We start from the raw sequence: 72,089 nt of genomic DNA on the forward strand, positions 1-72,089 counted from the left end.
TGGTCAAGTTTCTCAGGCAATTATCTCAGCCCCATGAGCATCAGGAAGAGCAGAAACTAGACCCTGGAGAACTTCAGCTTGAGAGCTTCCTCTGCAAGTGAAAAACGTCTCAGAGCAATCTAAGCCTTTCAGACTGTTTAGCCTGGCGACTGATGATGGCGTTATGTTCTGTGTGTAAAGTACAGCCATCCACACTATCTGGGAATGCTGCCACAATCGACTGACCCAAAAATAATTTTCAACTTTCCACCATAGCCCTTTATCTCTGCGCACCACCCATGCAGGTACAATGAGAAGCCCTTTGGCACCTTATAGACTAGCAGATTATTTGGATAATAAGCTTTCGTGGGCAAATACCCAAGTGACATGCATCTTACAAGGTGGGTTTTTTTTCCATGAAAGCTTATGCTCCAAAAATCTGTTAGTTTATCAGGTGCCAGAAGACTTCTCATTGTTTTTGTGGATACAGACTAACACGGCTAACCTCTCATACTTCTCACCCTTGCAGTTGGACCAACTGGCTCAACAGAAGTACAATGGAAAGGGACGTAGGGGTTATAGTGGATGAAAGGCTGGCTATGAGTAAACAGTGTGCCCTTGTAGCCAAGAAGGCTAACAGCATACTAGGGTGCATCAGGAGGAGCATTTCCAGCAGATCTAGAGAAGTAGTTATTCCCCTCTATTCGGCACTGGTGAGGCCACATCTGGATTACTGTGTCCAGTTTTGGGCCCCCCATATAAAAAGGATGCAAATTTGCTAGAGCAGGTTCAGCACAGGGCAGCAAAAATGATTAAGGGTCTGGAGCACAAGACCTATGAGGATATGCTGAGGGATCTGGGATTGTTTAGCTTACAGAAGAGAAGACTTAGAGGTGATTTAATAGCAGCCTTCTACTTCCTGAAGGGGAGCTCTAAAGAGGATGGTGAGAAACTGTTCTCAGTGGTGTCAGATGGCAGAACAAGAAGTAATTGTCTGAAGTTGAAAAGGGACAGGTATAGGTTAGATATTAGGAAAAACTACTTCACCAGGAGGGTGGTGAAGCATTGGAATGTGTTGTCTATAGAGGTGGTGGATTCTCCATCTCTTGAGGTTTTTAAGTCCCAGCTTGACAAGGTCCTGGCTGGAATGACTTAGTTGGGGTTGATACTGCTTTAAGCAAGGGGCTGGACTAGATGACCTTTCCAGCCCTATGATTCTGTGATTCTCTGTGATTCTGTAATACTCACTGCATTAGCCTTCGAAATCCACAGTCACTTTTCGAATGATAATTGACATGATCCTGTATTGATCCATCACATAGGGTGTGGGAAAGACCTCCAGCACCCAGAATGTTGGCCCCAAATACATTTGCCAGAATATCTTTGGCAGAGCTAAACTGGATATTTATTTACCAGCTCCCAACTGTTGTAATAGTTCATCTACTTCACAAGGGAACAGCCACAAAGTTTTCCTAATTTTCTTGCCCTGGGTTTGGTCCTGCTTTTAGAAGTTGGAGTGGACTTCATGTCCTCCTAAGAACTCTTCTAACCCTATGATGCTATGATTTCAGGACATTCTGTAAATCTTACTTGTTGCTCTTGGATTTTCAGGGGTACCATAGAAGATTAGGATTGGAAGAGACTTCAGGACACAGAGGTAAAGGAGTCAAATAGCTGCTTATCTGGATATTTTCTTTGTAATAGGGACCCTGTCCCATGCTTTCAGCACAGGTGCCTGGGTTACTCTTTCATCTCCAATGTGCTGTCTAGGAGGGGCACACATTGCCACACCTCCTTAACTATCACCTGTCTGGGCAATTTCCATGCTCTCTTGTGAGTGATTCTGCCTCTCCACAACCTGCTATCCCCTAACAGCACAGTAGATGGCGAAACACACCAAAATTCAAGTTTTCTGAGGATTTCCCAAGACATCAAGTACAAACAGTAGACAGCAGACAGTTTCCAGCTCCTCAAGTTCATGTCCCCCCCCGCACACTGGAGTATAAACTCCATGTTATACTTTCCTTCATTGCACAGGGAGCTGTGAAAAGGCAAGATCATTAAATGGTTTCTCCTTTCCTTAGTGTGGAAAAGATATGCTATAAGGCCATGTTAATCCAGCTGAGATCTTCCCCAGATAGTTCGCTCATTAGGTAAAGCATAATAAAATAAAATAAAATTAAATAAAATAAAAACAGATAAAGATGAATTTTAAGTGTAAGTAGACTACTGAGAGCTACTGCATGGAAATCCCAAGGACCAGCTGTTGAGGACTGCTCCTTGTCCTTCTCCCTTGGTTCTCGTCAGAAAATCAGAAATCCAAAATTCAGGCTCTGCAAAGTTTATTGGTGCTAGTTTCCATGAAGTCGGTGCAGCATAACTCTGATGCAGCAGAGCTTTGTTTCCCAGTATCCCTTCCAAGCTCTGATGCCACATGACCTTTACTGATATTTCCCTTCCCAACTAGGACTCCAGAGAGTCCTTACCTATATGTCACTTCTCAGCTCTGATGCCCCATGGCCATTACTCCATCCTCCTGCCCTGCTCTCTTGCTGGAGAGTCTTCTTTTCCATTGTGCCATCCTCTGTCCCTCCTTAGCAAGCACAGTTAGCTTATTTGTTCCATTCTACAAACAAAAGCATCAGGCCAGGCAGGCACAACACACCCTACAATATCTTTGCCTTTCTGCACACATTTGCATAAGGTATAAGGATATATAGATATATGTAAAATCAAATGGGTAAGCAAGATCAGAAGTTCTGAAGAGTCCTGACCCTTACATTGATAATAGCATCCCCATCATTCTGTTTTGGTTTTTGTTTGTTTTTTGTTTTGTATTGCTTTGTTTTGTTTTTTAATATTTTTTATTGTGAGAACCTCCTGCCCGGGTGTCATGAGGAAAGCATGGTGCATATTGTAGCACATGTCCTGAAAGGTCCAGCTATAAGATTGGATGTGTTGATGCTCCATTTACCCTACTGTCCCCTGTGTAGTATGATGACCTGCACCTTCCCTTGTATGGGCATACTTCAGGTATTCCAATTAGTGTTCCAGACTTCCCATAGCAAGAGACCCAAGAAGGTTATTATGGGGTTATATGTTATGCTTTGGTGTAGGACCTACATCTTTTCTGAGTTATAATTAGAAGTTATCCTTTGTGCATCTGCACCTTCCATAACCACAGTGGTACAGATTGCAGAGTTAGAATAATTAACAGTAGACCAACAACCTTAATGGTCTATTGTAAAAATGTGAGCCCTCACCATTGTAACATAGCCTAGCATTTCTCCCTTGAATGGCCCCAGAGAAATGGGGTATTTTCTAAACCAGTTCAAGCACTTGGTATGGGATGGGGTAGCATGCATGTGTTTGATTGTTCTCCTGAGAATTTCTTGCTGAACTTTCCCTTCTTTCAACTCATTTTGAAACATAGCTACAAGATCAGTGGCTTGAGGAAGAGGTGCTGTAGCTTTGTAAAAGTTTGTGTGCTTGGGTTGTAGCACTTTTGAAATAGTATCTGCCGTTTCCAGAATATTTCCCTTGGTTGTCTGGAAAGCATGGAAAGATTGGGTGACTGTTGTGTGAGGGCAGAAGCTGATTCATGACTGATGGAATTCAGGAATCGTAGGAAAGAGGGAACTCGGCAAGAAAGAGCAGTGCTTGGTGATGAAGTTATAAAATATTTTGTTTAAGGGACTTCACACACTGTGAACTTTCACAGCTTTGAGCTCGGACAAACTGGGAAAGAACATCCTTAGCCAATGAGGAGATAGCCTTTTCTCTTCTGTCACAAATTTAAGGCAAGTGGGCTGAGGTACTCATATTCTACATATATGTTTTCCTACATTGTCTCGAAGCTCTTTGATTTTCACTCCATAAATGATAGGGTTGAGCATGGGCGGCGTAGTACAGTAGAGGTTGGCCACAATTACGTAAATATGTGGAGCGATGTGCTCACCAAACCTGTGTGTCACACTAGAAAAGAGGCAGAAACTATAAGAAATCAGCATGACACAGATGTGGGCTGTGCAGGTGTTGAGGGCTTTCTGGTGGGCTTCCTTACAGGAGATTCTGAAGACGGCCCTGATTATCAGACTGTAGGACAGGACAATAAGTGTCAGATCTGAGCCAGTAACCACAAGTGCTATCAACAGGCCATATATCTTGTTGACTGAGATGTTGCCACAGGATATTTTTGCCACAGCTATGTGGTCACAATATATGTGTGGAATAATTTGATTGGCACAGAACGGCAGTGAGCTCAGGAGCAGAGGCTCAGGCAGAATGAAGAGAACAGCTCTTAACAAACCCACTAGCCCTAGCTTAGCTATTCGTGCATTGGTGAGGACGGTGGCGTATCTCAGAGGGTTACATATCGCAACGTAGCGATCGAAGGCCATTATGACAAGAACAGCTGACTGCATGACAGAAACCATGTGAAGGAAGAATGTCTGGGTGAAGCAGCCACCCACAGTAATGCTTTTGAAATTGAACCAAAATATACTCAAAGCTTTCGGCACGACAGAAGTAGACATGACAATGTCTGTGAGCGCCAGCATGCAGATCAGCAGGTACATCGGCTTGTGCAGGGTCTGCTCTTTGCCTACAACAAACAGAATTGTGAAATTTCCCAAGAGGTCCATAATATAGAACACAGAGAAAGGGATGGAAATCCAGATGTGGGCAGCTTCTCGGTCAGGAATTCCTGATAAGATGAATGCTGAAGGGCCAGGTGGGGTGAGATTTATAGCTGCCATGAGATGTTCAGGCTCAGAAACACTGAAGGTGCCTGTGTAGGAAGAAAACAACATGGTGGGGGGAGTGGGGTGGATTGCAGAACTTACACCAAAGAGTACAATAAATATGTTATAGTTACTAACAAATTAGAAAGGAGGCAGAGCACTGAGATAGCATCATTCAGAAGTGACACCAGATTATTTAGTACATCGTGAAATTCACAGAAGTTCTCAGAGGCAGCTAACCAGGCCAGGTGAATGGGCGGTATGATGGCAGATAAACTTCAATGTCAATAAGAGAAATGTGTATGCCCAGGTGGAGGAAAAACTCTATGAAGTTGGCGCGGGAAACTGGGCATCATGGTACAGAGGTCTGTGAAATCCTGTGAAAACCAAGGATGGACAGAAAATGAAAAGAAAATATGGTGTCAATGAGGAGTGGAATGGGGAAATATACATAAAATGCACTTTCATTATATGTCAGTAAATTTTTCACCCTCCTCTGAACTCTTCTGTGAAGTACTGGACATGTTTCTTACACAAGCACTGCAGAACTAGGGAAGTCCAGGACAGGGCAATGAAAAGGGTATGGGGAAATTCTGTTATGGACAGAGGTGTACAAGACTAGGATTATTGACTTCCAAATGGAAAGTGTAATAGGGGATGTGAGAAAAATCCATAATATACTTAATGGTAGAAGGCATATAACAAATGTCTTCTTCTGGTCTCATAATATCACAAGAGTATGTTCAATTAAACTAAATTATGACATTTTCAATACAGATGGGAACAATGGTTTGTTCACTTGATGCTTAAGTAGATTTAGGAATTTATCATCAAAAGATGTATTTGAGGACATGAGCTAAGCCACATCAGCAAACGTTTGGACATCTACAGGGATAATATGACTATCAATTTCCAATACTTTTACCTAAAGAAATATTTTACAAAGCCTATGTGCTAAACTATGGCAGGGTGAACACCAGTGTTTAGTTGTCAGGTATTAGTGTGACAACATCATGATGGTTAGATTACCCCCTACTTATCAACTGATGGCTTTCTTACATATTCTACTGCAGCCTATGGGACTGTCATGGTAAAAGAGAGGACGCTGGTCTAGATGGATCATAGCATCATCAATGAGGCCATTCCTCCACTGGGAAAGAGACAAGTTTTCCTCAGGGAAACACCTAATATATTACTGGGCTTTGACATTGTGCTCAAAGCAATGGGAATGAAGGACGGGAGGATCTTCACATTTAAGGCTATAGGTCTGCCCCTGTTAATTATACCCCCCCCCTTTTTTTTTTTTTTTGGTGACTGATTTTTTACAGGTACCCAACTTTGTCTGAGACATTTATGCAGAAACACGTGTCATCAAATTGGCAATTCTCATTCCTGTGGTTTCCAGATGACACAAAAAGGGGGACTGGAAATAATACAAGAAATAAAGGAAATGAGTCACTGATTGAAAGTAGTCCTGATTGGCTGATAAAATGTGTTGACTTACACAATATGTTATAATATAGTTATGTAGCTGTAGACACTTGGGAACAAAACCGGGGACTAAAGTGGGAAGCTCACTATTTCTGAACACAATTTGGGACATGAATAGGATAGTTAACTAAAAGCAAGCTCCAGGTGTGACCCTGTCGTCAAAAAAGCCAATGTGTACCTCAAATGATAACAAGGATAATCTCAAGGAGATACAGGTTTTACCTTAACATTTGTCACTTGTGTGACTGATGCTGGGATCCTGTGTCCAGGTTTGGTGTCCACAGTTAAGGATGGATGTTGATATACTGAAAAGGATTCAGACAAAAGTCACAAGACCACAATAGAAATCCTGCCTCCTGTTGATAGAATCAAAGAGCTCAATGTATTCATTTTAACTAAAAGGTTAAGAACTAACTTAATACCTGTCTGTTAGGCCATGTCTGCACTTATGAAAAACTTTGAAATGGCCATGCTAATGTGGAGCTGAAATGAACACTGAAATTTGTGGGGTCCTTTCAAAAACCCCCATGTAGCCAAGCATGTTAATGAAGCTCTGAATATTCATTTCAGCATCTCATTAGTATTCTTCAATTTGGCCATTTGTATGGCCATTTTGAAGCTCTTCATAGGTATAGATGTAGCCTAAGTAACTGTGGGAGAAATCCTATTGAATATTAAGCTTTTCAGACCAGCATACTGATGTGTGGCAGGATCAAAAGACTGAAAGTCAAAGTTAAAGATACTCTGACTTACAGTGTGAATTTGAAATAGAATAAATAAACATTGGAACAATTTAGCAAAGGCTCTAATCAGATTCATCATCACTGATAATTTTTGAATGATTGTGGATAGTTCTGGAAAAGAGCTGATTAACAGATGATTTGGGAGAAATTGTCAGGCCCCTTGTTCCATCCAATGAAGCAGGTCTTTGCCCACGAAAGCTTATGCTCCAAAATATCTGTTAGTCTCTAATGTGCCAGAGAATTTCTTGTTTTTGTCATGCCTCTCTTTTGTAAGCCTGCATCATACAGACTAGACATTTATTATGGTCCTTCTAGCCATGGAATCTACATATATCACAGAATCACAGGGCTGGAAGGGACCTCAGGAGGTCATCTAGTCCAGCCCCCTGCTTCAAGCAGGATAAACCCCCACTGAGTCATCCCAGCCAGGACCTTGCCCAGCCAGGACTTAAAATTCTCAAGGGATGGAGAATCCACCACGTCTCTAGGCAATGCATTCCAATGCTTCACCACCCGCCTGGTGAAGAAGTTTTTCCTAATATCTAACCTACACCTTTCCCTCTTCAACTTCAGACCATTACTCCTTGTTCTGCCATCTGACACCACTGAGAACAGTTTCTCACCCTCCTTTTTAGAGCTCCCCTTCAGGAAGTTGAAGGCTGCTATTAAATCACCTCTAAGTCTTTTCTTCTGTAAACTAAACAAGCCCAAATCCCTCAGCCTATCCTCATAGGTCTTGTGCTCCAGACCCTTAATCATTTTTGTTGCCCTTTGCTGAACCTGCTCCAGCAAATCCACATCCTTTTTATACTGGGGGGCCCAAAACTGGACACAGTAATCCAGATGTGGCCTCACCAGTGCCAAATAAAGAGGAATAACTACTTCTCTAGATCTGCTCAAAATGCTCTTCCTAATGCACCCCAGTATGCCGTTAGCCTTCCTGGCTACAAGGGCACACTGTTTACTCATATCCAGACTTTCATCCACCATAACCCCTAGGTCCCTTTCCATCGTACTGCTGCTAAGCCAGTCAGTCCCCAGCCTGTAACAATGGTTGGGATTCTTCCACCCAAGGTGCAGGACTCTACACTTCTCCTTATTGAACCGCATCAGATTTCTTTTGGCCCAGTCCTCCAATTTATCCAGGTCCCTCTGGATTCTCTCTCTACCCTCCAATGAGTCTACCTCTCCTCCTAGTTTTGTGTCATCCACAAACTTGCTGAGGGTGCAATCCAGTCCCGCATCCAGGTCATCAATAAAGATGTTGAATAACACAGGCCCGAGAACCGAGGCTTGCAGCACTCTGCTTGAAACAGACCGCCATCCAGATATTGAGCTATTGACCACCACCCTTTGGGCCCAACCATCAAGCCAGCTTTCTATCCATGTCCCCAGGTGACAGCTGGAAGCATTTAGCCTTAAAACTCATGTTTCAGCTTCCTGAAATCACATTCTTCTGTTCATGATCATGTTAAATTTAACCTTACTGGGAAGAAACTCCTATGTGGCTGTGGTGCTTTTCAACGTTTACCCTTGCTGTGCATTTTGTGACACTGGTGTATCCCATAAGTCACTGCTTGGGTGAACTCTTTTAGGTAAGAAAAATAATAACTTGAGCCCATAAAATCTCCACAGTGAAGAATGAATGAACAACCCTCACCAGTCTGTGTTCTAGTGCTCCACAATTACAGACACCCAGCAGCTGTTCGTCGACATAACAGCTGGATTTATCTATAACTTTACATGTCAGTGAATTGCCCTCTCTCACTATATAATGTGCATTAGTCTCAGCTTGCAGGTGTTCCTGTGTAGCAGGTTTTTTTAATCATTATGGAGTATGTATGGGTGTAACAAGAGAACTCACACATGTAACTGTCTTGGGATTTGCCACGCTGTGTATGATACAAACACCGGTAACCAGCAGGCAAAGGAGATGTAAAGGAGTCACCTCACCTCAGCAAAGGAAGAGATGTGGAGATTGTGGGACAGCTAGGCTACGTCTACATGTGCACGCTACATCGAAATAGCTAATTTCGAAGTAGCGACATCGAAATAGCCTATTTCGATGAATAACGTCTACATGTCCTCCAGGGCCGGCAACGTCGATGTTCAACTTCGACGTTGCTCAGCCCAACATCGAAATAGGCGCAGCGAGGGAACGTCTACACGCCAAAGTAGCACACATCAAAATAAGGGAGCCAGGCACAGCTGCAGACAGGGTCACGGGGCGGACTCAACAGCAAGTCGCTCCCTTAAAGGGCCCCTCCCAGACACACTTTCATTAAACAGTGCAAGATACACAGAGCCAACAACTAGTTGCAGACCCTGTATATGCAGCACGGACCCCCAGCTGCAGCAGCAGCAGCCAGAAGCCCTGGGCTAAGGGCTGCTGCCCACGGTGACCACAGAGCCCCGCAAGGGCTGGAGAGAGAGTATCTCTCAACCCCCCAGCTGATGGCCGCCATGGAGGACCCCGCTATTTCGATGTTGCGGGACGCGGATCGTCTACACGTCCCTACTTTGATGTTGAACGTCGAAGTAGGGCGCTATTCCCATCCCCTCATGGGGTTAGCGACTTCGACGTCTCGCCGCCTAACGTCGTTTTCAACTTCGAAATAGCGCCCAACACGTGTAGCCGCGACGGGCGCTATTTCGAAGTTACTGCCGCTACTTCGAAGTAGCGTGCACGTGTAGACGCAGCACTAGGATGTTGTAGAAGGCAGGAGTCACTGGGAAGCATAGAGACGACACTGGCTATCACCATGTGGTTCAAATCACGGCAGCCTGTGATGGAGAAAGGGAATATAGACTAGGTCAGAGACAGCTTGGACGCTAAAGCAGTTGAGGATCATAGTGTGATACCCCTGTAGAGTCACCTGGAACTGATGTAACATTTGAGCCTTCAGACTCACCAGCCAGGGCTCACACTCTCTCTGAGTTCTGCTGTGAGAAACTGTAGACCTCTTCTGGGTTCTACACGTCCACAAGCATTCACACAGGGAGGGACACTCCCAGCCACAGTTAAACGCCGATTCTCCGACCAGCCATGCATAACCCAACAATAGTGAGATTACCAACAAAACAACCATCAACTTCCTACGCTGGGACCCCGGAGTTGTGCCATATTGCCCTGTTCCAAACTTTGACCAGCATGAATATTGTTTTAGCTTCCCCCATCTCTCAGAGTGTGGAGGAGAATGCACACTTGTGGTAATCAAGCTGAGATGTTGTTTTCCAAAACACTTCATTGAAAGACATACTGGCCTTGGATTAAAACATAAAATAGATGTGTTAACTAAAAAAGCTAGATTTTAAGTGATGCAAGGGCACAGATGGAGGAACAGACAAGGATATTAATACCAGGACAGGGAAAGCAACAGCTGCATTCTAGACCTGTCATTCCATATGGAGCTCACAAATAATATCTGTGAAGATGAAACTGTGGATCTTGAACACAAATGTGAAGAGTGTGCTCTTGTATGGATGTGAGACCTGGTGTATAAAGAAGTCTTCAAATCGTAAGCTACAAATTTACATAAACAGATGTTTGAGGCACACCCTTCACATCAAATGGCAAGACTTTGTCACAAATAAGGAGACTTGGAACACAGTAGGACAGTAACAACTTGACATTCTAATCAAGAGAAGAAAGTGCAGATAGCTAGGCCACGCCCTCTGAAAACCATCATCCAGTATAGTCCAACAAGATCCCAAATGGAATAGATTTTTCCAGGTTATGTTACAGTCTGTGACACACCCACACCCACATCCTGAATCAGGAGGTCTTGTTATTCCTTTGTGTTCTGTGTATGAGGCAAAATGTCCATTCCCTATTTAACCTTCTTTCAGGACTGTATGTCATATTGGTCTAGAAACTGCACATGCCATCATCCTACCCTCCCACATCACACCCACACTACAGACTTCACCAGTGAGATATTCATCACTACCTCGTTTTCTCTAAGATAGAATCACGCTTATGTTTTATTGTCCACTTTCATGTTATGTCCTGACATTGGGACACTAAAGACAGGAATTTCAAAACAGGTGAGCGTTGGTTTTGCTCTTGGGGAGCACAGAGTCAATCTAGAGCCACTCACTGAAGGCAGCATGTGAGAGCAGATTCAGGCCAACATGGAGCCCATCCCTGTGATAAACCCCCTGGGAACTGCAGTTACTCACTGCAGAGTCTATATCTGCACATCCTCACACATCACTGAACTTAGGCAATTGGAATATTTGGGAGGACCAGAGATAAAACCACACAGCCACAAATGAAGGACATTATTGAGACAGGCAGAAGGAGATTATGAAACAAAGAAGTGATCTTAAAAATAAATATTTGTCCAGAGTCGTCTTCTTACATTTGTGATTTCCATCTTACCAGGTAAATCCTGTAGAGTTTCTGACAATACTAAATAGTGGAAGCTGCCACATGGGGGAGTTCCTTCCCAGAAAGGTCTTGAGTTGAGCCTTGGAACACTTATTCATCCCTAGCAGGTAACTCACGGTGCTATGGCTCAGCAGAGAGACAAAATCTCCTTACAGTGACAGGAAGGCAGAGTGCTGAGAATCAGGGTATGTATCTCGCATGTCTGACACTCGGTTTCCTGGACAGCGACTTTTATCATTCCCCTATAGAGTCCCTGTGGACTGGCAGGCTGGCCAGCATTTAAGATCAATTCCCTCTGCTCTGTGAGCAGTGCAAAGAGCAGAAAAGAGATCCTGGGGAATTAAAGCTTGAAAGCCTCCACCGAGAGTGAAGAAACGATTTGTCGTAACAAAGGCTCAGACTGCGAGGACAAAGAGTCTTGTACACTGCATAGGCTAGCAACTGATGATTATTTGTTTAACCTCAGCAAAGTATTCCCTTCTGCAATGTGCATGGGAATGGAAGCCCAGGAGCTGGGAGCAAAATCATGTTTAACTGATCATTGCAGTGCACCATCGTATACTGCCTGGCCATTGTAATAACCATTCAATTGAAATATTAACCATGTCTGCAAAAAGTCACTTCCACCTTGTGGAGGCCAAATTATGTGGTCCTGACATGATGCCAGCTGAAGAGCAAGCAGAAGGGTTACTTTTCCCAGCATTCTGGAATCCAGCATGTTTGCCATCACTCGTGTGTTTAAAAATTGATACCTATCTGTCAGGTCCCAGCTGTTCTAAGATTCCATCTACTCTCTGCATTGGTGAAGCATCATATTTCAGTACCGTGTTTACCTCTCCGTAATCAATGCAAAAACTACCATCTTGCTATCCCATGTCAAGACTAGAACAATGGGCTTTTTCCAGTCACTGTGTAATCACTTTTCCATTCCCAGATCCAAACTATCCTGGAGTTCATTTCACGTGGCATCCCATATTTTAAGAGGGAACATCCATGGAGTTTGCCCGATCAGTTTCCTTGGGGTCATTTCAGTATGCTTGTATTTTAGGTAGCTGTGTTATGGCAGGCTGAGAATATGGGGCAAATGTCATCAAGAAAGTCCCACATCTGGATCTTTTTGAATCTGCTGCAGTCCCTTCCTCACGCTTTATTCACAGGTGTCTGGGACATAATTTGTGCTCTAGGGGTCTGAGTGTGGTGAGTGGTCACCCCAGGGTGCAGTCTGGGAGTCTGATTCACCCTTTTTAGGCCCTGTAATCATGAACACAAAAGCACATGATGCCAGCAAGTACAAACAGAACATCATAAAATCCTAGAGCTGGAAGTCAGACCTCAGGAAGTCATCTAGTCTAGCCCCCTGCCGAAAGCAGGACTGACCCTAACTCACACAGCCAGGATTTTGTCAAACCAGGACTTAAAAACCTCTAGAGATGAAAATTCTACCACCTACCTGAGTAATGCATTCCAGAGCTGCACCATTCCCATATTGAAATTGTTTTTTTTTTCGTAATATCCAACCTAGATCTCCCCACTGCAAATTGAGACCACTCCTCCTCATTCTGCCATCTGACACTACAGAGAACAGCCTCTCTTTATCCTCTTTGGAATCCCCCTTAAGGAAGGTGAAGGCTGCTTTCAAAAGCCCCTTTGCTCTTCTCTTCTGTAGACTAAACAAATCCAAACACCTCAGCATCTCTTCACAGGTCATATGCTCCAGTTCCCTAATCATTTTCATTTCCCTCCCATGGACATTCTCCAACTCATCCACATCCTTTCTGTGGTGGGAATCCCAGAAATGGACACAAAAGTCTACATATGGCCTAATCATTGCTGAGTAAAGGAAAATAATCACTTTTCTAGAGCTGCTGGAAATGCTCCTCCAATGCTTCCAAATAATGCCATAACCATCTTGGCTATATGAGCACCTCGTTGACCCATATCCACATTCTCATCCACTGTACTCCCCAAGGTCCTTTTTTGCTGAACTTCTGCTTAGCCAATCAGCCCCAAGCCTTAAACTGTGTTTAGGATTATTCCGCCCCAAGTGCAGGACTGTGCATTTGTCCTTGTTGAAGCTTATTGGATTTCTTTTGGCCCAATCCTCCAATTTATCTAGGTGACACTGGACCCTATACTGATCCTTAAATATATCTACCTCTCCTGTTACCTTTGTGTCATCCACAAATTTGATGGGAAAGCAATCCATCCCCTCATCAAGGTCATTAATTAAGATGTTGAAAAAAAATAGATATCTGCCCATTTCCCGGATCCTGAAGTTCACAATCCCCAGTGGACTATAAACACAAAATGATATTGTCAGCCACTGTGCAGAGATCTGTGCAATGTTGGATTCTGAGATGAATATAAATACCATTGTTGCAACCACTGTTCTATGTTTTCCCCTAATCATGTGCAAACTGAGACCATGAGGGCTCCTCCTTCTTCGTCTACAATCCAGCTCATCACTTCAGAAGCATCTTTGCTATGAACTTGGGTCCTGAAGAATTGATAACTCATCTTAATAAAGGATGTATTCCTGAGAATTTTAAGATAGTAGTCTGCTCCTCCTCTGCTGCAAGCCTGCATCAAAAAGTTTGCATTGGTGTATGTAAATTAATTGTTTTGACAAGTTTACTCTTAACCTAGTCTTTCTTTCTTCTTTTATTAATAAACCTTTAGACTTTGGATTCTAAAGAATTAACATAGCATGCTCTTCTGAGTAAAATCTGAGGGCTACATTGACCTCATTGATGACAGCGGTCTTGCGGGTGTCACTGATGGCCTGAAGATCTTCAGTCAAGCCGGTCAGCATGGTCCGCACATTCCAGCAAGCAAGCTTGAATTGTTGATGTTTCTCATTTCTTGTTGTTTTTCTTATTGGTTTGCCTGGTGCCCAAATTTCAGTCACTTGTCAGGTTCAGGAACCTTAAGCCTCACGCACCCAGCGAGGCAGGTGAACTGTGGCGGGACAGTACCCTATTGGCTGGGTGCTGCCCAGCTTGAGGCGGGCGAGGGTGAGGTTCCACAGGATATGCGTGACGCTAACATTGTAACGTTGTATAAGAACAAAGGAGACAGAAGCGACTGCAACAACTACCGTGGAATCTCCCTCCTAAGCGTCACTGGTAAACTGTTTGCTCGCATCATCCTTGGCAGACTTCAGAAGATTGCTGAGAGGGCATATCCCAAATCGCAGTGCGGATTCCATGCAGAGAGGTCTACCGTTGACATGGTCTTCTCTCTAAGGCAACTGCAGGAGAAGTGCAGGGAGCAGAGAAAGCCACTCTATATAGCCTTCATCGACTTGACCTAGGCTTTTGACTTGGTCAGCAGGGATGGTCTGTTCAAACTGCTCCACAAGATAGGCTGTCCTCCACGGTTACTCAAGATGATCCAGTCGTTCCACGAAAACATGACAGGAACCATCCAATACGATGGCGCATTATCGGATGCTTTCAGACTCAGGAGCGGCGTCAAACAAGGATGCGTGCTTGCTCCGACATTGTTTGGGATCTTCTTCGCACTCTTCCTGAAGCATGCCTTTGGATCTTCAACAGAGGGCATCTTGCTGCACACAAGATCTGATGGGAAACTGTTTAACCTTGCAAGGCTGAGAGCTAAGACTAAGGTGCGAGAAGTCCTCATCAGAGATATGCTGTTCGCAGACGATTCTGGTCACACAGAAGACCAGCTTCAAAAACTGCTGGATCGGTTCTCCAAAGCGTGCAAGGACTTTGGGCTTACCATCAGCCTAAAGAAGACAAACGTACTTGGTCAAGATGTTGCTGAATCCCCATCAATCAGCATTGACAGCTATACGTTAGAGGTTGTCCACGAGTACGTTTACCTCGGGTCCACCATCACTGACACCCTGTCGTTGGACACTGAGCTAAATAGGAGGATCGGAAAAGCGGCCACAACTTTGTCCAGACTCAGCAAGAGAGTGTGGAATAACAAAAAGCTGTACACTCACACCAAAATGCAAGTCTACAGAGCCTGCATCCTCAGCACCCTCCTTTATGGCAGCGAGACTTGGACCCTATATGCCCACCAGGAAAAGAGGCTGAACGTCTTCCACTTGCGCTGCCTCAGGCGCATCCTTGGAATATCATGGAAGGACAGAGTTACCAACACAGCCATCCTTGAGCAAGCTGGAATCCCAACCATGCACACCCTCCTCAGGCAGCGTCGACTCCGCTGGCTTGGCCACATCCACAGGATGAATGATGGAAGGATTCCAAAAGACATCCTGTATGGTGAGCTAGGCTCTGGCAAAAGACCCCCCGGACGCCCCCAGCTGCGTTACAAAGATGTCTGCAAGAGAGACCTCAGAGAGGTAGACATCGAGCTGGACAACTGCGAAGAACTAGCAGACGACCGTGGCAGATGGAGGCAGGGGTTACACAAGGGCCTTCAGAAGGGCGAGCTGAAGATCAGACAGCTAGCAAAGGAGAAGCGAGCGCACAGAAAGCACAATAAGGACTTGCCAGACACCCACTACATCTGCAAGAGATGCAGCAAGGACTGTCACTCTCGTGTGGGTCTTTATAGTCACAATAGATGCTGTAAATGAAGTCTTAAATTGAAACTTTAAAGGGCGTGATCCATAGTCTGTGCAGACTGAAGGATGCCTACTACTGCTACTACTACTACTACTACTATTGACCTGAGAATGTGGCTGGTCTTTTAGAGGTGGAAAAACCTGTGTGGTTTTGATAAGATATTTTTTTTTCATAACCTCTCATCTGTGTAAGGAGGGTACTGGTTGTGGTACAGGAGAAGCTGGTGTGTACAAGGGAATTGCCTGTATTATCTTCTGCTAGTCAGTGTGGCAACAGAAATGTTCTTTGTGACTGGTTTGGTCCCAAATAGTGGAGAACCACCACCTCCTGAGATGTAAGTAGCCCCATTTTAAGCATTTTGCCTCCAATATTACAAATGGCATATTGGGGTGCATTAGGAGACGCATTTCCAGAAGATCTAGAGAACTTATTATACCCCTCGATTTGGCAATGGTGAGGTCACAGCTGGAGTACGGTGTCCAGTTCTAGGCCCCCCAGCACAGAAAGGATGGGGATGCACTGGAGTGGGTTCAGTAGAGGGCAATGAAAGGCTGTGTCTACACTTGCCCCCAACTTTGAAGGTGGTGCCTGCAAAATTGTGAGGAGTAAAGGGTCTTCAAACTATCATATGCACTTCGAAGTGCCCACGGCTACATGCATGCTGGCACTTCGAAGTTTGAAGCTTTGAAATTGCTGTGGGAGAGAATTACCCTAATGCAGTGCTGCGTATTCACCACAGAACATAATTAGTAATCTCGCATTGCCCTGATTCACATGCCCCCCTCGAAGTTGGGAGCAAGTGTAGACAAGCCCGAAACGATTAGGGTGCTGGACTACATGACCTATGAGGAGAGGCTGAGGGATCCAGGCTTTCTTAGCTTGCAGAAGAGAAGACTGGGGGTGGGGGAGGGGATTTGACAGAAGCCTTCAACTTCCAGAAGGGGGCTCTAAAGAGGATGGAGAGAGGCTGTTCTCAGTAGTGACGGATGACAGAACAAGAAGCAATGGTCTAAAGGTGAAGGGGGAGGTTTGATATTAGGAAATAATGTTTATCCAGGAGGGTGGTGAAGCACTGGAATGTGTTACTTAGATGGTGGAATCTCCATCCCTAGAGGTTTTAAATCCCAGCTTGACACAGTCCTTGGTGAGAAGATTTAGTTAAGGTGGATCCTCTTTTAGGCAGGGGGCTGGACTCAAAGACCTCCTGAGGTCCCTTCCAGCCCTAGAATTCTATAATTCTAAATAACCCTGTCATGATAGGCAGAGCCAAAAATGATTTTCAGTTTACTACCATAGCACTGTACCACTCACTGCATGCCACCCACGTAGTTGTAATATTCACTGTATTAACCTCTGAAAGTCACTGCTGCTTTTTGGGTGGCAATTGACTTGATTCAACCCAAGGGGTGTGGGAAAGGTCTCCATTTCACGGGATTTTGATTTCAAATATATTTGCCAGAGTACTTTTGGGAGAGTGAAACTGAATATTTATCTGGCAGCTCCCAACTCTTCTAATAGTTCGACTACTCTATGAGGGAATAACCATGAAGGCTCGACTTGATGACCTCCTGAGGGCTCCTTACCCCCATGAAGCCATGATTTCAGGACATTCTGTAAATCTTGCTTTTTACCCTGGACTTTTAGGAGAATCATTAAAGATCAGGGTCGGAAGAGGTCTCGGGACACAGTGGGAAAGGAATCTAACAATGGCTATATCTGGATCTTCAGTTTTTAATAGAGACCTTGCCCCATTTTTTGGCAGATGTTCCCGGGTAACTAATTTGGATTCCATGGGATATGAGTATGGCGTTCTTTCATCTCTAGTGTGCAATCTCGAAGGTGTAGAAACTGCTTCACCTCTCTAACTATCCAACTACTCTGCCCATTTTTTCATACTGCTTTGCTGGTGATTCAGCCTCTCCAGGACTTGTTATCCTCAAGCACTATACTAGATGGTGCAACACACAAAAATTTGAACTACCTGGAGGTTCTACCTAAAACATCAAGTACTGTACAAATGGTAGACCACAGCCAATTGCCAATTTCCCAAGGTCATGCCCCCTCATGCAAGTATAAACTCCGTGTTACACTTTCCTTCACTACAAAAAAAGTTCAATTTTAAGTGATATCAAACAAGTGTAAGCAGATTACTGAGAGCCACCCTCAGAAATGGTAGAGACCAGCTCTTGTGGACTCCTCCTTTATCCTTGGTTCTTGTCAGCATAAGCTACGTCTACACATGTATGCTACTTTGAAATAGCGTATTTCGATGTAGCAAAATAGAAATAAGCTATTTCGATAAATTGCATCTACACGACCTCCAGGGCTGTTGCCGTCGACGTTCAACTTTGATGCTGGGCAGCACCACATCGAAGTGGGTGCTGCAGGGGAGCGTCTACACACCAAAGCGGCCCACATCGAAATAAGGGTGCCAGGAACAGCTGCAGACAGGGTAACAGGGCGGACTAGCACTTCCCGGACAACAGCTAGCTGTTCCCTTAAAGGACCCCTCCCAGACACACTTGCACTAAACAGCACAAGATCCACAGAGCCGACAACTGGTTGCAGACCCTGTGCATGCAGCATGGATCCCCAGCTGCAGCAACAGCAGCCAGAAGCCCTGGGCTAAGGGCTGCTGCACACAGTGACCATAGAGCCCCGCAGGGGCTGGAGAAAGCGTCTCTCAACCCCTCAGCTGATGGCCGCCATGGCAGACCCCGCCCTTTCGATGTTGCGGGACGCGGATCGGCTACACGTGCCCTACTTCGATGTTCAACATCGAAGTAGGGCGCTATTCCCACCTCCTGATGGGGATAGCAACTTTGACGTCTTGCCGCCTTATGTCGATTTCAACTTCAAAATAGCGCTCGCCACGTGTAGACATGACGGGCGCTATTTTGAAGTTGGCGTGGCTACTTCGAAGTAGCCGGCACGTGTAGACACAGCTGTACAGAAAGCAGAAAACCAGAAATCCAAGCTTCAGGTTATGCAAAGTTTATTGGGGCTAGTGTCCATCAAGCAGGTGCAGCACAACCCTGCAGCAGAGCCTTGTTTCCAAGGGTCCTTTCCAAGCTCCGAGGCCACAAGGCCTTTATCCATAGTCCCTTCCCGAGCGTGCCACCCGCAGAACCCTTACCTTCATGTCACATCCCAGCTGTGATGTCACACAGCCTTTACCCCATCCTTCTGCCCCATTCTCATGCTGCAGATTGTTGTTTCCTGATGTTTCATCCTCTGTCCCTCCTTAGCAGGCATAATTAGCTTATTTGTTCCATTCTACTAACAGAAGCATCAGGCCAGTCAGACACAACACACCCTATGTCACGGCTCCTTTCCCACTCTAGCAAGATAAATGCAGAAGTGGGGGTCAACAAAAGTACCTCCAAAACCTTATCTGCCAGGTTTTGGTATAAACTTCCCCCCAAAAGTCCTAAAACCTTAGATTTTGGGGATAAAATTCGCTGCCACCACCCAAGTAATAGTAAGGAAACCAGGGAGAGACTACTTGGGAAATCTCAGCCCCAGAAGTAGAAACCAGGACACAAACATTAACCAATACCAGGTTAATAAAAAGAAAAAGAGAGAACGTTTATTATTACAACAATATTCGTGTTGGAAGCCTCATGACTAGATGGAAGAGTCACAAAGTAAAACACATGGGGGGTCTCCACCATGGGCCTAGAACTTAGTTACAAGGAGAGTAAAAGAACATTTCTAAAAAGTGCACAGACATCAGATCCCACTTCCCAAACCATAAAACAATAAAGCCTAATGGACTTATTTAAACTTTACCCTACTTACAGAAGATTGGAGGGCCTGTTCTTGGAGGGAGATATTCTGTGTCTCTCTCCCTCATGGCTGGAAAGAAGAAGAAAAGACAGAGAACAGAAGAAGGGAGGAGCCAAAATTCAATTCTTACCTCCATTCCTATAGGCCAACCCCACCTGGCTAAGGAGGTTAACCCTTTTATTCCCAGGCTGCTGGCTCACCCTCATGATCATGACACCCGACAATGTCTTTGCCCTTTGTTTTCACACACTGACATAATATATAAGGATACATAATTAGGTCTAACGTCAAATGGGAAAGCAAAGTTCTATGTCAGGCATAGATAGAGGCCTGACTCTCACACCGAGAGCAGCATTCCTAACACGCTCTACCATTTCCCTGCCTCCCACCCCCAACACACTCTCTTACTGTGGGACCCCTCCTGCCCCAGTGTCCCGGGAAAAGCCTGGTGTGTCTAGTAGCACATATCCTGAAAGGGTCAGGTATAAGATGGAATGTGTTGATGCTCTGTTTGCCCCACTGTCCCCTATGAAGTATGATGCCCTCTGCCTTGTATGGGCACACTGTATCTATTCCATTTAGTGGTCCAGGCTTCCCATGACAACTGGCCCAAGAAGGTTATTTGGGGATTGTATGTTATTCTTGGGTAGGGGATCTACATCTCTGCTTGTGTTATAATTTGAAGTTGTGCTGTGTGCATCTGCCCCTCCCATAACCAGCATGGTAGTGCACTGCAGAATTAGTATAGTTAAAAATAGACCGGCAGCCTTAATGGTGCATTGCAAAAATGAGAGTCCTCACCATTGTAACATAGTCCAGCTTTCGAGCCACCACCACAAATGCTGTTTCTCCTCTCTTAACTGGATTAAGATTTTTAACTCCATTCTGGAGAAAGTGTTTACATTTTATCAGTTGTTAGCAGTTGTACCAGGCTAATCCTGCAAGTTTGGCCTACTTTTCTCCATTGAGTATCCACAGAGAAATGGGGCATTTTTCAAATCACATCAAGTACTTAGTGTGCAGTGGGGTAGTATGCCCTGGTTTGATTGCAGCGATGAGTTCCACAGTTCTATTTTTGCACTGATAGACCAATGGCAGCATGTAGATGCTTTTGATGTGCCCATATCCTGGTACAATTTTACATCTGTGTTGTATAACAGAGCTGTGCCTATTCTCAGCAGAAAATGCCATAACTGAAATACCTGACACCTCATTGCAGACCACTTGCAAAAGGCGATTGTGTCTGTTCTTCCTTGGCCATCATGGAAGGACACATCCAAACATTTTCCCAGGACAAGCAAACACTTAGCTTAATTATCGTCCCATTCACTCCCCATCTATCCACTCAAGTTTCCCAGTGAACAACCTGTGAGCTCCCCACTTATTATTCCCACAGGGGCTGCGAGAGAAACTTTAGTTTCCATCCCATTCCAAGGTACCACAGTAACAATTATCCAGGTGATAGACCCACAGGCCAGGAATTGCAGACAGCTGCTGTGATAGCTTTATTTGAGGGTGCAGTTTTACATTTTGGCTGATCAGTTGTGTGGTTCCCTAGCGGTCCTGCAAATTCCATACACCCAACCCTGTCTCATGCTGACACAGATCCCTTCTTCAATAATAATGCCAGTTGGGTGTCCTCAGACACCATACATTTATTGCTTGAACTATTCTATATATGTACTGCAGTCAGGGAGTATTCAGCCCACTCACAGTTTTCTGGGTGTACCACCCATACAATGAACTCAAAGGAGACATTGCAAGCCCTGGTTGACCCCCACACATGTGCTTGTTAGGGATTATTTCCAACTCCAGAGCAAAGCCAGTATAAATCAGGATTTCCCTAGCTCGACCTCCATCCTAACTACAGGAAGACCCTATGCAAAGTGGTTAAATTGTCAAATATCCAGTGTAATGTCTCCATAACAACTCCACTCCCTGAGATGGTCCCCTATGGGAGTGCCATTATGCTAACCCATTGCAACATTGCACCTCATTTGTGGGACCTCACAGCCTACAGATGATTCAAACACCCCAGGAGACCATAGGGTTATGTGATTTTTAGGCAATTCATGAGAAACCACATGTCCAGATGATGTTTCCCCCCATCCCCTTGGGAAAACCACGCAGTGGTTTCTGATGAAGCTGATATACTCCACAGAGTCGGGACTCCTCTCCCACTTCCAGTCTGTACACCACAGACTGACACTAACAAATTTCCTTGGGTGGATTAGTGGCACAATTTTCTATGGTTAAAGCTTCAAAATCGTCAGTTACCTCGTACCACAACTTGGTCTTCTAGTGATCCATGTGTCTCTTTTTTTGCCACCAAAAGCCATGGGATCTGGGTAGGGTTTGCCAAAGAAAGAATTGTGAACAGCAGCAACAATCACCTATCCCAGGTCACAAGGTCCTTGGCTTTCCACTGTGGATCCTTATTCATCTCACCAGTAAACTGTCTAGTGAGATCAATGGTATCCTTGATTGCTCTTCATATAACCTTTTCTAAAGTTCTAAAGGAGAAAAACAAATTCTACCATTGTTTAAAATACAACTTCCTTTTACACATCTCTTTGGTGATTGCAGGGGAAAAAACAAGAATTATCTGCATACTTCTCTGTGTTTAGTTCTGTATACAGGAAAAGGTTCAATAGCTTCTACCCATAATGGACAGGGTGCATTACCCCACTGTTTATCAGTGTTTATCAGTGTTTCTTTCTTTCTTTCTTTCTTTCGTTTTGTTTTGTTTTGTTTGGGGGGTGATATAAGTGAAAGCTGAGAGCCAGCATGTTTGGGGCTTGAAAGTTCCATAAAAACATCTTAAAGTAAAAGCCAGAACTACAGCATGAAGACACAAACATTTTAACCTACTGGCTTCTTTCCATCTATTTTCTGCTTTTCTTGAAACCACTTTCCAGTGACTTATTAGTAAAAACAATGCCTTCACTGAGCTCATGTCCCGCGAACCTGGTGGGATCAAAACCTCTCTCCTCCTGAGTTCTGCCATGAAATGAACTTGTCCTCTGTGTTTTTTCCTTGTTTAAGCACTTCTCTTCAGACTTCATTTGTCTGCTCCATTTTCCTGAGAATTTTCTTGCTAAATTTCACTTTTTTGAACTCATTTTAAAACATCACTTCAAGTTCAGTGGTTTGGGGAAGTGATTCTGCAGCTTTGTAAAGGTTTGGGTGTTTGAATTGTTGCACTTTTGAAAAAAAAAATCTGTCATTTCCAGACTATTCGGAAAGTATCGAAATCATGGAAAGTTTCAGTGATGGTTGTGGAAGTGGAGGAGAGACTCTGCAGGAATTCAGGAATGGTCAGAGAGAGGGAATTCAGCAAGAGAGAGAAGTCTTGGGAATGGAATAATAATATATTTGATTTAAGGGACTTCTCACACTGTGAACTTTCACAATTTTTAGTTCAGGCAAACTGGGAAAGAGCACCCTCAGCCAATAAGAAAATAGCCTTTCCCTTGTTTCTCAGAAGTTTAAAGAAAGTTGGCCAAGGCGCTTATATTCTGCATATGTGTTTGCCCACTTTTTCTCGAAGCTCTTTGATTTTGACTCCATAAATTATAGGGTTGAGCATGGGAGGGACAGTGAAATAGAGGTTGGCCAATATAATGTGAATATGTGGAGCAATGTGCTCACCAAACCTGTGTGTCACACTAGAAAAGAGGCAGAAACTATAAGAAATCAGCATGACACAGATGTGGGCTGTGCAGGTGTTGAGGGCTTTCTGGTGGGCTTCCTTAGAGGAGATTCTGAAGATGGCCCTGATTATCAGACTGTAGGACAGGACAATAAGTGTCAGATCTGAGCCAATAACCACAAGTGCTATTAACAGGCCATATATCTTGTTGACTGTGATGTCCCCACAGGATATTTTTGCCACAGCTATGTGGTCACAGTATGTGTTTGGAATAATTTGATTGGTACAGAACGGCAGTGAGCTCAGGAGCAGAGGCTCAGGCAAAATGAAGAAAACAGCTCTTATCGAACCCACTAGCCCTAGCTTAGCTATTCGTGCATTGGTGAGGACGGTGGCGTATCTCAGAGGGTTACATATGGCAATGTAGCGATCAAAGGCCATTATGACAAGAACAGCTGACTGCATGGCAGAAACCATGTAAAGGAAGAATGTCTGGGTGAAGCAGCCACCCACAGTAATGCTTCTGAAGTTGAACCAAAATATACCAAGCGCTTTCGGCACGACAGAAGTAGACATGACAATGTCTGTGAGCGCCAGCATGCAGATCAGCAGGTACATCGGCTTGTGCAGGGTCTGCTCTTTGCCTACAACAAACAGAATTGTGAAATTTCCCAAGAGGTCCATAATGTAGAACACAGAGAAAGGGATGGAAATCCAGATGTGGGCAGCTTCTAGGCCAGGAATGCCTGTTAATATGAATTCTGAAGGGCCAGATGGGGTGAGATTGAAAGCTGCCATGAGATGTTCGGGTTCAGAAATGCTGAAGGTGCCTGTGGAGGAGGAAAACAACAGCAAGGGCGGTGGAGAGCTGTTCAAGCATTATACCAAATTGTACAATAAACATTTTATGTTTACTAACAAATGAAAAAGAAGGTTGAGCAGTGAGCTAGCAACATTCACAGTTGATACCAGATTATTTGGGCCATAGTCAAATCCAGAGAAGTCCTCAGAGGGAATTAACCAAACCAGGTGAATTGGCAGTATGGTAGCAGACAAACTTCAATGTCAGTTAGATAAACATGTACATAAGAACATAAGATGGGCCACAATGGGTCAGACCATAAGTCCATCTATCTCAGTATCCTGTCTTCTGACAGATGCCGAAGCCAGAGGTCCCAAAGGGAGTGAACAGTCATTGAGTGATCCCTTTCATCTCCAGACTCTGACAAACAGAGGCTAGGGCCTCCATCCTGGGTAACAGCCATTGATAGACCTAACCTCAATGAATTTATCTTGTTCTTTTTTGAAACCTGATTAAACCTTGATTTTCACAAAATCCTCTGGCAAGAAGTGCCACAGGTCTGCAGTGGGCTGCATGAACAAAAACTTCCTTTTGTTAGTTTTAAACCTACTATCCATTAATTTCATTTGATAACCTCTAGTATATGCCCATAGGAAGGCTTTAATATAATTCTATGAAGTCAGGTCAGGGACCTGGGTATCATAGTACAAAACTCTGTGAAATCTTATCAAGACCAAGCATCGATGGAAAATAACAAAACATATGGGGTCCAAGGAGGGGTAGGATTGGGAAACATATAGGCTATATCTACACGACAGAGATCTTTTGAAAGAAGCATTTCCAGAAGATCTCTTCTGAAAGAACTTCTTTCGAAAGCGTGCGTCCACACACAAAAAGATGAATCAAAAGAGTGGTCTGCCCTTTAGAAAGAGAGCGTTCACACAGGCCCTGCTGTTTCAGAAGAACAGATCAGGGATCGAACAATCAGGCACCATGAGGACTGCTCTTTTGAACATAGGGCCCTGTGGAGCATTCACACGCATTTTCTTTCAAAAGAGTCTTTTGGAAGGGACAAGCAAGAAATTAGAAAGGAAGAGTGATTTCAGAATGAGTGCCACATTCTTTCAATTTACTTTTTGTGTGTAGATGATTGGTGAGATCTTTCAAAAGAACTTGCTCTTACAGACACAGCCATAGAGAATACAGTTCCATTGTATTAGCCAATAAACGTTTCACCCTCCCCTGCATTCATCTGTGAGGTACTGGGCACCCTTCTCACACAAGGCACTGCAGAACGAGAGAGGTCCAGGACATGACCAGCATCTGATGAAGTGAGTCTGTGCTCACGAAAGCTCAAGCTCAAAACTTTTCTGTTAGTCTATAAGGTGCCACAGGACCCTTCATTGCTGCCTTCTCACACAAGGCACTGCAGAACTAGAGAGGTCCAGGACAGGACAATGAGAATGGCCTAGGGAAACTCTATTCAGGACAATGGTGTAAAAGCCAGGGATCATCAACTTCCAAAAGGAAGGAGTAATAGAGAATATGAGAAAATCGATATCATATGGAATGGCAGAGATCAGAAAACAAATATCGTCTCCTGGTCTCATAACACCATAAAAACAATACATTCAATTAAACTACTCTTTGGCAAATTCAAAACAGGTAAGAAGAAAAGGTTGGACACCTACATGAATAACCAGACTATCTATTTTCAATACTTTTACCTACATAGATATTTTAGAAAGCCCATGTAGTAATGTATGTCAGGGTGACGCCAGTTTTTAGCTGTCCGTTATTAGTGTGACAGCATCATGATGTCCAGTTACTCTAAGTGTATCACATTCCATTGCAGGGCTGGGACTGTCATGCTGAAAGTGGAGACACTGCTCTAGATGGATTACAGGTCTCATCCACGAGGCCATTCATATATTGGGAAGGAGTCAAGTTTTCCTCAGGGAAACATGTATTATATTGCTGGGCTCTGACATTGTTTTCAACAGAATGGGCATGAAGGACAGAAGAGTCTTCATCTTTAGCAATATCTGCCTGCACGCTGTGACTTCTTCCCCACCCCTTTTTGTGTGACCAACTTTTTTACAGGTGCCTAGGTTTGTCTCAGACAAAAGCTGTATTTCTTGTCTGAGATATTTATGCAGAGACACATGAAATCAGACTGGCAGTTCTAACCCCTGAAGTTTGCAGATGACACAAAAAGGGGGTCACTGATCCAGAGTGGTTAACAAAATGGGTTGAATCAAACCATATGGCTATGTCTACACTAGCACCCCTCCCTTTCGAAAGGGGGAGGCTAATGAGACACTTTGGTATATGCTAATAAGGTGCTGCAATGAATATGCAGCGCTTCATTACTATAATGGTAGCTGCAGCACTTCGAAAGTGCCGCTTTTGATCGTGCACAGCTTGTCTACAGGGGGTCCTTTTCAAAAGGCCCCTGCACACTTCAGAATCCTGTTATTCCTATAACCAAATAGGAATAAGGAGATTTTGAAGCATCCTGGGTCCTTTCGAAAACGACCCCATAGAAAACAGCCACGCACAATAGAAAGCTTCACTTTTGAAGTGCTGTGGCCACCAGTATGCTAATAAGGCATTGCATATTCATTGCAGCACCTTATTAGCATATCCCAAAGTGTCTCATTAGCATCCCCCTTTCGAAAGTAGACACAGCCTATGTGTTATAATATAGTTATGTAGCTACAAACACTTAGGAAAAAAGAATGCAGGAGATGATTACAAAACTGGGGACTCCTGTCAGAAGCTGAACAAAATTTGGGATGTGAAGGGATAATTAGCTAAACCCTGAAGTTTCTAGGTGACACAAAAAAGGGGATTGCAAATAACAGAAGAAATAAAGAGAACGGGTCACTGATTCAGAGTAAGCCAGATGGGTTGATAAAATGTGCTGACTCACACAATAGCCGGGTCTACACTTACAAAACACTTCAATATGGCCATGCTAATGACCAAATTGAAGAATACTAATGAGGCAATGCAATGTATATTCAGTGCCTCATTAGCATGCTGCTGGCTGCGGCACTTCAAGAGTGTTGCGGTTCATTCACCCATCGCTCGTTTACACATAGGTCCGTTTCAAAAGGACTCTGCCAGCGTTGAAATCCCCTTATTCCTATCAGGTCATTTCAGTGGCTCATTAGTATTCTTTGATTTGGACATTAGAATGGAAATTTCAAAGTTTTTTGTAAGTGTATATGTAACCCATATGTTATAATATAGTTATGTAGCTACAGACACTTGGGAACAAAACTAGGGACTAAAGTGGGAAGCTCTCTATTTCTGAACGCAATTTGGGACTTGAAGGGATAATTAACTAAACACAAGCCCCAGGTGTGACTCTGTTGTCTAAACCAGCAATGTGGTCCTCAAATGATAACAAGGAGAATCTCAAGGAGATACAGGCAAGTTATTTTACCTTAACATTTGTCACGTGTTACTGCTCCTGGGATCCTGTGTCCAGGTCTGGCTTCCACAATTAAGGATGGATATTGATACTCTGAAAAGGGTTCAGACAAAAGTCACAAGATAATACTAGAAATCCTGCCTTCTGGTGATAGAATCAAAGAGCTTAATCTATTCAATTTAACAAAAATGGTGAACGACTGACTTAATATCTATCTGGAAGTAGTAGGCATCCTTCAGTCTGCATAGACTATGGATCTCGCCCTTTAAAGTTTCAATTGAGGACTTCATTTACAGCGTCTGTTGTGACTATAAAGACCCACACGAGAGTGACAGTCCTTGCTGCATCTCTTGCAGATGTAGTGGGTGTCTGGCAAGTCCTTATTGTGCTTTCTGTGCGCTCGCTTCTCCTTTGCTAGCTGTCTGATCTTCATCTCGCCCTTCTGAAGGCCCTTGTGTAACCCCTGCCTCCATCTGCTGCGGTCGTCTGCTAGATCTTCCCAGTTGTCCAGCTCGATGTCTACCTCTCTGAGGTCTCTCTTGCAGACATCTTTGTAACGCAACTGGGGGCATCCAGGAGGTCTTTTGCCAACTATGAGGGAATACTATTGAATATTAAGCTTTTCAGCCCAGCATACAGATGTGTGACAGGATCCAATGGCTGGATGATGAAGTTAAAGATATTTTGACTTGAAATTAGAGACACATTTTAAATAGTCAGAATAAATAAGCACAGGAGAAACATAGCAAAGATCTGATCAAATTCATCATCGCTGACAGTTTTTGAATCATTTTGGATATTTCCAGAAAAGAACTACTCTAGGATTATAGGATTATGGGGCTACTCCAGACTATAGGATTCAAATAGGGGGTCTTTAGCACAAACCATAACCTGTCTCAGAAATTTCCATCCTACAGAATAATCTGGGGGAAATTGTCAGGCCTGTGTTTTGTAAGCCTGCATCATACTGACTAGACAATCATGATGGTCCTTCTCGCCCTGGAATCTACAGTCATGAGACCCGATGACAGCTGGAGGCATTTTGCCTGCAAAATCATGGCGCAGCTTCCTGAAGGCACTTCTTCTGTTCACGATCATGTTAAATTTAACCCAATGGGGGAGAAACTCCCATGGGCACATCGTGCTTTGGAAAAGTTATCCTTGGTGTGCAATTTATGAGACTGGTGGATCGTCTGAGTCATGGAAAGGATGAACATTTTTAGATGAGAAACATCATAACTTGAGCCCACGAAATCTCCACAATGGTGATGACTTCCATGTCTGTGTTCTTGTGCCCCACTGTTATAGGCACACAGCAGATATTCCTGGACATGGCAGCTCTATTTATCATACCTGCACAGGTCCATGATTGCCCTTTCTCGTTATATAATATATGTAATTGTCAACTTGAAGTGGCTTCTGTGTAGCAGGCCTTTAATCACTAGAGTGTATATATGGGTGTAACAAGAGAACCCACGTATGTACCTTTCTTGGCATGTGCCTCTCTCTGTGTATGATGTAATCACCAGTTTCCTGCAGACAAGGGAGATGTAAGGGGAGCAGCTCACCTCTGCAGAGGAAGAGTTCTAGGCAATATGGGGCAACTTAGATATTGTAGGATTCAGGAGTCACTGGGAAGCATAGAGATGACACTGACAACCACCACGTTGTCCAAATCATGGCAGCCTGGGAGGGGAAAGAGGAATATAGGCTGGGTAAGAGATAGCTTGGAGACTGAAGCAGTTGAGGCTCATAGTGTGACACCCCCATGGAGTCACCTAGAACTGATGTAACCTTGAGCTCTCAGACTCACCAGACAGGGCTCCCACTCTGAGTTCTGCTGTGAGAAGCTGTAGACCCCTTTTGTGTCCTACGCTTCCACAAGCATTTACACAGGAACGGACACTCCCAGCTGCAGTTAAATGCAGATTCTATGACTAGCCATGCATAACCCAACAATAGTGATACTACAGCCAAAATAGCCATCAATTCCTTAGACTGGGACCCCAGAGTTGTACAATTTTTCTCTGTTCCAAATTTTGACCAGCATGAATTTTTTTTCAGCTTCCCCCATCTCTCAGAGTGTGGAGGAGAATGCACACTTGTGGTAACCAAGCTGAGATATTGTTTTCCAAAATACTCCACTGAAAGACATACTGGGCCTTGGATTAAAACATAACATAAATGTGTTAACTAAAAAAGCTAGATTTTAAGTGATTCAAGGGCACAGATGGAGGAACAGACAAGGATGTGAAAGACAGAACAGGGAAAGCAACAGTTGCATTTTAGACCTTTCATCCCACATGGAGTTTACAAATAATATTGGTGAAGATGAAACTGTGGATCTTCAAATTAAATGTGAAGACTGTGCTCTTGTATGGATGAGAGACCTAGTGTACTAAAAAGTCTTCAAATCATAAGCTACAGATGTTCATAAACTGATGCCTGAAGTACATCATGTACATCAATTTGCAAAGCTTTGTCACAAAAGAGGAGCTGTGGAACAGAGCAGAACAAGAACCAATTGATGTTCAAATCAAGAGAAGAAAGTGGGGATGGCTTAGTCATGCTCTCAGAAAACCATCATCCAGCACAGTCTGTGAAGTTATCAAATGGACTCAACAAGGAAAACACAAAAGAGGAAAACTTTGGACAATCTGGAGAAGATCTACTGAGACTGAAAGATAAAAACTGTGGTACTCCTGGAGTCAGCTAGAAGTTTTGTCCTGAGACAGAGTGAAGTGGATCGGACTTGTACATGACCTATGTTCCACTTGGAGTGCAAGGGTTAAGTCAAGTAAGTCAAGGGATAGCAAGGAGGTCAAAGTGGATTACATAGCAGTTAGGCTAAAATATACACAAAATTTCACAAACTAATCAGACTGACTATGAATTGACCATTTCTCCCCCGGTTGGTGCTACAGGGAATCAGGGAGATTTTCAAGACACAACTACATTTGCTGCATGTCTCAAGTTTTCATACACAGGCTAGAAATCCTCTTAGACTGGGTCCAACAATTCCACCAGTTCAATCTACTTAGCTCAGGTATTTTCAGGAGTCCTCTTGTGTGGGGAGTGAAGAAACCACTGCTGGTGGTAGTCCTGCCGTATATAGTTTTCACGTAGAGTGGGACCCCCTGGTTTCAAAACTTAGTTTGTGGAACAGTTTGTGGGGAAGTAAGGAGTGCCCAAGAGGGACTCCAGAGTTATGTGGCTTGGTCACATGCCCTTGTCAAATCATAATATCTCCTGGATCAAAACCAGGCGCCTGGCCCCACAGCAAGGTATCGCAGAAATAGCCTTCTCACACTAGGTTAAACTCAATATCTGGACCAGGGACAGGAAAGGGGATCAGCTTGACTGCCTTTCTGGGGGTAAAGGAACACCAACAGCAGCTCAGCCCATGCAAGTAAGGGGAGAGGGACAGACCAGAGGGAGGGATAGAGACTAACAGGAGCAAGTGTGAATAATGTATCTGCAAATGACACAAAGTGGTGATATATTGCAGCTCATTCTGAACATGGACATGGTTTTACTGGAACTTGTTTTTCTGTGTTGGTAACAGCTGGCATAGTCATGAGCTTTTAATGGGATTCCTCTTTGGAGGTGGGATGGTATGCTATGGAGTGATCCTTGTTACATTGCAGTATGACATACACACACACACACACAGGGAGACTTTGTTTTGCCTCTGTGGTCTGCACTAGGCAGGATGTTCATATTACTATGCTCTAGGAACCGCCCATGCTATCATCCTGCCCTCCAGCATCATACCCACACTACAGGCCTCTCCGGGGAGGTATCTGTCACTACCTCATTTCCTCTAAGACAAAATCATGCTTATTTATTATGTCTTTTTGGTCCTTTTCAATCATTCCCAGAACTAGGTACACAGGGTCACAGAGACAGCAGAGCTTCCTGCCTTATTTTTTTCTAATGGTTTTAAATGTCTAACACAGTGAGACTGAGAATGCAATAGGTTACTCAAGATGATCCAGTCATTCCACAAAGACATGAGAGGAACCATCCAATATGACGGCGCATTATTGGATGCTTTCAGAATCAGGAGCGGCGTCAAACAAGGATGCGTGCTTGTTCCAACATTGTTCGGGATTTTCTTTGCACTCCTCCTGAAGCATGCCTTTGGATCTTTAACAGAGGGCATCTTGCTGCACACAAGATCTGACGGGAAACTGTTTAATCTTGCAAGGCTGAAAGCCAAGTCTAAGGTGCAGGAAGTCCTCATCAGAGACATGCTGTTCGCAGACGATGCTGCTGTAGTGTCTCACACAGAAGACCAGCTTCAAAAACTGCTGGATCGGTTCTCCAAAGCGTGCAAGGACTTTGGGCTTACCATCAGCCTAAAGAAGACAAACGTACTCAGTCAGGATGTTGCTGAATCACCATCAATCAGCAGTGACAACTATATGTTAGAGGTCATCCACAAGTTCGTTTACCTTGGGTCCACCATCACTGACACCCTGTCGTTGCACACTGAGCTAAATAGGAGGATCGGAAAAGCGGCCACAACTCTGTCCAGACTCAGCAAGAGAGTGTGGAATAACAACAAGCTGTACACTCACACCAAAATGCAAGTCTACAGAGCCTGCATCCTCAGCACCCTCCTTTATGGCAGCGAGACTTGGACCCTGTATGCCCGCCAGGAAAAGAGGCTGAACGTCTTCCACTTGCGCTGCCTCAGGCGCATCCTTGGAATATCATGGAAGGACAGAGTGACCAACACCGCCGTCCTCGAGCAAGCTGGAATCCCAACCATGCACACCCTCCTCAGGCAGCGTTGACTCCGCTGGCTTGGCCACGTCCACAGGATGAATGATGGAAGGATTCCAAAAGACATCCTGTATGGTGAGCTAGCCTCTGGCAAAAGACCTCCCGGACGCCCCCAGTTGCGCTGCAAAAATGTCTGCAAGAGAGACCTCAGAGAGGTAGACATCGAGCTGGACAACTGGGAAGAACTAGCAGACGACCACAGCAGATGGAGGCAGGGGTTACACAAGGGCCTTCAGAAGGGCAAGATGAAGATCAGACAGCTAGCAGAGGAGAAGTGAGAGCACAGAAAACACACTCAGGAGTTGCCAGACACCCACCACATCTGCAAGAGGTGCAGCAAGGACTGTCACTCTCGTGTGGGTCTTTATAGTCACAATAGACGCTGTAAATGAAGTCCTCAATTGAAACTATAAAGGGCGCGATCCATGGTCTATGCAGACTGAAGGATGCCTACTACTACCGTCTGGTCCTCTGTGGTCTAAACCAGAACACCCTGTACTGAGACCATGGGTTCACTCCTGTTGTAATCCCCAAAGGCTTATGGCCAGGGCAAATCAGAACATTTGGTGAACTCCCTGCAGGTTGATTTAGGGTGAGCTCCTGTCTGTTTTGGAGGTTTTGCTCTTGATCTCAGTGTTGCCAGATTCACACATATTGTTCAACTTTCCACTCTGAACTCTGAAATCCAGGGCTTTAGGTCCTGCTACAGAAAGTGCTGCTTTGTTAGGGTGCTGAAAGAATCTGCAGGAGCCCCCTCGCCAATACACACACACTTTCATGCTACGTCCTGGTATTGGGACATGAAAAACAGGAATTTCAAAACAGATGAACTCTAGTTTTGCTCTCAGGGACCCCAGAGTCGATCTAGAGTGACACACTGAAGGCTGAATGTGAGAGCAGAAACAGTACAACATGGAACACAGCCCTGTTGTAAACCCCCTGGTAATCAGAGTTACTCACTGCAGAGGATTTGTCTGCACTTAGGCTTTGTCCACACTTCCTAACACAGCACTGAACCTAAGCAATTGGAAAACTTGAGTGAGCCAGGGATAAAACCATGCAACCACAAATGAAAGAAGTTATTGAGACAGGCAGAAGGATAGTAAAAGACAAAGACCTGCTCTTAAAAACAAATATTTGTCCAAAGTTTTTCTATTACCTTTGTGATTTCAGTCTTACCAGGTAAATCCTGTGGAGTGTCCGAAACAATACTAAACAGTGGAAGCTGCCATGTGGCGGAGTTCCTGCCCAGGAAGTTCTTGAGTTGAGCCTTGGAACACTTGTTCATCCCTAGCAGGTAACTCACTGCACTGCTGTTCAGCAAAGAGAGAAAAATCTCCTTACAGTGACAGGAAGGCAGAGTTCTGAGAATCAGGGTATGTTTCTCACGTCTGACACTTGGTTTCCTGGACAGCGACTTTTATCATTCCTCTGTAGAGTCCCTCTGGACTATCAGATTGGCCAGTATTCAAGGTCATTTCCCTCTGCTCCGTGAGCAGTGGGAAGAGCAGAAAAGAGGTCCTGGGGAATTAAAGCTTGAAAGCCTCCACTGAGAGTGAAGAAATGAGTTGTTGATAACACAGGCTCAGACTGCAAGTACAAACTGAGTCTTGTATACTGCATAGCTTCGCAACAGATAATGAGTTTGTTAACCTCTCTGTAAAGCATTGCCTTTGGCAGGAAGCATGGGAATAGAAGCACAGGGTCTGGGAGAACTTTAAAGACTAACAAAATAATTAATTAGGTGATGAGTTTTCATGGAACGGACCCACTTCTTCATATCTGAAGCAGTGGGTCAGACCCCCGAAAACTCATCACCTAATAAATTATTTTGTTAGTCTTTAGAGTGGTACAGGACTGGTTTTATTTGTTTGTTTTGTTTTGTTTTGGGGTTTTTTTTTGTGAAGATACAGACTAACATAGCTACCTCTCTGATGTATGAGAGCAAAATCACATTTAATCAATCATTGCAGTACACCACTGGTACTGCCTGGCCGTTGTAATAACCATTCAACAGAAACTGTATCAACCTTGCCTGCAAAAAGTCACTGATGCCCTGTGGAGGCCAAATAATGTGGTCCTGAGAAGACACAAGCTGAAGAACACGGAGAAGGATTCCAGTGTTCTGGAATCAAACATGTTTGACAGTGCTGGTGAATTCAAAAATTGATACCTATCTGGCTGCTCCTGACTGTTCTATGAGCCCATCTGCTCTCTACATCCGCAAAGCAGCACTTTTCAGGGCTGTGTTGACCTTTCAGTAATCAATGCGGAAACTACTGTCTGCTACCCATGTCAAAACACGAAGCGTGGGATTTCTTCCCTAACTGTGTTATTACTTTACCATTTCCAGGTCCAAACTGCCCTGGAGTTCATTTCTCGTTATCCCATGTTTTGAGAGGGAACATCCATGGACTTTGCTTGATCCGTTGCCTTGGGGTCATTAGAGTATGCGTGTATTTTAGGTAGCTGTGTCACTGAGAACACAGCACAAATGTCATCAAGCAAGTCCCACATCTGGATCTTTTTGTGGATGGTGGAGTCCCTTCCCCATGCATTATTCACAGGTGCCTCGGACCAAAATTTGGGATCTCAGGGTATGAGTATGGTGGGTGGTCACCCTGGGTGCAGTCTGGGTGTCTGATTCAACCTTTCCACAGCTGCTGGAAATGCTCCTCCTAATGTACTCCAATATGCCATTAAATTTCTTGGCTATATGAACACATAATTGACTCACGTCGAGTCTCATTCACTGTAATTCCCAGGTCCTTCTTTAGCAAGTTGGTCCCCAGACTGTAACTGTACTTTGGATATTTCTATACCAAGTGCGGGACTCTGCATTTATCCCTGTTGAGGCTCATCAGATTTCTTTTTGCCCAATCCTCTACATTTTATAGGTTACTCTTTTCTCTCACTCAGTGAGGAGGGAGCAACAATATTAAGAAACTTGGAAATGGCAGAGGTGCTTAGTGGCTTCTTTGTTTCGGTCTTCGCCAATAAGGCCAATGCAGAAATGCCTAGCATAATGCATGCTAGTGGGAAGCGGTTAGGTTTAGAGGACAAAATACATAAAAAACAAGTTTAAATTACTTAGAAAAATTAAAACAAAAAGCAGTCAAGTAGCACTTTAAAGAGTCTTTAAAGTGCTACTTGACTGCTTTTTGTTTTGATAGTGTATAAACTAGCACAGCTTCCTCTTTGTTACTTTAGAAAAATTAGGTGTCTTCAAGTCGGTAGGGCTTGATGAAATGATCATCTTTGATGTTGATCATCTTTGAAAAGTCCTGGAAGAGATTCCAGAAGACTGAGAAAGGGCAAACAAAGTGCCCATCTATAAAAAGGGAAACAAAGAACAACCCGGGAACCTACAGATGTGTCAGTTTAATTTCTGTACTGGGAAAGAAAATGGGGCATATAATTGAGGAAGATATCTGTAAACTTGTGGAAGAAAATCAGGTAATAGTTTACAGCCAGCATGGACTTGTAAGGAACAAATAATTCCAAACCAATATGACAGCTTTTTTAGACAGGAAAATAAGTCCTGTGGATAAGGGAGAGGAAGTGGATGTGGTATACCTAGACTTCAGTAAGGCATTTGACACAATCTCGCATGAATTCCTTATCAACAAACTGAGCAAATACAGATTAGATTGAGCCACTAAAAGATGGGTGTGTAACTGGCTGGATAACCATTGTCAGAAGGTAGTTATTAATTACTTGCAGTCACGCTGGAAGGGCATAAGAAGTGGGATCTGTTTTGGGACCAGTTCTACCCCATATCTTCATCAACAATTTAGATAATGGCACAGAGAGTGCCCGTATTAAGTTTGCAAATGATACCAAGCTGGTAAGGGTTGCAACTGCTTTGGAGGATAGGATCATAATTCAAAATGATCTGGACAAACTGGAGAAATGGTCTGAAATAAACAGGATGAAGTTGAATAAAGAAAGGTGCAAAGTACTCCACTTAGGAAGAAGCAATCAGTTTCATACATACAGAATGGGAAGTGACTGTCTGGCAAGCAGAACTGCAGAAAGGGATTTAGAGGTTATAATGGACCACAAGCTAAATATGAGTCAAAAGTGTGATGTTGTTGCAAAAAAAGCAAATATAATTCTGGGATGCATTAACCAAAGGATTGTGAGCAAGACATGAGAAATCATTCACCCGCTCTACTCAGCACTCATTAGTCCTCAGTCGGAGTAAAGTGTCCAGTTCTGGGCACCACATTGAAAGAAAATGTAAAGTAATTGGAGAAGGTCCAGGGAAGAGCACCAAGAATGCTTAAAGGTCCATAGAACATGAGCTATGAGGGAAGAATGAAAGAACCGGGCTTGTTTAGTTTAGAAAAGAGAAGACTTAGAGGGGACATGATAGCAGTTATCAAGTACCTGAAAGAGAGTTACAAGGGGGAGGTAGACAAATTGTTCTCCTTGGCCTCTGAGAATAGCACAAGGAGCAATGGGCTTAAAATACAGCAAGGGAGGTTTAAATTAGACATTAAGGAAAACTTCCTGTCAGGGTGGTTAAAAACTGGAATAAGTTACCTAAGGAGCTTGTGAAATCTCTCAGCGCTGGAGATATTTAAAAGCAGGTTACATAGACATCTATTGGGGATGGTCTAGATGGTGTTTGGTCCTGCCAAGAGGGCAGGGAACTGGACTAGATGCCTTCTTGAGGTCCCTCCCAGTTCTAGTGTTCTAAGAAGCAAGACTTCAACGTCCACTTACACGGTCATGTCTTCCACTTTTGGGCCCTCTGACCATGGCCCCACCTTGCTCTCCCCAGTTGCTCATTTTGCTTGGCTGCTGTATGACACCTGGCAGGGCTGATTTTCCCTGTCCTGGCTCTGGTCTCTCATCTCCCTGCTGTAGCTCAGCTGTGGCTCCCATAGGAACAACTGATCTGGGCTGCCCAGCTCTGATTCAGCACTTTGCCTCTGTCCCCTCTCTGTCTCTAACGGGTTGCTTCTCTGTCCCCTGCTTCTGGTTGCTGCTCCTCTGCCTCCAGCTCAGTTTGAAAAATTACCAGATTTCTACTGCATTAATATCCTAAGCTCAATTAAGAGCACACCGCAATTTAACTGTTAAATAAAACATTTTGTTTTAATTTCTACTGCATGAATAGCCTAAACTCAGTTGGAAACTCACACTAACGTAACTTTATTCAATGAAACGTTTTTTAATGAACATATTAATCTGTAACAAGTAGCATACCACACCCCAGTAATGCCATTCTATTGTGATTGAGGCCCACCATATGATGTTTCAAACAAAAAAAAATGGTCAACTGCAGCAGTAAAACAAGCCAAACCCAAACCCAAAATGTGTGTAATACGACAATAATATTATTATGTTATTTATTTATGTGGGCATTTAGTGACAGTGGTCAATGTTTATACACCCACCCCTCATTTAATGAGTACTTTACTTACAAGTACTCAGTAAAACAAAGGACACCTATACTCACCTATGTTCACTAAATGAGTGAACGTCACCTGCTAATATGAGCAAACCGTGGGGTCCCTGGCCAGGGAGGGGGGAGACCTGCAACCCCCCCCAGCAGCCCCAAACTTCCCCCAACCTTAGAACCCCCCTGCAGCCCCAAACTTCCCCCAGTTTTAGACTCTTCTTCCGCATCCCTAAACCATCCTCAGCCTTACATTCCCCCGCCCCACTTCAGCCCTAAATGGCCTCAGCCTTAGACACTCCTACTCCTCCCACAGCCTCTTCAGTGGGGCTGCTAGGCTGGAAGCTCCCCCAGCTTTCCTGCTCCCAGCAGGTAACAGTCATTAAAAACAATTAACTCAAATGTTAAGCTTTCAGCAACTAGGCATAAGGTAACAGAGAGATAGCTGTGTTAGTGTATATTCTACCAAAACAAAAAGGCAGTCCAGTAGTGCTTTAAAGACTAACAAAATAAATTATTAGGTAGTGAGCTTTTGTGGGATATACCCACTTCTTCAGACCATAGTCATACCAGAACAGACTCAATAAATTAGGCACAGAGAACCAAAAACAGTTATCAAGGTTGACAAATAAGAAAAAACTGTAATCAAGGTGGGCAAATCAGAAGAGCAGAGGGTGGTAGGAGGGATGGAAGTCAAGAATCAGCCAAGGGCTAGGTAGGGCTAAGGAAATTGCTATCGCTAATGATAAATATCTGCCTGAGGCAGCAGTGTTAAGAAACTGAAAAATGGCTTCTTCAACAGACACATGCGGCTGGGAACTGCCCAGCTGGCGACCTTTAACAAATCTAATGGGACTCGTGTTTGGAAACCAATCCATAGGTTTGGAATCCCTGCTCTGCATACATACACTACATCCTATTTCTGGTGCCAAACTAGTCAAATACATTAGAAAAGTTCTTAAACTCAACTGGTTTATGTCACATTACAAGCACTTGGAAAAAATCAGAGACTTTTACTTGTATTTTAATGGGAATTTAGTGTCGCCCTTATGAGTTTTCTCCTACCTGCAGAAATTTGGGAACCAATTGTGCTTGTATAGTGAGGGATGAGTGTCCTTTGTGTTGAATTAATTTTTTTGTTCTTAGTCTCTAAAAAGCAACATTTCATCCTTTCTGTTTTCATCCAAAGCAGGGTGCATCGTCTGCTGATCCTACACATCAGCAGTGAAGAAATGTCCTCACCAGATTTTATGTTGTTTCATAGGTGCCGTAGCACAAAAGGTATTTTCTTCTAGTACCTTGTTGCTTAGGGTTGTTTTTATTAAGTGCATCGAAAAAAAAACAAACAAAAAACCCCACAATCTTATATCTGCAGCAATCTTAAAATGTAGAAACTGAAATGAAAGGGCAAGTAAGCCAAGTTCATAAAGACTTTGTCCTCAGCTTCATCTCTGTGTTAAAGAATTTCAACCTAAAACAGCTCAATGTTTTTGTTCTGACCATCAATCTGGTGAACTACAGGCAAAACGCTCACCTCCAGTTTCAACTGTTCAAAGATCTCCAAAAAAGAATGCCAAAAATGAGATACCAGCCAATTTAACTATTGAAGGGCCGAGCCCAGTAGAAAGGCTTATTACCTGGTCACAAGCTCACTGTACATATGATAAGTAAGTTTATTCCTTTGGGTTTTTTTTTTTGGCTATCTGAAGGTGTGGCTTCTGTTCATCGAGTGGTTGAGGAACAATGAGAAGCCACAATGTGTCAGAAAGCTGCAGTATCTTCCGGGGGTCTGGAAGTCATGAAAAGAATGTTTCACAGGGAAGTCAGTTGATGGTCAGAGAAGGGAATTCAAGCAATGGAAAGAGCTGTGTTTTGGGGATTGAATGATGTTAGGTGTGAGGAACTTCTTAGACTGTGACCGTCTGCAGTCCCGGCTCAGCCAAACTGGAACAAGCTTAATGAGAAAGTATCCTTTTCTCTTCCTCTCACACAGGTTTAAAGTCAGTGACCTGAGGTGAGCACATTCTACAAGTGTATTTTAGCACTTTGTCACGAAGCTCTTTGGTTTTGACCCCATAAATAATAGGGTTGAGCATCGGGGGGACAAGGACATAGAGGCTGGCTAAGAAGATGTGAATAGAAGGAGAGATGCCCTGTCCAAATCGGTGTGTCAGGAAAGAGAAAAGGCTGGAAGTGTAAGAAGTCAGCATCACACAGATATGGGATGTGCAAGTGTTGAGGGCTTTCTGGAAGTCTTTCTTGGAGGAGATTCTGAGCACAGCTGTGATGATCAGACCATAGGAGAGGGCTATGAGTGTCAGGTCGAACCCAGTGACTACAAATGCTACAACCAAGCCATACATCCTGTTGATTGTGATGTCCCCACATGAAATCTTTGCCACAGACATATGTTCACAGTATGAGTGGGGGATAACATAGTTCTCACAGAAGGGCAGTCTGCTCAAGAGGAAGGGCATGGGCAGAATGAAGAGAACGGCCCTTATCAATGCCACTAACCCAAGCTTAGCTATCCGTGCATTGGTGAGGATGGTGCTGTATCTCAGAGGGTTACATATGGCAATGTAGCGATCAAAGGCCATTGTCATCAGGACAGATGACTGCATCACAGAAATCATGTGAAGGAAGAACACCTGGGTGAGGCAACCTTCCACCGTAATACCTTTCAAATTAAACCAGAATATACACAGAGCCTTCGGCACGACAGAGGTGGACATGACAAGGTCTGTGAGTGCCAGCATGCAGATCAGCAGGTACATCGGCTTTTGTAGGGTTTCCTCTTTGCCTACAACAAAGAGAAGTGTAAAATTTCCCAACAGGACGATAATGTAGAACGTAGCAAAAGGGATGGAAATCCAGATGTGAGCAGCTTCCAGGCCAGGCACACCCATTAGGATGAATGTGGAAGAGCCTGCGGGGGTGAGATTGAAAATGGCCATGAGGTGGTTGATGTGTTGCTTGGGCTCAGAAATGCTCAAGGAGCCTGTAAAGTGAGAGAAGCAAAGTAAGAGAAGTTGCAACTTTATAACATTCAGTACTGTAAAAGTTTTATAATTATTGTCTGTCTAGGAAGGATGGTTAGTGTTGAGGTATGAATATTAGCAGGTGGCACCAGATAATTTAGGTCATAGTCAAGTCCAGAGAACTCCTCAGAGGAAGCTGACTAAGCCAGGTAAACAGGCAGCATGACTGCAGATAAACTTCCATATCAGTAACTGCAACTTTTCTACCCAAAGGAGGACAAAACTATAACTCCTCAAACACTTTTCAAGGTTTGAGTCACTGAGGATGAATGCATAACCCACTTTATCAATAACTAACTGTGCTGCCTAGCAACAGAGCATCCTGGGTATAACAACTGTGCACTGGTAGCCCAGCTTTTCAGCAGCTACCAAATGTTCCTGACTAAGCCAGCTGCCTTCACCTAGGTTTTCACATGTCCCAAAGTTACTCAGTGTCATTGTATAATCTGTGTACTTCTCAATGTGCTAGTTATTCCTCTGTAGCAATCCTACATGCAAGGGTGTAACAAATGAAGCCAGACAGGTGTCTGTCTTAGCATTTGCCACCCTTGAGGTTTCTTACCAGTGAGACTCAGTCCCTGATGACACCCTAGCCCCTTCCCACCAACCAGGGAATCAGGTATGATGGAAAGCAGGTGTTTCACCTCTTTCAATGGACAGACGGTAGGGAGTTTAAGGTGGCTCATAAGTTGTGGGAGCCAGGGGTGATGGTAAAGCATGGAGAAAACACTGGTGACCATGATGTTGGAATCAGGGCATCCTGAGATGGGGGTTATGGGCTGCGCGGGGGACAAGATAGGATAGAAGATGGAAGCAGCTGAGGAGGAAAATTTGTTGGGATTCCCTGGTGGGACATCTGAAACTGAGGTTCCATTGAGCCCTCTGACTCACCAGACAGTGATCCCTCTCTCCATGGGCTGGTGTGACAAGCTGCAGACACACTTCCGGTTCTTCACCTCCACCAGCGTTCACACAGGCAGTGACATGCAGGATCTTTGATCAGCCACTGCATGAACCAACGCTGAAGTGGCTGTAGTCAAAATCACCACCAGCTCCTAAGCTTTGCATTATAGAGCTGCACCGTCCTGCCCTGGTCCAAACTCCAACCAGTGTGATTCTTACTGGGTTTGCCCTGCCTCATTCTGGGCTTGAAAAACTTCCAGCACTGGCCATGGACCAATATTCAGAAAGAAAATGTCCCCAGATTTATAACTAGTCCATGTACTTGCTTCTCTCTGCACCTATAACCACGAGCTCTCCCCTTCTGCCAGTGTACACCCCATTCCCTGCCTGTAGCCCTCAGTCCTGCTGGCCTGCCACTGCATAACCCACTCCCTGCCCTTAGACCTGCAGTGTTGGCCACTTCTCCATTTAGCCCTCTGCAACGTCCATCCCTGCCACACAGTGGTAACTGTCACCCGGGGATATAGCCAGGTGCCAGAACCCACAGCAAGAGCTCACCAAAATGCTTCATGAGACGAAGTTCAACTCAGTTTCTGCCTACAGCAGGGAAAAGTGAGAGATCAGCCTCAGCTGCCTGACTTGGGTGAAGAGATCCCCAGCCACAGCCCAGCCTGAGCAGGGAAGAAGAGAGGGACACGTTCAGAAGGAGGGAGAAAGGAAGAAGAGATTAAAATGACCCACAGTCACTTCTTCTTTTCTTGGTCTTCTTGTGGGGTCACTCGATATGAGTAGGACGTCATCATGTCACCACCTATTTGTGAGTCAGTTGATGGCTAATTAGCCCAATTCTGCAGCTGCAGGTCTTGTCTCAGAATGGGCAGGTGTTGGGCACCGTAGGAGGGGAGGGGGCAGTTTTTACTGCTCTTTTCTACTTCACCTCTCCTCATCTGCACTGCTGTGGGACCTCTCAAATTGCACCATCCCTCATGGATTACCGCTCGCACTTTGGGACAGTCATTAACCCTTCCTGAGAAGGTTGAAAAGTCTTAATGTGTTGCAGCCCATTAGAAACCCAGTGTTCCTTCCTGAGGCTGCTTTTCCATTTTGCCAATTACTGATGTGGCCCAGTGCAGTGGTGGAATTTCTCACAAGAGGAAGGATGGTCTGGATGGGGGATGTTGTCAGAGACAATCTGTTACTGGATGTTACATTTTATATTACACACTGAAGCCGCGTCTACACATGCACGCTACTTCGAAGTAGTGGCACTAACTTTGAAATAGAGCCCGTCACGGCTACACGTGTTGGGCGCTATTTCGATGTTAACATCGACGTTAGGCGGCGAGACTTCGAAGCCGCTAACCCCATGAGGGGATGGGAATAGCGCCCTACTTCGAAGTTGAACGTCGAAGTAGGGCACGTGTAGACAATCCGCGTCCCGCAACATCGAAATAGCGGGGTCCGCCATGGTGGCCATCAGCTGAGGGGTTGAGAGACACTCTCTCTCCAGCCCTTGCGGGGCTGTATGGTTACCATGTGCAGCAGCCCTTAGCCCAGGGCTTCTGGCTTCTGCTGCTGCAGCTGGAGATCCATTCTGTATGCACAGGGTCTGCAACCAGTTGTCGGCTCTCTGGATCTTGTGTTGTTTAGTGCAACTGTGTCTGGGAGGGGCCCTTTAAGGGAGTGGCTTGCTGTTGAGTCCTTCCTGTGACCCTGTGTGCAGCTGTGCCTGGCACCCTTATTTCGATGTGTGCTACTTTGGCGTGTAGACGTTCCCTCGCAGCGCCTATTTCGATGTGGTGCTGCGCAACGTCGATGTTGAACGTCGACGTTGCGAGCCCTGGAGGACGTGTAGACGTTATTCTTCGAAATAGCCTATTTCGATGTCGCTACATCAAAATAAGCTACTTCGATGTAGGCTTCATGTGTAGCCGTAGCTTGACACAACACCTGCCACAGAAGGTCTTGTTAAACCTCTGTGGTCTTTGCATTAGACCAGCTTTCCAGTCTCCATTTCACCCAGTGTCCAGACTTCACGCCACTGCAGCCTGGACACTAGATGTCCTCAAAACAAAAAGCAGTCAAGTAGCACTTTAAAGACTAGCAAAAGCACGGCTTACTCTCTGTTACTAGACGTCCTGCCGTCCTTCCCCTCCCTCTGCCCCTCCATGCACCTGGATTACCTGCTTTCTTCCAAGCCAGAAACATGCATTAATTTTCACTTCCATTTGGTGCTTCTCCTCCTCTCCAGAACCAGATATGAACAGGGACAAAAGCAGCAGGCCCCTCTCCCTCCCTTAATAATGTTATACTTGTTGTGAACTTCCACCCTGTTGAATATGAGGTTCCAGAAACTCTCCTCTCCAGTTCAAACAAGCTCAACCATCCTCAGGGGCCACAGGAGAACTCGGGGTGAAGTCACTGGAGGCTCATGGTCAGTATAAATAATTTATATTCCTCCATGTGGATTTAGGGTGAACTGGCCATGTTGGGAGTTTTCCCATTGGTCTCAATGGAACCAGGATTTCACAGTTTCTGTTGAACATTCATCTCTGAGCTACACACACATCACTGCTTCCCCTACTATCAAAAGGAGTGCTATTCTGTTAAGGTGCTTTAAGCGTCTGAAGCAAAGCCTCGGTATATGGGGGGTTCTGAAACAGGGCAGGAATGATGAGGATTTGGAAAACCTGTAGGACCTGATTTTGCTCTTAGGGAGATAGTGTCAGTGTGGAGTGATACACTGAAGGCAGACAGCGAGAGAAGAATGTGGCCAGTGTGTGACCCATTCTTGTTCTGAACCCTCTGGTAGCACAGATACCCACTGCAGGGGCCTTGCCTGCTCTTCTTAACAGCAGTGAAGTGTTGAATTGGGAAAAAGCAAAAGAACCAGAGTGAAAACCACCTCCTCCCCTCCCAACATGGAGCTACTCAGACAGACAGGGCAAAGCAGGAGACAAGGAACTGATCTTAAGTATGAATCTTTGTTCAAACTGTTTCCAAAACATCTGTACTCACAAATATACCAGGTAAATCCCTTGTATTGCTCACAATACTAGTCAGTTCAGGATATCATGCTGGTGAATTCTTGCCTAGATGGTTGTTGATTGAACTCTGGAACTCTTCCTGCGTCCTCAGGACTAACTTTAGCAGAGAATCTGGGAAACAATGGGATCCTGCATAGCAGAGAGATAGTAGTAGTGGGCATCCTTCAGTCTGCATAGACTATGGACCGCTCCCTGTATAGTTTCAACTGAGGACTTCATTTACAGCGTCTACTGTGACTATGAAGACCCACACGAGAGTGACAGTCCTTGCTGCACCTCTTGCAGATGCGGTGGGTGTCTGGCAACTCCTTAGTGTGCTTTCTGTGCGCTCACTTCTCCTCTGCTAGCTGTCTGATCCTCATCTCGCCCTTCTGAAGGCCCTTGTGTAACCCCTGCCTCCACCTGCTGCGGTCATCTGCTAGTTCTTCCCAGGTGTCCAGCTCAATGTCTACCTCTCTGAGGTCTCTTTTGCAGACATCTTAGTAGCGCAACTGAGGGCGTCTGACAACCAGTGTATGAATCTCCTCTGTCTGACACTCAGCCTGCTGGACCACAATACTTATCATTACCCCATACAGTCCCTGAAGACACTTAGGTTGGCAAAACTCCCAGACAATTCCCTGGGCTCCATGAGCAGCAGGAAAAGCAGAAAATAGACTATGGAGAGCTATAGCTTGAGAACCTCCCATGGGGCTCTCATAAGGACAGTTGTGGGTTCTGGCAAGCTGTAGCAATTGTTTTGTCAAGAATACGGATGTGGAAGAGTTGGGGCCCATACCAAGTGCATGGGGTTGTCCTGGGATGAGATTGAGAAGGTGGCCCACAGCTGGAATCCCAGAAAGAGAAGCTACCCCACAGGAGCTCCAGAACATGGGAAGACAAACCACTGATGATGGCTGTGGAAACGATCAGGCTCCATAAATTGTAGCCCAGTCAGAAACTCACCCCTTTCCGTTAAAGGGAGGGTATTGCTGAGACAGCGGGGAAGGTACCCTCGGATTGCAGGGAACAATTTGGGAAGTGGCTTGCGGAGGCTTGCAGAGCAATGGAGGGCTTAACTCATGATCGCTGGTCAGTGTGGTGCAATCTGTTGGAGTGGGGCACACTGGGAATTGATACAGCAGGGTTGGAAAGTTTCTCAACCTGGAGCAGATGGTGAAACAGCTGTTTGTGATTTACTCACAGAGTGCAGAAGAGAAAGACTGGGGAAACAGGGCAGTATGCATTTAATTGCATATAGGCTTGGGCATGGTGCTTGGGTGGATTCCCTAGGTGACCCATGGTTGATTCTTCAGGAAGGCGTACTGGGAACAAGGGTGAGAGTTGAGAGTAAAATTGTTAAAGCAACCAAATTACATACATCAATGCAAAGTTCTTGGTGAAGTCACTTAGCAGATATGGATTAATCTCCTGTTTTAGAAGTCTCTGGATTACATCCTTTGTTAGGATGGATTATCACCCTTCTGAGTCCACCTAGTAGGCATCCTTCAGCCTACGTAGACTATGGATCGCACCCTTCATAGTTCCATTTGGGATCATCATTTGCAGCATCAACTGTGACTGTGAAGGCCCACATGAGAGTGACAGTCCTTGCTGCATCTGCTGCATGTGTAATGGGTGGCTGGCAGGTCCTTGCTGTGCTTTCTGTGGGCTCGCTTCTCCTCTGCTAGCTGTCTGATCCTCATCTCACCCTTCTGAAGGCCCTTGTGTAGTTCGTGCCTCCATCTGCTGCGATCATCTGCCAGCTCCTCCCAGCTGCCCAGCTCGATGTCTACCTCCCTGAGGTCCCTCTTGCAAACATCTTTGTAGCACAATTGGGGGCATCTGGGCGGTCTTTTGCCAGAGGCTAGCTCGCCATATAGGATGTCTTTTGAGATCCTTCCATCATTCATCCTGTGGATGTGGCCAAGCCAGCGGAGTTGACGCTGCCTGAGGAGGGTGTGCATGGTTGGGATTCCAGCTTGCTCAAAGACGGTAGTGTTGGCCACTCTCTCCTTCCATGATATTCCAAGTATGTGTTTGTTAGACACACACCTCGTAGAGATGGCAGGGACATCGGAAGGTCATCCAGTCCAGTCTCCTGCCCTTTTGTCAGGACCAAGCATCCTCATTGACAGGTTTTTTTTTTAAAACTATATGGCCCAGACCTCTAAATGGCCTCTTAAAGGACTGAATTGACAACATTGGATTTAGCAGGGCAATGCTCAAACCAATGAGCTATCCCTCGCTTGATCCCCTTTTTACAAGATTTAGTGCACTCCCAGAACAGTGATTGCAACAATGGCTTGTATGTTTATCTCAAATTTCATCAATGTCACATAACCAACTTCCTCAGCTGCTGGAGCAGGCAGATTTTTGGAGGCAAATGCTGTAGGGAGAATCAATCGATATTACCATCTTTGTGGGTCAGTACCAGGTGGACAGGAGTGGGTGAGCTTGAAGGGAAAGGTGTAGGAGAAGTGTTGTGGGTTTTGGGGTATAGTGTCTCAGTGTGATGGATTCCCATTCTAATATTGCAGCCAGGACAATGGCTAGGAGTTCGCAGATGCTGTGGTTCAAAGAGTCCTGCATCTAGATTTTGTTTTGCTATATGAGGAGTATTTTGAGGAGTAAAGGGACTTCAAAGTTGCCCTGGCAACACTTTGATGTACCGGCAGGTGAGCCATGGCTAGACACAAGCTGGTACTTAAAAGTTTAAAACTTTCAAGTTGCCATGGGGGGGGGGGTGGAGAATTTGCTTAATGAAATGCTGCGTATGCCCAAATCTCTTTTGTGAGTGGTAACAGCTAATTGAGACACCATCATTTTATACTCATATTTGAGTATAGTGGCCAGTTGATCAACCAGCCTGGAGAAAAGGTGGCAGGAAAATGAATCCCTCAAAATGGTGTCAGAGGACTTCTCTGAAGTTCACTGTATTAGCTAACCTTCAACTTCTTCAAAACAAGTAGGTCATAGTGACATGTATTCAGTCACAGTTCTTCCTGCGTTTTAATAAATCTCTAATATCATAGGCATTCAGACATGTAGTTTTCAACCACTTTCTTGTTCACTCTCACTTGTGTATTGTCTATCTCCTCTTCCCATTTCTGATTAGCTGAAACTGCCAGCTATTTTTTTGACCCTGAATTGAGAAGTCAGCTTTCCAATGATCCCTTAAATATGTGGTGTTCTATATTATTAATTCATAATGACTGAGTACACTTCATATGCTTGTAATTGGCTTGATCAGATAATGATACACACCCCTGAAATAGGGTATGTCTATACAAGAAGCATCTGTCTACAGTAGTTACAGTTGGAAGAGATGTTCTGATAAAACTTCTGTTGACAGATTGCATCTACACGTAAAAGCAGATCAATCTTTTGATCTGCTCTGTCAGCAAAAAGCCAGCACTCCCCAAGCATCCACACTGCTTTTTTGTCAACAGTTTCTGTCAACAAAACACATTTTGTGTGTAGAAGCCCCATCACTTTTGCCTACAAAACTCTCTAGGGTAGACGTAGCCATAGAGAATAACACAGTCCAGTACTCAAAAGCACACTGTTTCCCAATTGTCATGAATCAGCATTATTAAAATGTCCTTGATTCCTACAGCAACTTTTTTTTCTTCATTAGCACATTTCAAAGGTGCCATAAAACATTAGACAGCAGTAAATTCTCCAGCCATGAAATTCTACAAAGTCGATCTTAGCCAAAATGGGACAGAGCACCACGGATAATCAAGTGAATATGCCTTCTCCATCTTGTCATTCAGGCTTTAAGTCAGTGGTCCACAGTGAGCACATTGTGCAGGTGAATTTGCTCGGTTCATCACGAAGCTCTTTGGTTTTTGACCCCGTAGATGATTGGGTTGAGCATAGCAGGGTTGAGGAAGTGGAGGCTGGGGAAGAGGATATGAACATAGGGAGCGATGCCCTGTCCAAACTGATGAGTCAGAGTGGAGAAGAGGAAAAGACTACAAGATATCACCATCACACAGATGTGGGCAGTGCATGTGTTGAGAACTTTCTGATGGGCTTTTTTGGAGGAAATTCTGAGGATGACACTGGTGATAAGACTGTACGACAAGGCAACGAGCATCACATCAAATCTTAAGACTACAAATGTTATCACAAGGCCATATGTCCTGCTGACTGCGATGTCCCCATATGACATCTTTGCCACGGCCATGTGCTCACAGTATGTATGATATACAATGTGGTTGGCACAGATTGGCATCCTGCTCAGGAGGATGGGCCGGAGAAGACTGACGAGAACAGTTCTCGTCAAACCCAAAACCCCAAGCTTAGTTTCTCATGCACTGGTGACAATGATGGTGTATCTCAGAGGGTTACATTTGGCAACGTAGTGATCAAAGGCCATTGTTACGAGAACGGCTGACTGCATAACAGAAACCATGTGAAGGAAGAACATCTGTGTTAAACAGTCAGCCACTGTAATGTCTTTCAAGTTGACCCAAAAGATACACAGTGGTTTCGGCGTGACTGAGGTATATGTGGCAATATCTGTGAGTGCCAGCATGCAGATCAGCAGGTACAGGGTCTGTTCTTCGCCTACAACAAACAGAAACATGAAATTTCCCAACAGACCAGTAACATAGAGTACAGAGATAGGGATGGATATCCAGACATGGGCAGCTTCCAGGCCAGGAACACACATAAGGGTGAATGCTGAGGGGCCAGAAGGAGTGAGATTGAGGGCTGTCATTATGTACATCATACATTGAAAGAGTTCAGAAAAGTAGAGTGTGCCTGCGAAGGGAGAGAAGCACAATGAGGAGCTCTAAACATCTTACAAAAATATTGCTGGGAATATTTTATTGTTATTAACCATCTAGAAAGCGTTTTGAGGAGTGATTTGGCAATGTCTACAGATTGCATCGGAGTTTTGGGGTCACTGAATGGTCCAGAAAATTCCTTAATAGCACTTTACTAAAGCAAATTAATGGGTGCCATGATGTTAGGTGAATCAACACGTCAAGGATTCAAAGTGTGTGCCCCTTGGAAAGAAATACTTAAACTCAAACACAGAACAAAATTCAAATTTAACTGTACCAACTCAAGAGTGAGACCTGGTTGTCACAGCACACAGCTCTGTGAAATCCTTTTAACAGTACAAGTCTGGATAGAAACTAAGCAAATCTCAAGAAGATAAAATGAAGAATGCTTTCTTCACAGCAGGCAGAATTGGACTGAGCATTTCCATGCTACAAATGCTTGAGACCAGAACTTAAGCAGGAATCAGCATGTGTTTGGACATTATTTTCTAGAGCAACACAATCCAGTGACAATATGTGCAGCTAAATACATATTTTGAAAACCTATACTGCAGTACAATTTAGAGCACAAGGCAATTTCTAGCTTTTAAGCATTCAAGTGACACCCTTATCATGCTCTGGTAGGCCCCTCCCACATCCATCTACTTCTGGGTTTCTTACACCTGCACTGCAGAACCTAGGGCTGTCAATGTCAGAGAGAAGATATGGACCATAGTTCTGACTCATGATGCATTCATTGAAAAGAGTCCTAATTTCTTCTAGTGAACAAGAAATTACCATATGAGGCTAAAACTTTATGCTCAACAGAACGGTCATTAAGGACACAAGAGTCTTGGTGTTTAGGGCTACAATCTGTAATAGTCTTTAACTTTTAATGCAGTTAGTTTGCTTCAGCGCAGTTTACCAATCAATCCGGTGTGTCTTCTAAAGTAGCCATGCAGATATTTGCACGTAGGAACAAAGAATGTAGGCGATGATTATAAAATGAACGGCTCTTGTTTGAAGCATGACACTGAACAAGATTTGGAGGTGTGAAGGGAAAATTAAATATATCTGAGCTCCCAGCATGACCCTGGGGCCAAAAGAACTGATGTGATCCTCGGGCGATAACAAGAGAATCCCAATGAGAGCAAAATAAGTTATTTTACCTCTGACTGGCATTTGTGCAATTGCTGCTGGAATCCTATGTCCAGGTCTGGTGTCTGTGACTCAGAGCAAAGTCAGAAAAATGATTAAATAAACAGAAAAGCTGCTTTACAGTCAAAGAGCTCAAACTATTCAGTTTACCAAACACATCTAAAGAGAATTTCAAAACAGTCTTTAAATACCGATACAGTGTATATATTTTTGATAAGGGGCTTTCCAGCAGTGTAACATGGCCTAATGGCTACAAATTGAGGATAAAATGCAAGGACAATGCTCACTTACAGAACCAACCTCAGATTTTCCACCCAAACACTTCACTTAAAGGTCTCCTGGATTGAGATTAAAACATAAAATAAGTTTTATTCTACTTCATTAATTAAATAGTAACATTATTGTAGCTCATTAATGCCAAAGGCTTGATTTTTAAGAGATTCTAAAGGACATCAAATACATCAAAGTAGATTGCCTAGTAAATGAGCAAAATGGAAAGTGAGCTTTATGCACTAATTACATTGACTACAAATTAGCAATTTCTCACTCTGACTGATGATACAGGCACTCAGGCAGATTCACAACCCACAAGCTTGATTTGCTTTGAAGTTTGGGTATCTCACAGGTCTATAGTGAGCCTGTAGGAAAACACTTCAGTCTCCCTGGACACTCCATAGCAGATTTAAAAGCAGCCATCCTGAACCAAAAAAAGTTCAAAAATAGACTCCACGGTTCCACAACACCTCTTGTTGTTTTTTATAGAGAACCTAGAAACCCCTGTAGCCTGGGTGCAGCACTTCTCCCAGTTCAGTCATTTTTCATTACATGGTTCTAGGTGTCCTCTTGCCTGGGGAGTGAAGAACCACTGATGGTTTCCCTCTTGACTTCTGGAGCTTTACCACATGGCAGATGCTCTTTGTTTCAAATTTTGGTTCTGAGACCTGTTTGTGGGAAAATAAACAGACTCTCCAAAAAAGAGTCTAGAGTTATGTGACCTTGTCAAATGCACCTGTGTAGTCACAGCGCCCATTACTAGTAGGTTGTTTGGAGCATTACTCAGGTGTTAACTGCATCTGAAATACAGATACAGCCAATGGCCTTAACTTCAGATACAGAGGCACACAAAGAGAATAAGCTTGCATAATATGTGTTATACTTATGTCGTCATCCCACCATAATTATATCCCCATGAAGAATATGGGGGACAGTGTCACACAAAGATCAAACAGTCAAGTGTCAGAAGTTATAAAATGACGGAAACAACTGAAGGGAAGTGGCTGGCCATGTCCTGGGCCTGGGAGTAACCCTGCCTCAGATCCTTGACTTTACTTCTCGCGTGGTCAGGAGTGCAGACAGTTTGACCCTGGGTGGCCAGGCCTTTAGCCAGATGGGTGATTGTTTTGGCGTTCTGCCACTTGCTCCCCATTATCTGTAGCAGCAACTCTTCCTTGTCTCAGAGGACCAGCAGGTCCCAGAGCTCAGTGTCTGTCCAGGAGGAGCCCTGCTGCCTCTTCCCCCTCCCCCTGGCTGGATACCTAGGAGCCCTGGGTCCCCTGGGGGCTTGTGCCCTGGGGTAGCTCACAGCACTAGCTGGCTGCCATGGGTGGTTGGTGAGCGGAGCGGGGCCGCTGGAGGGCATGCAGGGAGAGCACATGTGTGTGCCGCTAGGGGCACACTCTCAGTTTCCTGCCACAGGATATGTGGGTCCACGGTGCTTTAACGGCTGCTGCACACGGTGACCATAGAGCCCTACAAGGGCTGGACAGCACGTCTCAACCCCTCAACTGATTGCTGCCATAGAGGACCCCACTATTTTGGAGTATTGGGATGACATTCGTCTACACATGCTCTACTTCAAAGTTGAAAGTTTTCTGATGAGGATAGTAATTTTGACATCTCGCTGCCTAACGTCAATTTCAACTTTGAAGCAGCATATAGCGTGTGTAGACATGACACAGGATATTTTGAAGTTAGGCCTGCTCCTTCAAAATAATCAGCTAGCGTAGACGCGGCTCCCACAAGGTAAAACTTCAGTGCTGGTTCCTGTGGTTCTTTTTCTCAAACTGCTGGGAACTTTTTGTTTTTGTTTGGGGGTGGGGATACAGGTGAAAGCTACAATACAGGTATGACATCACTGAGTGGTCACTTCCCACAAAAGTGAAATCCTAGAAATACCTGAGGAACAAAGACTGAGATGGGGAAAGGGCTGGTCCCAAGAGAAAAAGATTGCTTGCCGATTGATGGAAACCCACTAGAAGGTTTGGATCACCAGGTCAGGTTAAAAATTGCTAGTTCATGTCCAGTCATACAGCATTTTAGGCTTATTTGTGGGTTTTGCTTATTTGCCAGGTAATCTATTGTAGTCTGTTTATTATCACAATCATTTAATTTCCATATTCCTGTAGTTATTTTCTTTATTTAAGCCAGTGTCCCTTGAGATAAATGTCTTAGCTTAACTAACAAAGGCTTGTTCAATATTCTTCCCACATTGAGTGAAGGGTGAACTGTGTTAATCCATTTATGTTGTATAATATAGAAAGTACATAGACTGCTAGGGCTGGAAGGGACCTCAGGAGGTCATCGAGTCCAGGCCGCTGCCTAAATCAGGACAAACCCCAACTGAATTGTTGAAGTCAGGACTTTGTCAAGTTGGGACTTGAAAACCTCTAGGGAGGGAGATTCTACCATTTATCTACATAATGCATGCCAGCGCTTTCTCACCCTCTTGGTGAAATAGTTTTTTCTAATATCCAGCCTAGACCTCCTGCTCTGTAACTTGAGACCATTGTCCTTTGTTATGTCAGCTGTCACTACTGAGAACAGCCTCTCTCTACCCTCTTCAGAGCTCTCTTCAGGAAGTTGAAGGCTCCTTTCAAATTGCCCCTCACTTGTTTCTTCTGCAGACTAAACTAGCCCAAATCTGAATATCTGAACATCCATATTGACACTCTTTTCTACAAAACCACCTGCAATATTGGCCATCATCTCCCTCATCATGGCATTTTTCTCAGACATAGCAATAAATAAAGAACTACACAATACCTTCCATGAGCTTCTCTTTCACAAACATATATAGAGAATTCCTATCCTAGCCCAACACAGTGTCTGCCTGACAAACAGGTTGGATGGCTACCAATCTATATGTAGCTCACGGTCTTCTGGGCTTCAGAAGCACGCTGGGAGAACTAAAAGTTGTGGACTGCTAAGTGTGGGATGTTGGGGGAACTTCTTTCCAGGATGTACCCTCTGCCCACCTGCAGGGTCTCAGCACTAGCCGAGCTGGGAGCACATAGGCTGCAAGCAGAGAGGAGGCTGATGATCAGTAATCCTGTTCTGTTTTTTACAGACTAAAGCCTGTTCCCAGTGGTTTGCCTCAGTGGATCTGGTCTGAGGAGCACACACAGTGACCATCAACTCAGAGCACACAAAGGATACTCAGGCCTACGCCTCCGAAGTTTTGTAATAAGTCACAAGGCTTCTCCTATATCATACCACAAGTTTTCTAATTAGTGTTTCAGACATTGCATAGGAATGGGCACAAAACGCTGGGTTTGGGTTATCTGCGACATTTTGGTGGTGGGCCTCCCTTGGTTTATGTGTGATAATGGTTGTGGTTGTGGTCTGTGTGTCAATGCCTCCCTTAACTACTTCAGTGTTTATTGCAGAATTATTACACCTAACAACAGGCCAACATAAAGATCCACAGTAGCAAGGACTCCTGACCATCGTAATATAGTCCAACATCTGGGCCAACATCAAAAGTAACTTTCCTTCTGGGACAGGGTTAGGATTCTCTTAACACTGTTCCAGGGAAAATTATTTAAATGTTACCAATAGGTGGAAGTCACTCTGAGCTGCTCTGGCAGGCTGTGCGTGCTTTTCTCCATTCCACAACTGCATTCGATACCCACAGAGAGATGGCGTGTTGTGTGAACAGACTAACCAGTTGGGATGCAATCAGGTACTGTGCACTGATTAGCAACATGCTGAGGAATTTGTACCTCCAGATGTTCTGTGACAGAACTAAGCATGTTCCTAGCAGAACACTCCATATCCCATTTCCATCACACCAAATTGTCCATGTCTTGGAACTGGCCATTGGCTCTGTTCCTGCATGGCCATCAGGGAGTGGGAGATATATACGTTTTGTAAGCTATTACTTAGGTTATTTTTTGTCCAATTAACTCCATGTCATTCTCTCTGCCTTCTCCAGTGGTTATCAGTGAGCTTCACCATTTCTAATTACTCCCGTGGGACTCACGGGAAACATCTTTTTTCCCTTCCCATTCCAATGTACCACAATAACTATTACACAGTTGCATGCCCAACAGGGCGGGTCTGCTATTTTCTATGCAGAAAGATATGATTTAAAGCTGAAGACCATCAATGTACCCATGACGTGTCCTGTTCATTCATCCCCAGGAGATTTGTTCACATTGCTAGATAAGCATTTTGCATCCGCATCCGTACCTTCCCACGTTAAATTTCTGAAACATGTCCCACAAATGTCATGAGGTCTCAAGTCCATTTGAGTTAATTGCAGGTTTAACGCTGCTGCTATTTTCCACTTCATTGTGGTTGTCGACAGCTGCTCTCTTTGCACTTCTTTGATTTGCTGCTACAATTTCAAATTTGTGTTTCTTAGCGTGTTAGTCTTCGCTGCTGTGTTTGATTTTATTTTGCTTAATAAGATATGTTGATCTGCTGTTACTTGCAATCACTTAAATCCTCCTTTTTATATCAAATAAAATTGCTTTTGTTTACTAACAATCTCATTCTCAAAAAATATTGCCTTGAGGGGAAAAGGTACCTCAGAATATCTTTCTGTTTAATTGCCCATGGGATTTACAGAGCTCTACTCTTTGTTTGGTACTGGGCTCCTATACCTGGCCCAACTATGGGACGCCCTGCTGCTCCCCTGCCTACTGGTGCTGGAGTAACTCCACTAAGGGAGCTGGAAAATGGAATGTCAGGACCATCTTTAAAATATGCTTCTGTTTTTCACTTGTAATTACCAGGCAGTAGAAAGCTTTAGGGAGAGGAAGTATGGTGGAATGGAAGAGGAACTCAATGAGCACTGGGTGAAGGCATGGAGGAGCGGAAGGATATAAGGAATGATAGTCAGGGGGACTATGGGGAAGGAGAAAGGTGAGAGGAGAGATTCAGCAAGTTGCTGTTCGTGGAACCATGGAAGTGGAGAACAGATTAAGGAACTGAGCCACGACTCAGAGAATATTGCAGTGACTGGGGGACATGAGTGGCAATCTGGTGGGCATTAGGTGGTGGAGATGTCAGAAAATGAGAGAAAAAATCAGCAAGAAGCAGGGAGGGCCTTGGTAGAGGGATAGAACAGGGGCATCTAGATGTGCTGTACAGGTGGGGCTAGGAATAAAAACCCAAGTGGGAACACCATAGTCCAAATGTCTGTGCTCTCAAAGATGGCTGGGCAGGAGAGGAGTGGTAGTGGGAATGGTTAGTGCTTATTTTGAATGTTCCAGTACAAAGCAACTCCCAAACTGACAGCACAAAGTGGAAAACTATTGGACTCCTACACAACCTTGAATGTAACACAGCAGTCTGCACCCTATTTATTTCAGAACCTCCAGCAGGAGCAAGTTTACTATTTCTCCCCTGGCAGCGTGAGTAATAAATCAATGGGAAAAAACGAATTCGGCTTGATCACGGACTAAATGTGCACAAGCACGCTGTTGTCTAACGCTGTGATTTAGTCTCTGTAAGCAGCCATAGACATAAGCAATAGGCTTCGAACTTCCCAGAAATGTGCCTCATGTGTGGAATGGTATTAAGTAATTAACATCAGTTTCACTGAGGCCACTTTTTCGTCCACGCAGGAGAAAGAATACCAGGAAAAATGTCTGTAAGGATGGCTTCAGAAGAGTGCTCTCAAGTACACTGTCATCATTAATCTTTTAGAACTTCTATGAAAGAGACGGGACATTACGACTCATAGAAGATCATCATTTTTCCTAACTTTCAATAAACTCCCAGTATCAGAGGACTCTTGGCTCAAGATACCAATACATTTATCTTCTTTCATTCTCACACGTTTACTTTATCTTCCCCTTCTCCCATTCTAATTCATGGAAACTTCCAATACAGCATCAACGTGCATCTAAAACCCTGCTTTCTAATTGATCCTTAGGTGTGTGATGTTCTATTTAATTTATTCACCGTGGCTGAGTGCTCTTCATATGGTGCAGTTTGGATTATCACAATCTCATTTCTCATTCCTTAATTGTAGGGTAACATAATCTAGTTCTCAAAAACACACATTTTCACAACTCTCACAAATACGATCTAGCAGAAAATCCTCAATTCCTGGAGCAACATTCCTATGTCAGCCCTTTTCATCTATAATATTTGGATTAAACTGCAGGCTTCTGGAGGATTGGATGTAGAAAAAATAGGTAAAGATTGCTCACCAGATCACTGTCCAGAGAATAAAGAAGCTAAGCATAGCTTTCCTTTCTTTCTTTCTTTTTCTTTCTTTCTTTCTTTGGCTAGCAGAAAGCATAGCATCAGCTTATCAGAGTGGCCAAAAACCCCATTTCATTCAAGGTCTAACAGAAAGCCACATTTTGACAGAAAGCTGCATTATGTTCTGATGTGTGGAAGTAAAGGAAAGGATGGATAAGAACGTGTGCGGAAGTGGGGGCTGTTAGGTGATTTTGAGAGAGAGCCAATGATCATTAGAGAGCGGAAACTCAACAAACAGACAGCAGGGTTGGCGATGAAGTGTGGGGATGTTAGGCGTGAAGAGCTACTCAGATTCTGAAATTACTCAATGCTGAGCTCAGCCAAACTGGGGTAGAAGGCACTTTATAAATGAGGAGACTTCCATTCCCCCTTTTGTCACACAGGTGTACACTCAATGGCCCCCAGGCAAGCATATTCTGCAGGAGAATTTGCTCACTTTGCCACGGAGCTCTTTATTTTTCACTCCATAAATGATTGGGTTGAGCATAGTGGGGAGGAGGAAGTAGAGGTTGGCCAAGATGATATGAACATAGGGAGCGATGCCCTGTCCAAACCGATGTGTCAAAGTAGAAAAGAAGAAGGAAGGATAAGATGTCATCATCACACACATGTGGGCTGTGCAGGTGCTGAGGGCTTTCTGGTGGGATTTCTTGGAGGAGATTCTGAGGACGTCCCTGATGATCAGACTGTAGGAAAGGGCAATGAGTGTCAGGTCTACAAAGTTGACCACAAATGGTATCACTAAACCATAAATCCTGTTAACAGTGATGTCCCCACATGATAGCTTTGCCACAGCCATGTGGTCACAGTACGTATGGGGGATGATGTGGTTGGCACAGAATGGCTGCCTGCTTAGGAGCAGGGGCAGGGGTAGAACAAAAAGAACAGCTCTTAACAAACCTAAAAGGCCTAGCTTAGCTATTCTTTCATTAGAGAGGATGGTGGTATATCTCAGAGGGTTACATATGGCAACATAGCGATCAAAAGCCATTGTCACAAGGATCGCTGAGTGCATAACAGAACCCGCATGAAGGAAGAACATTTGGGTGAGGCAGCTAGGAACACTAATGTCTTTTAAATTGAACCAAAAAATACACAGTGCCTTCAGCATTGCAGAGGTAGATGTACCAATCTCTGACAGAGCCAGCATGCAGAGTAGCAGGTACATTGGCTTTTGCAGGGTCTGCTCTTTCCCTACAAAAAAGAGAATTGTGGAATTGCCTAACAAGCCAATGAAGTAGAAGATAGAGAAAGGGATGGAAATCCAGACGTGGGCAGCTTCCAGACCAGGGATGCCCATTAGGATGAATGTTGAAGGGTCAGAGGGGGTGAGGTTAAAACTTGCCATGAAGTCGTTAATTGATGGATTGACCTCAGAAAAATGCACAAGTTACCTGTGAAGTGAGAGAGGAAGAGGGAGAAGTGTTACACGCTTTGTAACATACACCATGGGAAATAATTTTATAATTATTAACAATCTGGAAGGGGAGAAGGTGAGCAGTGAGATGGTAATGTTTGCAGATCAAGTGTAGGAAGGCCTCAGAGGCTGCAAATCAATCTATACTAATCGGCACCATGAGGGCAGATGAATTTTGATGTTAAAACTTACAATGAGTTTGCCTGATGGAAGAAAAAGCACAGACTCTTTAGATACCTATGCAGGCTCTCACTTGACCATCTGAATTTCAGTCAGAGGGGTAGTCATGTTAATCTAGAGCTTCACAAATAGCAAGCAGTCCTGTAGCACCTTAAGGACTATCACATTTATCTATTAAGCAATGAGCTTCCCTGGGTAATACCAACTTCCTTAGATGCGAGTTTTACCCGGGAAAGCTATTTCCCTAATGACTAAATATGTTAGTGCCAAAGATGATACAGGAGTGCTTGTTATGTATGGATTCCGAAGTGGGACCTGGGTCTCATGGTACAGTTCTATAAGATCCTGCTTACAGTTAGGGTGAGCATTCATCCCGTTTTAGCTGGGACTGTCCCTCTACATAGCTCCCTGGGGAGCATCCTGACTTTTTTTTTTTTAAACAGGCTAGTTGTCTGTTACATTGCAATGCAGGGGCCTGAATGATAAAGAGACAGCTCCTCAAGCAGCAGGTGCTGTCTGTTTAAAGACCCGGCTGGAGCAGTGAGTGGGACCTTGAGGGATGGAGATTCCACCACCTGTCTAGGCAACGCATTCCAATGCTTCACCACCCGCCTGGTGAAGTGGTTTTTCCTAATATCTAACCTACACATCTCTTTCTGTAACTTCACACCATTACTCCTTGTTCTGCCATCTGACACCACTGAGACCAGTTTTTCACCCTCCTCTTTAGAGCTCCCCTTCAGGAAGTTGAAGGCTGCTATTAAATCACCCCTAAGTCTTCTCTTCTGTAAATTAAACAAGCCCAAATCCCTGAGCCTATCCTCATAGGTCTTGTGCTCCAGCTCTTTAATATTTTTTGTTGCCCTCCGCTGAACCTGCTCCAGCAAATCCACATCCTTTTTATACTGGAGTACCTAAACTGGACACAATATTCCAGATGTGGCCTCTGCAGTGCCATATAGAGGGGAACAACCACATATGTAGATCTGCTCAAAATGCTCCTCCTAATGCACCCTAGCATGCTGTTAGCCTACTTGGCTGCAAGGACACACTGTTTACTGATATCTAGCCTTTCATCCACCATAACCCTAGGTCCCTTTCCTTCGTACTGCTGCTGAGCCTGCCAGTCCCCAGCCTATAGCAATGCTTGGGATTCTTCCGCCCCAGGTGCAGGACTCTACACTTCTCCTTGTTGAACCGCATCAGATTTCTTTTGGCCCAGTCCTCCAATTTATCCAGGTCGCTCTGGATTCTCTTTCTACTCTCTAATGTACCTACCTCTCCCCCTAGTTTGTGTCATCTGCAAACTTGCTGAGGGTGCAATCCAGTCCCTCATCCAGGTCATTAAAATGAGGACAAGACAGTCACTTCTATGGGGCATTAACTACTTAATTGTAGGGATAGATAGATACATAGATAGATAGATAGATAGATTTTGTGCCTATTGTTGTTATAATAATGCAGCATATCTTTTAAATGAGTGCTCAGTCAACTTAATGTCATTTTGAATGTTTGAAATGCATAGTTCAGATGGATTGCCATTGAATTCGCTTAATTCCAAGCAATTTTACCAGGTGTCCCATATATCACTTAAGGAAATACGGTCACTCTACTTACAGCGTAATAATGAACAGAAACTCAATAAAACATTGGAATTCAGAAGAAGCAGAATAGGAAATCATATATAAAATGTACTGCTGAGCTCAGCCAGCCAATGTTTCGCCTACCTCTGGAGTTCACCTTGTGTGTATCAGCAGCATGCTTGCAACTGCTAAGGGACTTCCAACTTCCATGTCTTTCATTCAGCTCCCATGTCTGGGACTCTGGGCACCTCCCCTGCCCCTCCAATGGGACACCACCATGGGAGCATGACTGAGGATGGGAGAGGTATTGTCCTTGTGAAATAAAAATTAAAATTCTGCAGCATGAAATGAAAAGCCCCACACCCAGCACTGAATGAGGTTGGACGGGAGGGTAAAAACCCTCCCAATCCTGTGGTTGTCATTCAGAAGGGAAGAAGCTTGGGACCTGCACCTCTGTTACTTCCCTTGCTTCTTTTGGTGAAACATTTTCTTGACAGCTGCCAGCTTTGTCTGAGACATAAGTTACAGGAATTGACTGAGAAGTTTAAGTAGAGACATGTGTCTCTAACGCAGTTGCTAATCCTTCTCATGCCTGAATATCAACACAGTTTGCAGAGGACACAAAGATTAGGGCATATTGAAAAAAAGATGAGGCTGGACCACTGATTCAGAACCATCGGGATTGTGAAGAGAAGTGGGTCAAATCAAGCAATGTGATCTATAAGATAGCTAAAGAGATATCTAGAAACAATTTAGGTGATGTTACATGATGGGGGAGTCTCATGAAAGGGGTATCTCATGGGAAATTCAACTGTTGTGAACAAGATTAGGTGGCATGAAGGGATAATCAGCTAAATGTGGACCCCTGCTGTGAACATATGGGTGAAAGAGCTCGTGCAAAACTTGGACGATAAACAGAGGAATTTCAAGAAAAGTTAGAGGAGTTATTTTACCCCTTTATTTGGCTCTGATGAGATCACTGATGAAATCCTATGTCCAGTTCCAATGTCCACGGTTAAAGATGAATGTTAACAGGCTGAAGAGGGTTCAGAGAAGAATCACAGGAATTAGTAAAAGTTTAGAAAACTTTCCTTACAGTGATATACTCAAAGAACTTTATCTGTTCATTTTAACAAAGATGTTTAAGGGATGACTTCATAACTGTCTGTAAGTAACAACAGTAATAAAAGGCTTTTCAACCTATTCTGAAGGGAAATAAGCTGTAAAATTTTCAATGACCACGGTAATTAACCTTTACAATATTTATCATGGATTTTGAAAGACTCTTCATCACATAGAATATTTAAACCAATAGTGGATAGTTCTCTTAATTATTTGATCTAGTGATAAGTCTGGGGAAATTCTCAGGCCTGTGTTATACAGACCAGCGATTACAATAATCCCTACTGGCCTTGGAATCTACAAACATATTCCAAGGAGTCAGATAGATTTTAAGAAATAACAAGGCATAGGAAAGAGATAAACACAGATTACTTGGCAAACAAATAAAAGTGCAAACCTTAACGCACCAGTGAAATTGACTTTGAATTAGCAGTTTCTCAACATGACTGATGATACAAGCACTCTCCCAGATTCTCATAACACAAGCTGCATTTTCTTTGCAGCTTGGGAGTGTCTGGTTTCCATACACAGCCTAGAAATTCCTTTATGCTCGATCCAGCCCTTCCTCCAGTCCAGTCTTTGTTTCTCAGGTGTTTCCAAGATTCCTCTTCTGTGGGGAGTGAAGAACCACTGAGGGTGTCTCTCCATGTCTCGGCTTTAACACTCATCAGAACCGTATGGTTCAAAACTTGGATCCCACACCTCTTTTGTGGGAAATGTAGAGACTTCGCAAGATGGAGTCCAGAGTTATGTGTCCTGGTCACATGTACTTGTAGAGTCATAGTGTCTTATAGGCTGTCTGCAACATTCTCAGGAAGACTCACCATATAAGAGGGAAGTTTCTCCGAAGTCCTATTTCTTTCCTTAATAACTCATTGCCCTGTACAGACTCTTCTCCAAAAGTATCTAGAGCAATGATTCTCAAATCGGGAGTTCCTGGATGCCTGGTGTTCCTTGAGGGCAGCTTCCTCTCTCTCTCCCAGCATAGGGCAGAAGAAGCAACTCAGCTGATGCGGGGAATAAGGATCAGCCCCCGAACTACCCTCACTCCATAGCTGTTCTGCAGTGTGCTGTTTATTAGCTGGGCCAGTTACACCACTCAGGACTCTCAAATTAACAGGAACTCTGGCCAATTTGACTCTCTGAGCAGCCATAGGACATGTGCCCAGTACACAGCTGTATGTGATCCAAATTCTTTTGGCCTCTAACTTTATACTGCTAAACCCCTAGGCACTTGAATTGCTGGCATTGGGCATGTGCAGGGTTTTCTGAGGCCTGATGACTGGTGCCTGGCACAAGTCTCAGACAGGGATAAATAAAACTTACATCACTATGGAGAATATGGGGTGCAGCTTCACACAGATCTGTAGCTCTCCCTGTTGGTGAAATGATTGATATTTCATGACAATGACACTTGGGAACAAAACTGAATAAATGCTATCAAAACAAAAGAGCAGTCCAGTAGCACTTTAAAGACTAACAAAATAATTCATTAGGTGGTGAGCTTTTGTGGGACAGACCCACTTCTTCAGATCAAGGTTTGTGCTACTGGACTGCTTGTTTCATTCTGATAGTATATAGGCTACCACGGTTATCTCTTTGTTACTGAATAAATGCTGTGACACTGAAGCTGCATTTCTGTGGCAAGCCTGGGAAGAGTGACCCTAAGACCCCCCCAAAAATGCACTTGGGGTTAGAAAAGGTCCCAGAACTGGCCACGGACCAACAATGACGAAAAAATAAATAAATACAGCAGTGCTGCCCACCAGCCTGAAAACAAGCGAATCCTTGCCCCCAACACATCCATCACTGAGTGCCTGTATACATCCCACTCCCTGCCCAGAGTGAACAACAGAGCTGCCCACCAGCCAGGGTGCACTCTACTTCTAACTCCAAAAATCCCCAGTGCTGGCCAATTAAGCATGCAGGTTCCTCACTCCCAAAATTTCCAGCCCTGCCACACTGTAATGGCCGTAACCTAGGAACAAAACCACACTCTCAGGGCCATCCTTACCCTTGCTCAGAATATGCAGCTGTGAAGGGCACCCAAAATGTTTGTGCAACACAGGCTCTTAATGCCAACCCACGAGCCCTGTTCTGCGGCTCAGGTTCCCCCAGAGATGATCTCATTAGCTGACAAGTGAAGAACCCTGACACAGATATTGAACCTATGACAAAGCCATTCAAGTGGCAATGGATCCACTGAACAGACATTTGTCAACCCCAGGGACACACTGTCAGTTTCTAATTTATTGTGGTAGTCGACAGGACTTTAGCTTGCTAAAGATTATAATATCAATCCCTAGAAAGTCATCAGCTGCCTCCCATCCCACAGCCTCCTGATTGTTGTTGGGCACAGGGGCACCAGCTGAATAGGACTGTGTAGGGCCACACAAACCCAAAGAATGTCCCTGCGAGTCGAGACCCCACAGTGACAGCTCACAGAAACATCTCCTCAGACTAGGGCAAACTTTGTCCACCTGCACTAGGAGGAAAGGTGAAGATCAGCTTATGCTCCTCTCTGGATGTGAAAGGAATCCCAGCAGCAGCTTAATCAGTGCAGGAAGGGAAGATAAGGACACTGAAAGAAGCTTTAATTGTTAAAAACCTGGACAGACCTTCCTGAGGTTGTTTTTCGCTGTTGGCCATTGCCAAGAGATCTATTGAGGTTGCTCAAAGAATGAGGAAAGGTCTAGCTGGATGATAGTGTTAGAGACAATCTGCTACAGATTGGTCTACATTACCTTTCACTCCGAGACAGCCTCCGGCCCCCGAAAGGCCTCAATACACCTCTTTGAAGTGCATTATTTCCCCTGGATTCAGGCATTTGTGATACAATTATTTGGACTCTGTGCGTCGTCCCCCTGACTTCCTCTTCAATGCACACACCTGGTGTGTATTTCTGGACCTCCCATTTGAGTTTTCCAATACCCCCTAATTTTCTCTAAGCCAGAAATATGTTTTTTTTTTCTTTTCGTCTCTTTGGCGCTTCTCATCCTCTACACAATCAGAGATGCAGGGGCACAGGTAGAGAAGCCACTCTTCCCATGAAAGTAATTATCCTATGCGTTTTCAAGTTTTATGGCTGTGAGTTTTGAGATTTCCACAATTCTCTTGTCACTATTCATACTCCTATCCTTATTTAACATCCATGTAAGCTAACAGTCTATATAAATCAGGTTAGTTATTTAAGATCCAATAAAACAGTTGACAGGTCAATTCAAACCTGGGATCAATGGAGCTTAGTGCATAAGCTTCTGTAGCTTGAGGTAAAAGCCACCTAGTAGGTGAGTGAGTTATACACACATATTGATGAAGTGGGAATAATTCATGTTGGGCTGTCCTACTCCAGACAATGTTATTCCATTAGGATGATGATGAAGGGGTCTGAAGGAAATCCCCAGGTTATGTGGTGTTGTGAGATTGAGTATGAATGATGGGGATTTCAAAACACATGTTCCCTGATTTTTATTTCAGGAAAATCAGTTAATCTGGAGTGACCAACTGCAGGCAGAACGTGAGAACAGAATCTAGTCAGCATGAGACCCATTTTTGTCAAGAACTCTCTGATCAAATCTATATTCACAGAGTGCTTTGTCTGCCCTACCTAATAGGGCAGTGGGGTTGCTGAACTGGAAAACTGGAGTTAACCAGAGACAAGAGAACACAGTCCAAAGAAAGGAAGCTACTGAGACACATAGAAATATACATTATGGGACAAGAAACTGATCTTTATAACTTCTATTTGTCTAAGATATTTCTAGTACTTCTTAGTTCCAATTTTCTGAGAACACTAAACAATACATTTCACCCTGCTGATGACTTCCTGTCCAGGTGATTCTTAAGATGAACCCAGGAGCTGTTCCTGAGCCCTTAGCAGAAATTTAAATGCACAAATAGGTAACTCACCAAAATCCTGCTCAGCAGCAAGAGCAGCTGGAACTGGAAGGCAGAGGCCCAAGAATTTGCCTCTGCATCTCACATGTCTGAAACTTGCTGCACTGGTCACAGGTATTTATGAATCCCCTGCACAGTCCCTGTGGACTCTCAGGCTGGCCGGGATTCACAGCCTATTTCCTCCTGTTTGGGAGCTGCAGCAAGAACAGAAAACAGACCCTGGAGACCTTCAGCCTGAAAACCTTCCCTGGGAGGTAATTAAATGGTTCGTAGATAATAGGCGTTCAAAGAGTCCTTTGGAACTGAGTCATGCAGCCTAACAATTCATCCTCACAGTTATTGATGGCTTATTTCTGAACATAACGACTGCCATCTTCAATGTTTCGGAATGGTACAGGACCAAAACAGATTTCATGTAATTGTAACTGTGCATTGCTGCATGCCACCCAGGCAGTTGTAATGCTCATTTCATTCACCTCTCCAAAGTGTCAGTTGTTTGAGAGACACAGCATTCCCCCAAACAATAAGAGAATGAAAAGTTCTGTAAATATATGCAAACTGCCACACACAAATAGGATTACGAAAGGTGGTGTTTGGTTTCAAAACTGTCCAAAGAACAAAGAAGTGGGCTCTGCAGTGGCAAAATGATCCAATTCTTTCCAGATGGCTTTATGTGAAAAGAGACTATGGCGCAAGAGTGATGTATCAACATGGCTATGTCTACACTAGCACACACACAATCACCCTCTTTCAAAATAAGGGGCCAGGAAAGCCCGCGGACTGGGTCACAGGCTGGACTAGCCCTTCCAGGGCAGCTGCAAGCCGCTCCTTTAAAGGGCCCCTGCCAGACACACCCGGCCTGCACAGCACAAGGTCTGCAGAGCAGTAGCCACACTCCCGCAGACCATGTCACAGCAGATATGGACACCCAGCAGCAGCAGCAGCAGCAGCAGCAGCAGCAGCAGCAGGAAGAGGAGGCCCTCCAGGTACTCATCCAGGGGGCAAACACCATGCTAGATGCTGCCCGGGAGGCTTCCCGGTGGTTCCTGCCAGAGGAGCCCTCCCCAGAGGCAGAAGGGGACATCTCTGACCACAAGGCTCCCCTCTTCCTCCCCTGCCAACTGCTCCCCCACCTCTGGAGCTAACCCACCAGCTCCAAGTGGTGGGAGCAGCTCGTCATGCGGGAGTGGGATGATGATATGTGGCTCCGGAACTCCTGCATGCTCCAGCAGACCTGTCTTGAGCTCTGTCAGTGGCTCACACCAGCACTGAGGCACCAGGAAACCCGGATGCGGTGTGCCCTCCCCGTCGAGAGGAGGGTCGCAATAGCTATCTGGAAGCTGGCCACTCTAGACAGCTACCGCTCCATGGGCCACCAGTTTGGAGTGCGAAAGGCCATTGTCGGGGCTGTCGTCATGGAGGTAAGGTGGCCCGGGCACGCACCCACTGGGGGGCAGGGGGGCCAGGTATGGGGCGGGGGAGGGAGGGGCTGGGTGTGGGGTTGGGGAGCAAGGGGCTGGGTGGGGCTGTACCCGGGGAGGTGCCCAGGAGGATGGCCTGGGGGAAGGGCCCTGGGGCACCCTGCACAGCCTCATGGGTGCCTGTTTCCCTCCCCACAGGTGGTCTGTGTGCTCAATGCCATGCTGCTCCAGAGGGTCGTCCAGTTTGGGGGCCTGGATGCAGCTGTCACCGGATTCGCTGCCATGGGGTTCCCGAACTGCTCTGGGGCCCTGGATGGGGCCCACATCCCCATCCATGCCCCAGACCACAGCGGAGGAAGATACGTGAACCACAGGGGCAACCACTCTGTGGTCCTGCAGGCCATGGTGGACAGTTAGGGCCGCTTCCAGGACATGTACATGGGCTGGCCCGGCTGCACACACGATGCCCGTGTTTTTAGGAACTCGGGCCTGTGCCGCAGGCTGGAGGTGGGGACCTACATCCCCCAGAGGGAGATCCCTCTGGGGGACACCTCCGTGCCCCTCTGCCTCCTGGAGGACGTGGCCTACCCCCTCCAGCCCTGGCTCATGCGCCCATACACTGGCCACCTCAACGCCAGCCAGGAGCGGTTCAATGCCCGCCTGAACGATGTCCGCCAGGTGGTGGAAAGGACATTAGGCAATCTGAAGGGCTGCTGGCAGTGCCTCCTTGCCCACTGGGACGTCGGCCTCCAGAACATTCCCCAAGTTGTGGGCACGTACTGCACACTCCACAACATCGCTGAGAGCAAGGGGGAGGCTTTCGTCCAGGGGTGGGCGGTTGATGGTGGCACAGGCTTCCCCCAGCGGGCTGCTGCACCCAGCCACCAGGCCCACTATGAGGGGGTACAATAGCAGGTGCATTATTCCAAAACTGTTAACCCTCCGAGTTTCTGGCCACGCTAGACCCCTCCTTTCGGAGGGGGCAGGGTAATGAGGCACTTTGGCAGATGCTACTGAAGCATTGTCATGAATATGCAGTGCCTCATTAGCATGATGGCAGCTGTGCACACTTCAAAAGTGCTGCTTTCAAAATGCACAGTACACATGTAGCCAGGGGCCTTTCGAAATGACCCCCAGATTTCAAAAGCCCCTTTTTCCCAAACCCAAATGGGCCAAAACTCATTAGCATCTGACAAAGTTCATTTTAATAATTTTCCTGGCTTTGCTCTGAATCACAGATACCTAGACCTGGACACAGTTCTCCAGCAGTAGTCACGCAATTTCCAATAGGAAGTAAAATAACTTCTTTAGCTCTCATTGAGATTCTCTAGTTATCAACCCAGGATCACATCAGCTCTTTCGGCCACAGGATCACACTGAAAGCTGAGATATATAATTTTCCCTTCACACCTCCAAATCCTGTTCAGAGTCATTGTGATTCAAACAAGTATCCTTCAACGTATAAGTATCGGAGGTAGCCATGTTTGTCTGTATCTGCAAAAACAATAAGATGTCCTGAGGCACCTCATAGACTAACACCATGGTGAAATGGATTTTTGCCTGCAAAATCTTTTGTTCCAATTTTTTTTTCACTCTATAAAGTGCCACAGGACTTCTCCTTGTCTCTTCATTGTATAAGACTCACCTACATTATTTGTTCAAAGACATGGCCATCATGGGCTTCGGTGCACTGGGGTTCCCAAATTGCTTCAGTGCCCTCAACGGGACCCACATACCTATCTTCACCCTGGAGCACAGCGAAGGACAATTCATAAACCAGAAGGGCTACCATGCCCTGGTCTTGCAGGCCAAAGTAAACATCTGGGGCCAGTTCTAGGACATATATGTGGGCTGGATCAGCTGTATCCATGATGTGCAGGTCTTCTGGAACTCAAGCCTGTGCTGCAGGCTGGAAGTGGGAACCTATATCCCCAGTAGGAGATCCTGCTGCTGTGCACCACCATGACCCTCTGCCTGGTGGCAGACACTGCATACCCTCTCCATCCCTGGCTCATGCGACCCTATATGGGCCACCTCACCCCCAGCCAGGAGAGCTTCAATGTCCAGCTCAACCATGCCCGCCAGATGGTTGAGCACACCTTCTGCCACTTGAAGGGACGGTGGCGCTGCCTCCTCACCCACCAGGATGTGTGTGTCCTCAATGTCCGCCAGGGGTTTGGCACCTGCTGCACTCTATATAATATTGTGGAGAGCAAGGGTGAGGCCTTCATGCAGGGGTGGGTGGTCAAGGATGGCACAGGCTACGCCCAGCCAGTTGCTGCCTCTAGCCACCAGGTGCTCCATCTATGTCTGGGAGGCCTTGCACTGGTATTTCAACCTGGGGCCCCAGACAGCACCACCCCAGCCACTTCTGATGGGCTCCCACACCCTGCTGCCCCCTGCACATTCCCCCCATCTCCCACACCCTCCACCCTCCCCGATCACACAACACATGGTGGTATGGGAAAAATAAAACTGTGTTAAAAACTACAAAAACTATGAGTAACACTTTAGTTTTTTTTAAAGAACAGTAGGGCTAACTATGTATGGAGGGGGCTAACAGAGGAAGGGGGACCTAGGTGGTCTGGGCCATGAGCCATCATTCCGGGGCAGGGGTGGAGGGCAGCGACCCACACTGGCTCTGGGTCCCACTCCCCCCCCGTCTGGGGTCCTCATTGAGGCTGGGTGTGGGTGGCAAGCACAGGGAGGTAAGGCCAGGAATTGGCCTCGGGCCAGTGGTCCAGGCCAGTAGGGACCTCTACTAGTGGACTGGCAGTTGGGCCATGATGTGAGGGGCAGCAGCAGGGGCAGCAGGATTGGGGCAGCAGGCAGGGGCAGCTGAGACAGAAGCTCCTGGTACAAGGCTGCCATATCCTTAAAGGTGGTCATGAAGTGCCCCCAGGCTGCCCAGCACCAGGTGGCCTCCCCCTCCTCAAAATGGAGCTGGTGCTCAGACAGATCTACCTGGTGTCAGATGGAGGTGGTGAGGTGGGGGTCTTTGGCTGCCCACCTCATGCTATGGTGTGACTGAACCCGTCCATGTGCTGGTCTGGGCTCCAGGCAGTCACTGTCCCTCGGCTTTGGAGGGCTGTCCAGGACAATGGACAAGGCAAGATTCTCCCAGCCCTCGGATGGTGTGTCTGTGGACTCAGGGGGAAAGAGAGGAAAAAGGCCATGAGTACCGACCCCTGCCCTGTGGCCCACACTCCCCATCCCTCCTTGCACACCAGATTCCTGTCCCCTGTCCCCAGTCTGTGGGTTTGGTGGCCCTGTGGGTGGCCCCTTTGTGTGGTCTGCCTCCCCACCCCTCATCCTGGGGGCAGGGTGCAGCACTGTCCATGGAAGCAGGTGCTGACAAGCACTGGCGGCCGTGCTGACATCCTGTGGCTGTGGTCTGGCTGGGCCCTGGCAGGCCAGGGTCTGCTGAAGGTGGGGGGTCCCCCAGTCGTGCATGGTATCTCTGCCTCAGAATACAGGGTGTGTGCTCTATTGAGTACATACCTGAGGGTCCACCACCAATGTCTTTGAATAGCAAGGTTGATATTAACAATTAGACTCTTTCACCCAGTCCGAACATTCACAGTTGGACTCCTTTGTTAGAAATCATCCCTTGTGCAATTTAGCAAAATTCTTGACTCAGTCAGTTTAACTTCTGTGACGGGAAAGATGATGGAGCAAATAATTGAGGGGTTCATCTGCAAACATCTGGAAGAAAATAGTAGTAGTAGTAGTAGCATCCTTCAAATAAGGTGATAGATAACAACCAGGATGAATTTGTAAAGAATAAATCCTGCCAGACCAAACTGATAGTTTTTTTTTGACTGCATGACAAGTCTAGTAGATGAGGGAGAAGTGGTGGATGTGGTATACCTAGACTTAAGTAAGGCATTTGACAGAGTCTTGCATGATCTTCTTGTCAATAAATGAAGCAAATAGAACTAAGATGTGGCCACTATAATGTGGGTGCATAACTGGCTGGATAACCGGTCTCAGAGATTTGTTATTAATGGTTTGCAGTTGTACTGGAAGGGCATAAGAAGTGGGATTCTGCAGGGATCTGTTTTGGGATTGGTTCTGTTCAATATCTTCAATGATTTAGATATTGGCATAGAGAGTACATTTGTTAAGTTTGCAGATGATATGAAGCTGGGAAGGGTCTCTCATAAATCAAAATGATCTGGATAAACTGAAGAAATGATCTGAGGTAAACTGGATGAAGTTTAATAAGGACAAATGAAAAGTACTCCACTTAGGAAGGAACAATCAGCTTCATACTTATAGAATGAGAAGTGACTGTCTTGGAAGGAGTACTGTGGGAAGGGATTCAGGGGTCATAGTGGACCACAAGCTAAATCTGAGTCAACAGTGTGATGCTGTCGCAGAAAAAAGCAAACATAAGTCTGGGATGTGTTAACAGGAGTATTGTGAGCAAGACATGAGAAGTCATTCTTCTGCTCTACTCGGTGCTGATTAGACCTCAACTGGAGTATTGTGTCCAGTTCTGGGCATCACATTGCAAGAAAAATGTAGAGAAATTGGAAAAGGTCCAGGGAAGAGCAACAAGAATGCTTAAATGTCTAGAGAACATACACTAGAAGGAAAGACTATAAGAACTCAGCATCTTTAGTTTAGAAAAGAGAAGATTTGGAGGGGACATGATAGTGATTTTCAAGTACCTTAAAGAGCATTACAAGGAAGAGGAAAAAAATTGATCCCCTTGGCCCTGATAACACAAGGAGCAACGGGCTTAAACTGCAGCAAAGGAGGTTTAGATTAGACGTTAGGAAAAAACTTCCTAACTGTCAGGGTGGCTAAACACTGGAATAAGCTATCTAGGGAGGTTGTGGAATCTCCATTGCTGGAATTATTTAAGAACTGGTTAGACAGACACCTATCGGGGATGATCTAGATGGTGTTTGGTCCAGCCAAGAGGGCAGGGAACTGGATTTGATGATCTCTTGAAGTAACTTCCAGTTCCAGTGTTCTCCTCTTCTATGATTCTATGAAAATCCCACAAAGTCTGAGTCAAATTCTTCATTGAACTATGAATTGGACTATGATCATTGTCTGGGGTCTTTGCTTTTCCATGTTTCTACAAGCCAGTCTGGACAACTTTGAGGTTGCTTCCTAGATAGCAGTTCCAGGTGAGACTACTTGGAGGCTTAAGGTACCCACCTAATGGCAAAATGGAGGTGGGGGAAGAGTTGATCCCAGCAATTGGAATCCAAAACTACAAAGATCTGTAATGCCATCTTCAAAGTTCTGT

General features: G+C 44.9%; 4 protein-coding genes across 4 annotated transcripts; all 4 read right to left on the reverse strand.

The window, feature by feature from the left end:
- Positions 1–3,797: 3,797 nt before the first annotated feature.
- LOC142002764 (olfactory receptor 52N4-like) lies at positions 3,798–4,736 on the reverse strand. Its single transcript, XM_074979146.1, has one exon. The coding sequence runs from the start codon at positions 4,734–4,736 to the stop codon at positions 3,798–3,800; it is 939 nt and encodes a 312-aa protein (XP_074835247.1).
- Positions 4,737–23,210: 18,474 nt separating this feature from the next.
- On the reverse strand, positions 23,211–24,149 carry LOC142002770 (olfactory receptor 52N4-like). The gene has a single exon (XM_074979158.1). It carries the CDS (start codon positions 24,147–24,149, stop codon positions 23,211–23,213), a length of 939 nt encoding a protein of 312 aa, XP_074835259.1.
- Positions 24,150–39,781: 15,632 nt separating this feature from the next.
- Positions 39,782–40,789, reverse strand: LOC142007659 (olfactory receptor 52N4-like). The gene has a single exon (XM_074984345.1). It carries the CDS (start codon positions 40,751–40,753, stop codon positions 39,782–39,784), a length of 972 nt encoding a protein of 323 aa, XP_074840446.1. The 5' UTR covers positions 40,754–40,789.
- Positions 40,790–57,594: 16,805 nt separating this feature from the next.
- LOC142007660 (olfactory receptor 52N2-like) lies at positions 57,595–58,551 on the reverse strand. Its single transcript, XM_074984346.1, has one exon. It carries the CDS (start codon positions 58,549–58,551, stop codon positions 57,595–57,597), a length of 957 nt encoding a protein of 318 aa, XP_074840447.1.
- Between the last annotated feature and the right edge of the window lie 13,538 nt (positions 58,552–72,089).

Source organism: Carettochelys insculpta, chromosome 1, assembly GCF_033958435.1.
Source record: "Carettochelys insculpta isolate YL-2023 chromosome 1, ASM3395843v1, whole genome shotgun sequence".
In the NCBI taxonomy this organism is placed as follows: domain Eukaryota; kingdom Metazoa; phylum Chordata; order Testudines; family Carettochelyidae; genus Carettochelys; species Carettochelys insculpta.

Coding starts and splice junctions, on each gene's coding strand:
- LOC142007660 (XM_074984346.1), bottom strand. CDS start 58,551: ATGGCAAGTTTTAACCTCACCCCCTCTGACCCTTCAACATTCATCCTA.
- LOC142002764 (XM_074979146.1), bottom strand. CDS start 4,736: ATGGCAGCTATAAATCTCACCCCACCTGGCCCTTCAGCATTCATCTTA.
- LOC142007659 (XM_074984345.1), bottom strand. CDS start 40,753: ATGGCCATTTTCAATCTCACCCCCGCAGGCTCTTCCACATTCATCCTA.
- LOC142002770 (XM_074979158.1), bottom strand. CDS start 24,149: ATGGCAGCTTTCAATCTCACCCCATCTGGCCCTTCAGAATTCATATTA.